At 44.4% G+C, this 72089-nt stretch overlaps 2 protein-coding genes across 3 annotated transcripts; one reads left to right on the forward strand and one right to left on the reverse strand.

Annotated features, from left to right (window-relative positions):
* Positions 1 to 17712: 17712 nt before the first annotated feature.
* On the reverse strand, positions 17713 to 21003 carry LOC123429275 (receptor homology region, transmembrane domain- and RING domain-containing protein 1). Its single transcript, XM_045113331.1, has 4 exons — positions 20822 to 21003; positions 20522 to 20743; positions 18856 to 19251; positions 17713 to 18124 (listed from the first exon to the last, which is right to left on the reverse strand). Exons 1-4 carry the CDS (start codon positions 20946 to 20948, stop codon positions 18036 to 18038), a joined length of 834 nt encoding a protein of 277 aa, XP_044969266.1. The 5' UTR covers positions 20949 to 21003; the 3' UTR covers positions 17713 to 18035.
* A 24315-nt stretch (positions 21004 to 45318) lies between these two features.
* On the forward strand, positions 45319 to 51098 carry LOC123424535 (UPF0307 protein YE3790). Of its 2 annotated transcripts, none has more exons than XM_045108165.1 (7): positions 45319 to 45640; positions 45720 to 45768; positions 45849 to 45900; positions 47265 to 47425; positions 47512 to 47631; positions 49119 to 49268; positions 50821 to 51098. In XM_045108165.1, exons 1-6 carry the CDS (start codon positions 45348 to 45350, stop codon positions 49266 to 49268), a joined length of 825 nt encoding a protein of 274 aa, XP_044964100.1. In that variant the 5' UTR covers positions 45319 to 45347; the 3' UTR covers positions 50821 to 51098. The 2 variants fall into 2 exon arrangements, with proteins under 2 accessions (XP_044964100.1, XP_044964101.1); XM_045108166.1 differs by having other exon boundaries at positions 50826 to 51098.
* The last annotated feature ends 20991 nt before the right edge of the window (positions 51099 to 72089 follow it).

Consider the following 72089-nt stretch of genomic DNA (forward strand, 5'->3'; position numbering starts at 1 on the left):
ATGTACTCCTTCACAAGAGGATTTTGAGCATACAACACTCTCAAATGGTGTTCATGCTTCCTTTTGCTGCATGTGTATGATGTTGTCCATAAGTTCTCATCATAAACTTTACCTTTGAACTTCTTTTTGAAATTATGCGCTAGGTGTCGCATACATTCCCTATGCTCCACTCCAGGGAATACAATTTCCACTGCACTCTCTAAACCCTTGCAAGCATCTGTGTGTATAGCTAAACCTGGGGGTGTGCCTATATTGTTGCGCAACTGCTGCAGAAACTAGACCCAACTTTCCTCAGACTCTGCCTCCACCACACCAAATGCAACTGGGAATGGCTAGTTGTGTCCATCAACTGCAGAAGCTGCTACTAGCTGTCCTCTCCATCTTCCAGTCAAATGTGTAGCATCTATAGCCAAATAGGGCTTGCAACCATCTAGAAACCCCTGCCATCAAGCCTTGAAACAAACAAAAGCCCTTCTGAAGCACTCCTTCTGAAATGACTTCCCTTTTATTTTGAATTGAGCTGTATGCTTGTCAATCTCTACAACACTCCCTGGACTTGCCATCTCCACTTCAGCTTTGAAAGTGTAAAGCAGCTGAAACCTGTCATTCCATTGACCATTAATTCTGTCAAGAGCCTTTTCCCTAGCATTGAAAATTCTCATGTAAGGAATTTCTATCTTGTACTTCTCAAAAAGCTTCCCATGGAGTGCTGTTGGACCAAGTCCAGGTTCTTCTCTCAGCCAATCCAATATAGCATCTGCCACCCACCTAGTTTTTGCTAGCTTGGTTTTGGCCTTCCCCCCTCCCCCTCCAGGTGGACAGGTGTGCTTGTGTGGGTTTTTCGTTATCTGAAACAAAATAAAAGGGTAAAAAACAGTTAAGAAACCTTACTCAACAATCGGAAACTAGATTACTAATTGAACTTGGATTACCTGAATATATTTGCTCTTTCTCATAAGAGATGCATGCAACTTCCACCTACACCTAGGATATGGACAAAAAACTGTGAACCTTGTTGTCTCACTCCTTTTAATCTTATAGGTGTTTTCAGATATAATGCACCATGTTGTCACTGCATTCCGACAGTCCACCATTGATTGGAAAATGGTACCTACACTAAGCTTAGGTTTTTCCCTGTTCCACTCAATTGTTGGCATGTCATCACCATCGTATTCATCCTCGATTAAGCTGTCCATGTTCTCCACCTTCTCTTCATCGTCAGTGTCATCAAACCTAGCTTGGCTGATGGGCTCCTCCATATATTCGCCATCCACTGCTTGCTGACTGGCTACATCGACCAGTTCAGGAAACATCATCTCGTCTTCATCATCATTTGTAGGCACTGCCTCGTCAGGTTCTGCATCCTCTTCTACACCAACTGTAGAAGGTACACGAGAAGCAGCAGCTGAATCGGAACCAGAATTGGCAGCAGGCATGTTGTGGCTCCATGAACCACTTGCTTTACTTGGTGTCGACCTACAAGGAGTGCCGGGGTGCTGGCTATTAGCACAGACAGATGATGTATGAACTCCCTTCCCCTTCATCCGTTCTGCGCGTGGCTGAAGCACATCGATTTGGAGTTTACCGAATCGGCACCCAGCAATCCCAGCAAAAAGCAACGACATATGATCGTCGCAAGTTAGTGGGAGAAATCTTTGCTTGTCACTGCTGAAGTAATTCAGTTCAACAGCATCGGCATCACTACAGGGATAGGTGTTTCTGAGCTCAGCTTGCAAATCTTTGAAATATTTGCTGGTTTCTACAACTTTGGGATAGAAAAATGATGAAATCAAATGCGGTTTAGTACCACGCAGCACACTAGTTTCCATTCTAATCGCCAGCCAGAAAGCCAGCGCGGGATCAATCCTATTTTGTTGAAGGAAATAAAGGCTTCAGTTAGCCGGGTAAAATCGAGCACAAATTCAAACGATTCAAGCAAACAAAAGTCAAATACGGCCTACAATACGACTTAGAACGTCAATTCGAGAGGAAACAATGCTTACCCAGGTTTAATCCATGAATTATCTGCTGCGGATTCAACCCAATCCTCTCCACGGTCGACTGCATTCCAGGCGTCCTCACTCAACATCGCTATGTAATCCTAGATGGGAGTCGGGCTATATCTGGCGGAGACGCGGCGTCGCCGATGAACGGAATAGGGGCATAGGGTGGAGGAAACAACTGCGGTGGACGCGACATGACACCGGCGGAGGGGGTGGGGCGGCGCGGTGCAGTGCGGCCTGTCTAGATCTGTTTCAGATTCAGACAAGCTGCCCAATATGTGTCTCCTTGCGGTCCCACCCGTCATCAAGCAACAGTCAGACGAAGACTTGGCCCCACTCGTCAGCAATTAACGGTCAATGGACGGTCAAGACAACAAATGGCCGCTATGAGCATTTGTGAGAGTTTCAGCTAAGGAAGAGGGGAAAAGTGAGCAAACGTTTGGAGCGTGGGGAAAAGTGAGCACAACTAAGGAACTAGGTGCACTAATTTAAATATCCCTTTTGAAAAAATATAGCGTTATTTTGAAAAATTTCAAAAATATAGTGGCCTCGGCTCAGGTGTGGCCAATTGGATCCTGTCGGTCCAGGTGAGGCCGCATGGAACCTGTCAGCGTTGGCATGGCCGAATAGTGCCCATTTGGCCACGTGGAGGCCGACTATTGGCCCGGCCACGTCGCCCATTATCCTCTCGGCCTAGAGGCTGGCCCATCGGCCTCGTCCTGGCCGATAGGCCTGTCGGCTATGGCGTGGCCGCTGTGTGGCCGACCAGCCAGCCAACGGCCCGTTCGCACCCCTCTCCTTCTTCCTCCTCCTCCCATTCTTCCTCCTCCTTATCTCCTTCTTTCTCTCTTTCTCCTCTTTCCTTCTCTCCCCACCCAAAAAATCTCTCATCTCTACACTTAATCCTAGCCGTTTTTCCACATTTCTCACCGTAACTCTATTGTATAGGGTTAGGGCAGCGTCTCACTCACGATGGGGTAGTTCCTGGTGGTTGTTTTCAACCTTTTTTGGTGGTGGTGGTGGTGGACGTTGTGGTGGTGGTGGTGGTGGTGGAGGACGTGTGTGTAAAGATGGTTGTTGTGGTGCAGTTGGAGGTGGTGGTGGTGGTTGCTGCGTTCGTCTTTTTTGTCGGTGTTCGTCGAACGTCGTTCGTCGTTTCTCCGCACGCTTCAAGGGTAAAATATTTTTAGGTTTGTCAATTAAGTATTTTAAATATTTTTAGGTGCTCCGGTAGATTTAAATATATTTAGTTTAGTGAATTAAGTAGTTTAAACATTTTTAGGTGCTCCCGTAGATTTGGATATATTTAGGTTAGTGAATTAAGTATTTTAAATATTTTTAGGTGCTACGGTAGATTTGGATATATTTAGGTTAGTGAATAAAGTAGTTTAAATAATTTAGGTTGTCCGGTACAATCGGATATATTTTTAGGTGCTACGGTAGATTTGGATATATTTAGGCCTGTCAATTAAGTAGTTTAAATATTTTTAGGAACTCCAGTAGATTTGGGAAATATATTTAGGTTTGTCCTTGGTCTAAAATTTGTCCTTATTGAATAATTTGTTAGGTCAGCACAGCGCCAAGGCAGACGTCGTGAGTGACGCAGAGCTCTTGCCCTTCTATCTATCACTACAGACATGGCTATCTAATTATGTATGAGACATATGTCTATTTTATATATGAGACATATTCATATCTATTTCTATGCTCAGTTGGTTCATCGCGGACAACACATATACTACCAACAACTTGAGATTACAAACATATACTACTGAATACATGTGAATTAAAAAGCACGACTAAACTTAACATGTTCAAAGCAAGATACAACTTGCTGAGATTAAGATACAACTTACTGAAATTAAGATACAATGTTGATGACCCACAAGTATAGGGGATCAATCGTAGTCCTTTCGATAAGTAAGAGTGTCAAACCCAACGAGGAGCAGAAGGCTCTGATAAATGGTTTTCAGCAAGGTAATAACTGCAATCACTGAAAGTAGCGGTAACAAGTGATGGTGTAGTGAGGTGAAACGTAGCAGGTGAAAAGTAACAAGTAACAAGTAATAGCAACGGTGCAACAAAGTGGCCCAATCCCTTTTGTAGCAAGGGACAAGCCTGAACAAAGTCTTATAGGAGGAAAAACGCTCCCGAGGACACACGGGAATTTCTGTCATGCTAGTTTCATCATGTTCATAAGATTCGCGTTCGTTACTTTGATAGTTTGACATGTGGGTGGACCGGCGCTTGGGTACTGCCCTTACTTGGACAAGCATCCCACTTATGATTAACCCCTCTCGCAAGCATCCACAACTACGAAAGAAGAATTAAGACAACGTCTAACCATAGCATTAAACTAGTGGATCCAAATCAGCCCCTTACGAAGCAACGCATAGACTGGGGTTTAAGCTTCTGTCACTCTAGCAACCCATCATCTACTTACTACTCCCCAATGCCTTCCTCTAGGCCCAAATAATGGCGAAGTGTTATGTAGATGACGTTCACATAACACCACTAGAGGAAAATTAACATACAACATATCAAAATACTGAACGAATACCAAATTCACATGACTATTAATACCAAGACTTATCACATGTCCTCAGGAACAAAAGTAACTACTCACAAAGCATAATCATAATCATGATCAGAGGTGTAATGAGTAGCATCAAGGATCTGAACATAAACTCTTCCACCAAGTAATCTAACTAGCATCAACTACAAAGAGTAATCAACACTACTAGCAACCTTACAAGGACCAATCGGAGTCGCGAGACGGAGATTGGTTACAAGTGATGAACTAGGGTTTGGAGATGAGATGGTGCTGATGAAGATGTTGATGGAGATGGGTCACCTCCGATGAGAGGAGTGTTGGTGATGATGATGGCGACGATTTCCCCCTCCGAGAGGGAAGTTTCCCCTGCAGGATCGTCGTGCCGGAGCTCTAGATTGGTTCTGCTCAAGTTCCGCCTCGTGGCAGCGGCGCCTCCTCGAAAAAGCTCCGCCCTGATTTTTTTCCGAAGGAAACCCTTCATATAGAAGAAGAGGGGGGCCAGTGGGCCACCAGGGTGCCCACAAGCCCTGTTGCCACGGCCAGGGGGGCAGGCCGCGACCACCAGGCTTGTGGGCCCCTGGCAGCTCCCCTCTGGCACTTCTTTCGCCCAATATTTTTTATATAATCCCAAAAAATTCACGTTGATTTTCAGGGCATTTGGAGTTGCGCAGAATAGAGGACTCAGACTTGCTCCTTTTCCAGTCCAGAATTCCAGCTGCCGGTATTCTCCCTCTTCAAATAAACCTTGCAAAATAAGAGAGAAAAGGCATAAGTATAGTACCACAAAGTATAATAACAGTCCATAAAGCGATAAATATCAACATGAAAGCATGATGCAAAATGGACGTATCAACTCCCCCAAGCTTAGACCTCGCTTGTCCTCAAGCGAAAACCAAGATCCATAAACATGTCCACAAGTTTAGGAACGAAGGTGTCGATAAAACATAATACGGACATGAGAGCATCATGATCACTCATAGAACAGCAATACATCATAAAGATTCTTATGGGAAAGTAACAATTCCTTCACAAAGCAAAGTATGAAACAAAAACCTTACCGAGAAGTAGCCAACAACAGTCCATAGTCATTGAAGCAATTGCAATTTATCATAATATCAGAAAGAGTCAAATAAGAGCTTGTAAAGCAAATCCACATACTCAATCATCTTTTTCGTTTTCCACAATTGTTACAACTCACGTGGTACTCATGGTATCAAAGTTTCAGTTGGACACAGAGAAAGATAGGGGCTTATAATTTTGCCTCCCAACCATTTACCTCAAGGGTAAAGTCAACAATAATAAAGCATAAGTACTCATCTCCAAGTTGATATATGAATATAGATCTTTCCCTAGCATATGACGTACACCAAGATGAAGACGGAATAGGGAATTGGTGTTGATCACCATGACTTTCACAAGGACAAAAGTAAAGGTACAAGATAGGCCCTTCGCAGAGGGAAGCAGAGGTTTTCATGCGCTTTTGAGGTTTGGATGTGTGTCCTCTTAGTGCGGAGGAACATCACTTTATATTGCCTCCTGTGATAAAGAACTTTATTATGCAATCTGTCGATTTTATGTCTTCCTCATCACAGGTTCGTATAAAGCTTATTTTCCACACACTAATAGATTATACATATTAGAGAGCAATTTTTATTGCTTGCACCGATGACAACTTACTTGAGGGATCTTATTCAATCCATAGGTAGGTATGGTGGACACTCATGGCAAAACTGGATTGAAGGTTTATGGATGCACAAATAGTATCTCTACTTGGTGCGGGAGTTTTGGCTAATATGAGGTGGAAGCAATCGTCACATGCTAAGGGATCTCTAATCATATAACATTGTTTGGAATCAAGCAAACACAATTCATTATGTTGTCTTCCTTTCCCAACATCTACTTCTAAGCATGTAATAGTTTGGTGAGTGCTCACAATTATAGAAAGTGTATAAGATGATATATTTATATGTGAACCTCTCTTTCCTTATTACTTCTTATTAATTGCAACAATGACTGGGGTCTATGTTGGTCTATTCTCAACAAGTTTCAATCATCATACTTGTTATATGTGAAGCTATCACTTTCCATAAGATCATCTCATGATCTTTCATGCTATCGTTCTTTTCATACTTTTGATCACGGCACAAAACAAAGCCCTTGACTAAGATACTCTTTATTATATAGCTCGCAAGCTCGAATACATCGGGGGAGACACAAGGCAAAAGACTCAAACTAAACACTAAAGACTTATTCCACTAATAGAAGAAATAAAAACTGAAAAGGAAAGAACTAAAACAAAGGTAAAAGCAAAAGATATAAAGGTGATACGATACCAGGGCAACTCCCCCAAGCTTGGCACAAGCCAAGGGAGTTGCCCATACCAATGCTCAGTTGTCTTCCTTTGGTGGTGATGGTGGTGGAGTCTTTGCCTTTGATTCCAAGAGAGCTATCAATCTTTGATTTATACCTTGGAGATCTGCAACATGATTCTCCAGCAAAACAACTTCACGAGAAAGGGAAATATTGCGAGCACGAGTTGTTTCACAAAACCTCAAGAGTTCAATCAAGGATGGAGACAGCACGTGAAGGAAGGGTTGGAGAAAATCCACTCCTTCAACGTCTTCAATGTTGAACATAGGTTTAACTTCCTCCCTAGCTTGGGTTTTCTCCTTAGCTTTGTCCCTGGCTTCCGTAACTTCTACTCTTTTCAGATCAGCATCTACTTCTTCATGAACTTGAGGGAGATTATTCTCCCCAACAGATTCCTCAGACATCTTTGCTCTAAATCTGCGGCACACAACAGGCTCGAAATGAAAACAGAGGAAAACTGCGTGATACGGCGATCAAAACCCCCGGGCGTATATATAATTATTTTTTCTGGACCAGAAGGAGTGCTCCGCAAGAAAACGGAGTCCGGGAGGCACACGAGGTGCCCACAAGCCCTGTAGCCGCGGCCAGGGGGGAGGCCACGGCGACCAAGCTTGTGGCCACCTCATGCGCTCTCCGGACTGCTTTTTATTTTTCTATTTTTCCATAAATTCCAAAACGGAGAAAATTTCCTACTGGAAAAGTTTTGGAGTCCAATTACTTACGGAAACACATACCTCTTCGTTTTCAGAGTTTGAAACAGGCTGATAAACATCCCTTATGTACTCCTCTGGAGTTATGATATTGATGATATTGCTCTCAACATTTATGGGACTACCAGAGATATAATGCTTGATTCTTTGCCCATTTATCACTCTCGGAAAATTACCTTCCGTGTTATTGATTTTGATGGCACCGGAACGATATACTTCCTCGACAACGTAGGGACCTTCCCATTTAGAGAGAAGTTTGCCTGCGAAGAATCTTAAGCGAGAATTGTATAGCAAGACATAATCACCTACATTGAACTCACATTTTTGTATTCTTTTATCGTGCCATCTCTTAACCTTTTCCTTGAACAACTTGGCATTCTCATATGCCTCGGCCCTCCATTCATCTAATGAGTTGATATCAAACAACCGCTTCTCACCGGCAAGTTTGAAATCGAAGTTGAGCTCTTTGATTGCCCAATAAGCTTTGTGTTCTAGCTCAAGAGGTAAATGACAGGCCTTACCGTAAACCATTTTATACGGGACATGCCCATGGGATTCTTATAAGCAGTCATATAAGCCCATAGTGCATTGTCAAGTTTGCTAGACCAATTCTTTCAAGATCTATTGACAGTCTTTTGTAAGATCAATTTGATCTCCCTATTACTCAACTCCACTTGACCACTAGACTGAGGATGATAAGGAGATGCAACTCTATGGTTGACATCATACTTAGCGAGCATCTTGCGGAAAATACCATGAATGAAGTGTGAACCGCCATCAGTCATCAGATATCTAGGGACTCCAAATCTTGGAAAAATAAATTCTTTAAGCATCTTAATAGAGGTGTGGTGATCAACATTTCTAGTGGGGATAGCTTCTACCCACTTAGTGACGTAATCAACAGCAACTAAGATGTGAGTATACCCATTGGAACTCGGGAAGGGTCCCATATAATCAAAGCCCCAGACATCAAATGGTTCAATGACAAGCGAATAGTTCATAGGCATTTCCTGACGTTTACTCATGTTCCCTGTTCTTTGCCATTCGTCACAAGATAAGACAAACCTACGGGCATCCTTGAAGAGAGTGGACCAATAGAAACCTGATTGCAATACCTTATGAGCAGTTCTATCTCCAGCATGGTGTCCTCCGTAAGCTTCGGAATGACACTTCTGCAGGATGTGTCCCTGTTCATGTTCAGGCACACAACGTCTAATAACACCATCTACTCCTTCCTTATAAAGGTGAGGATCATCCCAAAAGTAGTGTCTCAAATCAAAGAAGAATTTCTTATTTTGCTGGTAGGTGAAACTGGGTGGTATGTATTTGGCTACGATATAGTTTGCGTAATCGGCATACCACGGTGCACTATATGAAGTGCGGATGACATTCAATTGCTCATCGGGAAAGCTGTCATCAATAGGTCGTGGGTCATCAAGGACATTCTCTAGCCTGGATAAGTTATCTGCTACAGGGTTATCAGCACCCTTTCAGTCAATAACGTGCAAATCAAATTCCTGTAGAAGGAGAACCCATCTGATTAGCCTAGGCTTAGCGTCCTTCTTCTCCATAAGGTACTTAATAGCAGCATGATCAGAGTGAATAATGACTTTGGAGTCAACTATATAAGATCTGAACTTTTCACATGCAAACACGACTGCTAAAAATTCCTTCTCCGTAGTGGCATAGTTTCTTTGGGCACTGTCTAGAGTTTTACTAGCGTAGTCAATGACATTCAACTTCTTGTCAACTTTTTGTCCTAGAACAGCACCAACAGCATAATCACTAGCATCACACATGATTTTAAAGGGCAAGTTCCAATCAGGTGGTTGAACAATAGGTGCAGTTATCAAGGCCTTCTTAAGTATTTTGAAAGCTTCCTCACAATTCTCATCAAAAACAAAAGGAACATCCTTCTGCAAGAGGTTGGTAAGAGTCCTAGAAATCTTAGAGAAGTCTTTAATGAACCATCTATAGAAACCAGCATGACCTAGGAAACTTCGTATACCTCTGATATCTGTGGGGCAAGGCATTTACTCAATTGCATCAACCTTAGCCTTATCAACTTCAATGCCTTTCTTAGAAATTTTGTGTCCTAAGATGATGCCTTCATTAACCATGAAGTGGCACTTCTCCCAGTTCAAGACGAGGTTGGTATCTTTGCATCTCCGTAAGACTCGATCAAGGTTGCTGAGGCAATTGTCAAAGGAAGAACCGTAAACGGAGAAATCATCCATGAAAACCTCAACAATCTTTTCACAAAAGTCAGAGAATATAGCCATCATACATCTTTGAAAGGTGGCAGGTGCATTACATAAGCCAAAAGGCATACGTCTATACGCAAAGGTACCGAAGGGGCAGGTGAAAGTGGTTTTCTTCTGATCAGATTATGCAACAGGTATTTGCGAGAAACCTGAATAACCGTCTAGAAAGCAGAAGTGTGTGTGTTTAGACAACCTTTCTAGCATTTGGTCGATAAACGGCAAAGGATAATGGTCTTTCCTGGTTGCCTTGTTCAGTTTCCGGAAGTCTATCACCATCCTATAGCCAGTAATAATACTCTATGGGATTAGTTCATTCTTATCATTAGGAACGACGGTGATACCTCCCTTCTTAGGTACGCAATGTACTGGACTTACCCAATCACTATGAGCAACAGGATAAATGATTCCTGCTTCCAGAAGCTTTAATATTTCTTTTCTCACGACCTCTTTCATCCTAGGATTTAACCTCCGTTGATGATCAGCGACTGGCTTAGAATCAGGATCGGTTTTAATCTTGTGCTGACATAGAGTGGGACTAATACCCTTCAGATCATCAAGAGTATATCCAATAGCAGCACAGTGCTTCCTCAAAGTTTTTAATAACTTCTTCTCTTCGTGATTCGAGAGGTGAGCACTAATTATAACAGGATATATCTCCTTCTCATCAAGATAGGCATACTTAAGTGTATCTGGTAACTGTTTTAGCTCGAACACAGGATCACCCTTTGGTGGGGCAGGATCCCCAAGCAGTTCAACAGGTAGATTATTCTTAAGAATAGGATATTGTTCTAAAACAAGTTTATCTATCTCATCTCTTTCATCCATATGCATATCATTTTCATGCTCAAGCAGATATTGTTCTAAAGGATCCGTAGGAGGCACGGCAATAGAGGCAAGGGCAATGATTTCATTCCTACCAGACGACTCTTTTTCATGGGGTTGTCTTCCAAACTTGGAGAAGTTAAATTCATGAGACACACCCTCGAAACTAACAGTGACAGTTTGTTTAACGCAATCAATGTGAGCATTGACAGTGTTGAGAAAGGGTCTACCAAATATAATGGGACAAAAGCTATCTTGCACAGTAGCAAGGACGAGGAAATCAGTAGGATACTTCGTCTTACCGCAAAAGACTTCTACATCTCTCACAATTCCCACAGGGCAGATAGTGTCTCTATTAGCTAGCGTAATAGTGACATCAATGGGTTCTAACTCAGCAGGTGCAATCTCATCTTTGATTTCATCATATAGGGACCGGGGTATTGCACTAACACTAGCACCCATATCACATAAACCATGATAACAGTGATCTCCTATCTTGACAGAAACAACGGGCAGGCCAACTACACGTCCGTATTTGTCTTTCGCGTGAGGTTTAGCAATTCTAGCGGAGTCCTCACAGAATTTGATAACATGCCCGTCTATGTCTTCGGCTAAGAGATATTTGATAATAACAACACTAGGTTCAACTCTAATTTCCTCAGGGGGTGCAAGTGGTCTAATGTAACCCCTACGTATCACAGTTGGAGCTTTAGAATAATCCTTTTTCCTAGCAGGGTAAGGTGGTTTCTCAGTGTAGGCACAAGGAACAATAGGATCATTATAGGCAATGACTTTCTCTTCAACTAGATTGGGTTTAACTATGTTGACTTCTACAGGAGGATGATACTTAAACCACTTCTCTTTGGGAAGATCAATATGAGCAGCAAAAGATTCACATAGAGAAGCTACTATCTCAGAGTCAAGTCCATACTTAGCGCTAAAATCTCTAGAAGTGTTTGTTTCAACAAAAGATTTAGCGCAATCAAACTGGAAATTCATACCTGACTCCTTACCTTCTTCAAGCTCCCAATCTTCAGAGTTATGTTTGATTCTTTCCAATAAATTCCACTTGTGTGCAATATCCTTCTTCATAAAAGAACCGGTACAAGAAGTGTCAAGCATGGTACGATCTTCATGAGAAAGCCGAGCATAAAAGTTTTGAGTGATAATTTCTCTCGAGAGCTCATGATTGGGGCATGAATATAGCATTGATTTAAGCCTCCCCCAAGCTTGAGCTATGCTTTCCCTGTCACGAGGCCAAAAGTTATAAATATAACTCCGATCACGATGTACTAAATGCATAGGATAAAACTTTTGATGAAATTTCAATTTCAACCGATTGTAGTCCATGATCCAGTATCATCACATAGCCTATACCATGTCAACGCCTTATCCTTCAAAGATAAAGGAAAGACTTTCTTCTTTACCTCATCCTCGGGCAAACCTGCAAGCTTAAATAAACCACAAACTTCATCAACACAGGTTAGATGCAAGTCTGGATGTGATGATCCATCTCATGTAAAAGGATTAGCCAGCAGTTTCTCAAGCATACCCGAAGGAATTTCATAAAAGATATTTTCAGTAAGTACCTTAGGTTGAGGAGCAACTACTCATGCTTCCATTTGTGATGAAGATACCCCGAACAAATTCCTCAAAGGAACAGTTTCCATAGTGACAAGTGACAATAAATTTCAGCACAGTATATAAATGTTTCCTTACCAAATTCCACTTACCAAAGGCGCTTCACACCCTGGCAGCGGTGCCAGAAAAGAGACTTGATGACCCACAAGTATAGGGGATCAATCGTAGTCCTTTCGATAAGTAAGAGCGTCGAACCCAACGAGGAGCAGAAGGCTCTGATAAATGGTTTTCAGCAAGGTAATAACTGCAAGCACTGAAAGTAGCGGTAACAAGTGATGGTGTAGTGAGGTGAAATGTAGCAGGTGAAAAGTAACAAGTAACAAGTAATAGCAACGGTGCAGCAAAGTCGCCCAATCCCTTTTGTAGCAAGGGACAAGCCTGAACAAAGTCTTATAGGAGGAAAAACGCTCCCGGGGACACACGGGAATTTCTGTCATGCTAGTTTCATCATGTTCATATGATTCGCGTTCGTTACTTTGATAGTTTGACATGTGGGTGGACCGGCGCTTGGGTACTGCCCTTACTTGGACAAGCATCCCACTTATGATTAACCCCTCTCGCAAGCATCCGCAACTACGAAAGAAGAATTAAGACAACGTCTAACCATAGCATTAAACTAGTGGATCCAAATCAGCCCCTTACGAAGCAACGCATAGACTGGGGTTTAAGCTTCTATCACTCTAGCAACCAATCATCTACTTACTACTCCCCAATGCCTTCCTCTAGGCCCAAATAATGGTGAAGTGTTATGTAGTCGGCGTTCACATAACACCACTAGAGGAAAAACAACATACAACATATCAAAATACCGAACGAATACCAAATTCACATGACTATTAATAGCAAGACTTATCCCATGTCCTCAGTAACAAAAGTAACTACTCACAAAGCATAATTATAATCATGATCAGAGGTGTAATGAGTAGCATCAAGGATATGAACATAAACTCTTCCACCAAGTAATCCAACTAGCATCAACTACAAAGAGTAATCAACACTACTAGCAACCTTACAAGTACCAATCGGAGTCGCGAGACGGAGATTGGTTACAAGTGATGAACTAGGGTTTGGAGATGAGATGGTGCTGATGAAGATGTTGATGGAGACGGGTCCCCTCCGATGAGAGGAGTGTTGTTGATGACGATGGCGATGATTTCCCCCTCCGGGAGGGAAGTTTCCCCGGCAGGATCGTCGTGCCGGAGCTCTAGATTGGTTCTGCTCAAGTTCCGCCTCGTGGCCGCGGCGCCTCCTCAAAAAAGCTCCGCCCTGATTTTTTTTCGGACGAAACCCTTCATATAGCAGAAGAGGGGGGCCAGTGGGCCACCAGGGTGCCCACAAGCCCTGTTGCCGCGGCCAGGGGGGCAGGCCGCGGCTACCAGGCTTGTGGGCCCCTGGTAGCTCCCCTCTGGCACTTCTTTCACCTAATATTTTTTATATAATCCCAAAAAACTCCACATTGATTTTCAGGGCATTTGGAGTTGCGCAGAATAGAGGACTCAGACTTGCTCCTTTTCCAGTCCAGAATTTCAGCTGTCGGTATTCTCCCTCTTCGAATAAACCTTACAAAATAAGAGAGAAGGGCATAAGTATAGTACCACAAAGTATAACAATAGTCCATAAAGCGATAAAAATCAACATGAAAGCATGATGCAAAATGGACGTATCAAACGTGCTGATACAACTTGCTGAAATTAAGATAGAACTTGCTGAAATTAACATTCAACAATTTTAGGATACAATAAAATAAATCTACTGAGTTCAACGTGGATATTTTCCTTTTCCATCACCAGCTTCTTCTGCTGCCTTGGCCGCACGAGTCCTTTCTTTCTTTCTCTCCCTCTTAGCATCACAGGCCTCCTGCTGCTGTCTATAAACCTCAGCCATTCGAAGTTTCTCTTCTTCGGTTTTCCTGATCATCTCATCAAGAAAAGCCCTCTGTTCCACACAGTACTTTTCCCACTCTATCTTCTCCTCTGCTTCAGCCTTCACATGATGCTCTTCCAAGTCCAAACTAGCCCATGCACGACGACCTCTTTCACGAATCTCGGTCACCGCCCAGCCCGATATTTCTGTGTCGATCCAACGATAGTACATGCACAGAGGAGGAGGAGACTACAACAATAATAGAAATATAAATATCAAGCTAACAATAATATCTATAACGTGTTTATTCTTGATGACTGAAGCATACCGGAGGACTGATGTACGGTGAAGGAGCAACGGGTGGATCTTCCTCATAATTGGCGTACGTGAAAAACTTCACGCCCAACCAATCTGAAAAATCCGTCACCGCCTTCACCTTGCAGAGATCACCGCACCAACAACGAACTGCTTCCACCCCCCGAGGCAAACTCGCACTCTTCATTTTCTTATGTCTAATGCTTTTATCCGAGCAAGGCAAACTCATAATGACTGAAGCATTTGCGTTTTCAAGTATGGCTAGATGATGAAGGAAGACTGTCCAACTCCTCCTTTTATAGGCTCAGATGACAAGGGAGATGGCGGGAAACCGAGGAGGAAAACGAGGCGGGAAATAACTGGCGAGAAAAAATTGGCGGGAAAGGAGGCGGGGATAAATTGGCAGGAAACGGAGCAGCGGCAAATGAAATGACGCGAAAGTGTGGCGAGAAATGAAGGCGGGAAAAATTCCATGCAAAAAATATATTACATGCACCTATTGGCCTAACCTACATCAATTAGTCCCTATTGGCCTAGCCAAGGCCCATAGGGACTAATTGGCCTAGCCAAGGCCGACAGGCACTTATTGGCCTAGCCAAGGCCGATAGGTTGCCAAATGCGAGGACGACAGGCCTATCGGCCTAGCCAAGGTCGACTCGGACTTATCGGCCTAGCCAAGGCCGACAGGGACTTATTGGTCTTGTCTAGGCCGACAAGATCACATTTTTGAAATTTTTCAAAATAGCACTATATTTTTCAGAAAGAATAAAAATATTTAGAAAATTAGCTCTCGTTTGGACATTGATTTCATTTTGGCATGTCCGATTTATTGAATTGTGTTTTGATTTGCTTTGTTTCGAACTGTTGAATTCGAACAATTTGTATCAGAATCGACATGCATGGATTTGAGGTATGTGGATATGCAACGCAACATATGATGAACCGATGGACGTCGTCCATGAACATGTCCGAACGCGTCTGCGGACATATAGGAGTTGGATTTGCCAAGTCCTGTTGTAGATGCTTTAAACTTATGTGTTTATACTGTCTAATTTAGCATCTCTTAGATTGTCATGACATTTTCTGAAGACCGAAGATTAGAGGAAGAAGCAGAGACATGAGAAGCCACTTCCGGGGTCTTGGCGCGCGAACTCATGAGGGTTGACAGTGCACAAGGTAGGCCCATTGATAAGCAGCCCACGACGAGAGAGTAACCACATGCTATAGTATAATTTTGAGGGGAGCTCCTATTGAACGCTCTCTGCGTCAAATTGTCCACCTTTCGCACAGGACTGGCAACCGAGAGGTGAAGCTGGGCCGGCCCGTTACACTGTAGCAGTGTCTCCGGTTTTCGGAACCTTGCATAGGTTCCTACACCGGATTTGTTTTTTCTGTTAATTTTTTGTTTTTATTTTTTTGTTTATGTTTCTTTTTCTATGTCCTTTTTCGATTTTTTAAGTGTTTATATTTTTTCTGTTTGAAAAAATCAATTTTTTTACAAACAATATATTTCTTGTCTTAAATATTTTTTCGCAATTTTAAAAAATATTCATGTTTGAAACTCCTTCACGAACTTATTTACAAAATGTTCATGTTTTTAGAATGTTAAAAATTTCAAAAAATTGTTCACATTTTCATTTTTTAGGAGTTTAACAAATGTTACAGTTTTAAAAATTGTTCACAAGTTCAAAATAAATATTTTTTCGATTTTTTTCAGGAGTTTCAAAAAATTAAGAACAATTTTCAAATTCTGGAAGATTTTTTTTAAAATCCGAAACATATTTTTGAAAATACAAAACTTTTTTATAAAAATTCTGGAACTTTTTTTAAATTCTGGAACATTTTTGAAACAGAAGCAGAATAAAGAATAAAGAAAAAAGAAAACGAAAAAAAAAAAAATTTGGTTCAGGGAATCTTCTAGAAAGTTCCCAAAACCGGAAAAAAAAACAGCTGAAAAAGTCTAGAAGGTTCCCAAACCGGCATGCCCGCAACTGGTAATGGGCCGGCCCAGATCATCCCTCGCTCGTGTTTCTCTGTGCGAAACCACGGCAATTTGCGGCAAATAGCGTTTTCGAATATTGAGATCACTACTTAACTGCGAAAGTACCTTTCTGGGGCTTTTTTAGACAAATTAATTGGTAACTCTTGTAAAAATCACTCTCATCTTTTTAATGGACCATTTCTCTTAAAAAAATTAAAACCGAGGCAAAAGATTACCTTATTCATTAATTAAGGAGAAAAGAGTTTAAAGTACATCACAATGACTCCACATCATAGCCCAACAGTGATATAAGTTACATCAGAGATTACTCTCGCGGCATGATGTTGCTTAGGTGCCTAGCTCCCGCCGTAACTCAAAGTCGTGTCTCGTCTTTTATTAGCTTGAAAATATAGACGGGGTGTGTAGACTTCTTTCCGAAGACTTAAGCATTTCTTTCGTTCCAAACAACCCAAGATACAAGCATCGTTAGAGATGCCATGGCTTTCCGGTTCGCAATGTTGGCCTTCAACATATTGGTCCACCAAGTCTTCGTGTTGCGCTCTACAGCCGAACTATCGGTATGGATTGCGTATAGATTCAACCATTGCTTGACCATCCGCCAAAGCCTCATTGTGAATTGGCATTTGTAAAACAGGTGAGCAGCAATTTCATTGGCTCGCCTACAGAGGGTGCAAAGGCCACAATTTTCCCAACCCATTTCTCTCAATCTAATTTAGCATAGTCGGTAACTTAGCATACAAAGACGGAGTATCTATTGGATCCAAAAACAACAAACCTAGTAAGCTACTCCCTCCGTAAACTAATATAAGAGCATTTAGAACACTACTTTAGTACTCTAAACACTCTTATATTAGTTTACAGAAAGAGTACCTGTGAAACAACAAAACAAAAAACGGCGCAAAAGAAAAGGTTATTGATAGGGGCATTTTGTATTCCTTAAACCATCAGCACAGCTAAATCGCCAACTAGAACACCAGGAACAAAGTCATCGACTTAAACAACCCCGGCACAGACCCAGTGCGAACTTGGAAATTTCATGAGCTACTTGGTTGCAAGAGCAGTAACAACAGTACACCACACGTCCACATTTACCATGGGCAAATGGGTCTGAGGGACCGAAAGGCCAAATTAGTACTGCCCCACACCCCCATTCAGGAGAATCACGAAATGCATGGGAAAGAAACAATTGAACTCCTAACATATAATTACAAGATGGCTTCCACATATTACACTTCAATTCAACAATTCATCTCAACGTTAACGACACAGGGCAATCTTCTACAGGGTATTAAGACGGGCCCAGTCTCACAAACCGCAGCCCATACTCTATCCTCATGATAAAATGTTCCGCATTGATCTATCTTGCAAACCCAGCCAACAGATCAATCAGTTCAGCACACTTGGATATGACTACTGCGCCGCCGAGCAATGCTTGTATTCAGTGACGGAGGCTTGCCTTATTCACCTGAGATTTACTCCTATCTTGCCTGCTTATTCACCTGTGGTTACTTCAAGTTTACATACTGGGCAAAATGTGCCCCACTTTGTCAGCCAGGGATCAATACACTCCACATGAAATTCTGTAGAAAAACAATTGTTGACCACAAGATAGTTAGGGAATTATCAGAAGTGAGAAGTTTCAAACATAATCGCTGACAATGGAAATCATTGCCTGGCTCTAACATGAAACGGAAGTATTTCTATGTAAGAATGAGCGACAATTTTTGAAATGTAGATATGTTGCCTATGTAAAACATTGGATATCACACGAGCACTGCAAATCGTGCAACACAAATATGGGATACTAAACTAGATTTTGTAATGTGACATGGCTAAACAAATATACCAAACATGGTCTTCAAAAATTCCCTTTCGTCAAATGTGGCTTCTATGCATTACTCCATCTGTCTGGATATGTATAATATAGGGCGGATTTTGATCGTTTAAGACAAAACTTTAATCAACAATTAGTCCATTAGTGCAGTCTATGTGACGTGTATTCAGAACTACTTACTTACGGTTGTGATTCTGTCTCAAATAAACCACATATTAATGAAGTAAATTGTTGGTCAAAGGCTTGTCTTAAACTCTTAACCAATCAAAATATGCATCAAGAAAGGTGTAGTTTGTGAAACTTGATCTAAATCTGTAGTATCTTGACATTTAGCACAAACAAATGTGTAGTCAATTTATTCTTAAATAATTAAACTAGCTTCATAGACAGAATTATTGGTATATATTTGTATTCAAACAAAAGAAGCAGTGACCATATAAACAAATATTCAAGTACTGGGATATCACATGTTCTTACCATGTTTGCATGGGAGAAGTCTAAGCATGTCACCATTATCATAGTCTTCTAAACAAATGGCACAGGCTTCTTCACAATTGTTGCCACTTGAGCAGGGAGCTTTATATACCAAGGAAGGAATCTTTTCCACCACATGCTTCTTGATGCAAGGTGGGTGGTTATCAACTCCATGGCGTAAAAGTCGGCAGTTCCGAGCGAAAAGAAATGAAGCTACAACTGATATGATGACAACAAGTGATACGAACGACATCACCAACACTGTCCCTGCAGTCTCATCCATCGAGGAGTTTATGCAGCACTCACCATCTTCACCTCTAGCAAACTTCTTCAAAGTTTGCCCAGCCATTTTGGATACGAATACCGCAGGTATGTGTATGCCCTCAGGATCACCAACCACTAAATTAAGACAAAGGAGGAACTAAATATCCTGCGAAGTATCTCCAACAAGAACTAAATAAATGAAAACACAAAAATATATTTCTGAACACCATTAGCACAAAGTCTTTTTGCGTGTCCTATGTTGGTAGCCGGACTTAACCCAACGTTGAATTAATCACATTCTCATTAATATCAGCAACCTGTCTGTTTACCTTCAAAGCGTCACTTGATGGCTTGTAAATTATATGGCATGCTAGGATTAGTTGAGCTATCTCTTTCTAGCGATAGCAAATTAGAACAAAATTCCTTGTCTTAAGACTGCTAGTTAAAGTTCATTAGAAGTAATTGCCTCTGGGACTTTTGTTTTGTTTTATCCATACTAATAGAAAGGAGAAGATGAGCACTAGTCATATATCGATTGCATGACACAACATGTAACATGGTAGAGATCCTCTGAGTCTGTTTGGGATCACAAACACTTTTAGGCCTCGTTTGGTTAAGGGGGATTGGGGAGGTTTTGAGAGGGAGGGATTTCAGGGCATTGGGTGAATCCCTTTGTTCCACCCAATCCTCTCAAATCCCCGGGGTTTTGCTTCCACTAGTCCCCCGAGGAGGGTTTTGAAACACATGGATAGGAAGGGATTGAAGGGGAACGGAGGGGATTGGGCTAAGCAAACCCCTCCTACCAAATGGACGCCCGAGGATATGTGGGGTTTCTGGGCCCTCCCGGGATTTTCCTCTCAAAACCTCCCCAATCCCCCTTAACCAAACGAGGCCTTACGGTTTTCTCTGTATTTAACATATTCGTACACTTGTGTTAGCTAAGTCTTTGGAATTGTAGCAGGTCAGAAGAAGCACCACTGACCTAGAGTCAACATCACAGAAGTACCAAACAGAGCCTGGTACAAATAGTGAGAATAGCCATATAACATTAGATTTCTAGTAAAACACTAACAGCGAGAACTGTAAGTCAGTGTTCACCTTCGGCCCCCCAGCGCAAACAGCTTCAATTACTACATTTTCTTAACCAATTATCTGATGTTTGGTTCAATTTCAACCTATGTATAGCAAAACATAAACCAATAACCGCCGATTCTAACCGTGTGCTTTCAATCATAACTTGGCAGGCAGGGAAGTCAAATCCATTCATATACCAGTAGTACGCATCTACTCACTGGAGTAGTTTCTAGCTTCAGATCAAGAGAACTGGCTATCGAGTGTCCAGGTGAACTGACACTGCTGAAACAGTAGAGCAGCATAGCAGGGGAGAGGGGGGAGAGGGACTCACTGGAGTAGAGGCTGGCCTTGTCCTCGTCGTCGTGGACGAGGGCGGCGTCGAAGCCGGCCAGCTGCGCCGCCCGCACCTTGCCCTCGAAGCTGCAGTTCCCGCGCGCGATCAGCACGAACGCCATCCCGCCGGAGCCAGGGGCGGCCCTGACGGGCGCGCACGCGTCGGCAGGGTCCGCGGCGCGCAGCGACCCGCATATCCCGTCGCTGGTCACCCGGGGCCCTGCGCCGACGGAGCTCAGAAAAAGAGGTTTTTTTTCGGGGGACAGGGGACAGGGGACAGGGGGGCCCGATTGCTCACCGAAGCGCGCGGGGGCGTCGAGGAAGGTGGCGGCGCCGAGGCGGACGAGGGCCGCGCAGGGGCGGGCGGCGGCGCAGGTGAAGGCGACGGCGGCGAGGAGCAGGAGGAGGCGGCGGCGGGGGTTCATCGCCAGCACATCAGAAAAGCAGAGTTTTTTCTCCGTCTCCACCCTTTTGGTGTGCTTTTTCTTCTCTCTTTCGCCATCGGCACTAGCTACGCTACTGTTGCTGACCTGCTGTTGGTAACATACAGTAGCATTTTTTGTCTTTTGCTAGATGATCTAGTACGTACAAGTTTTTGGATCTTTCTTTTTCAAGAGCGCTACAGCAATCTCATAAATAGAACATCAGATTTATAATTATACAACGGCAATGTCTTGATAAACGATTACCCGAAAAAACAATGTCTTGATAAATGATAATTAGAGCAATTTTAACGGGACGACCCATTTCGTCCGCAGTTGTCTCTTTGGATCCGCGCGGATTCATTGACAAAACGCGTCCGCTTTAAGTCCGCGTCGATCCATTTCCGGTCCAAATTTGGTGCTGAAATGCGTCGTCGCGGACGTGAAGTGTACGCGCGCCCTCTTGATGTCCGCCCCATTCACACCCACCGGCCGTCCAACTACCCGCAGTCAACTTAATTAATGACGGCCAGCCTCCACGGCCCACACGTCAGCGACCGCGGTAGGTTTTTTTTAATCCGAACATGCGGTGGGGTTCGGCCTCATCTGCTTCCAGACCCCCGTCTCATCTCGCCATCTCTCTGCTCCCTCGAAGGCGAGCAAACCCTAGCCAGCACCCATGGTCGGCTTCGTCGCCCAAAACAAGAGCAAGTCCACCGCCGTCCATCCCCGCGTGCTCCCCCTTGCCGGCCTCGCCAGCGGATCAGCGTCCCGATGCACCAAGCAAAGTGGCACTGCGAGCACCGCATCCCGCTGTTGTATCCGAACGTGACCCTCCTACACGACTGGCATTTGGATCCGAAGAGGATCCCAGTGTCGGTCGTGCCACTGTCTGCGCGGGCACACGCGGAGGAGGTGAGTCGCCGGCGGCAGCAGCTGACGCCGGAGCAGCGGCTCAGCCCTATCTACACGGCCGACTCTCTCGACTGGGAGATCTGGTTCGCGCTCGAGCACGAGGAGCAGCCCCAGCGCGCCGTGTGTGACGTGCAGTCAGGCCCTCCGCCGCCCCACCTGTCGTTCGCGACGAGGACCAGAAGGCGGAGGCCGGCTACCAGGCGGCGCCGGCAGCCGCACTCCGCGAGAGCGATGAGGAAGAACGGCGCAAGGTCGAGGAGGAGGATGCGGCGTACGAGGCGCGGCTCGCGGAGGCCATCACGCTGTCCGCCGCCAGCGATTGCATCGTGCCCCCTCCGCCGAAGACCGAGCCCCAGCCCACGGATCTGCGGCCGGAGGTCTATCAGTGGACCGGCTGCCTCCACGTGTGGGTCACCACGCCGCCCCTCTGGTTGGGTGCGACATTGCAGCAGGAGGCCGCCTACCTCCAACAATGGAGGAGGCGTAGCCTGACGGAGGAGGGAAGCGGGGGAGGAACGACTGGAGAGGGAGGGGGAGGAGCGCGCTCGTGCTGCGATGCCGCTGCCACCAGCACAGCCCGTGTCGGCGGGACAGATGACGGCAGCACCGCACGAGGCGGCACAGCCCGACCAGACATCAACGTCTTCTGAAACCCGGCGTTCCCCTGGGCTGGCCCTGCACCGATGTTGATCGACCTCACCGACCCCGAGGCCGACAACGAGGACGCCTAGGGCAGCGCGCTGTCTCATAGTTTAGGTTTTTTTTAATGCTTAATTAATATAATGAAGACGTGCGGACTCTCGTGGGCCTTTGTGGCCGGCTTTAATGTTTAATTAATGTTTGTTTTTATTTTCAGAAATGTTTACATTTTGTTTTTTACGCGTCGTCAAAATGGATCGGGCCAGCGTTGGATGTATGTGCCGACCCAAACGCAGAATCGAATGTTGGTGTTTGTCGGACCGACCAAAACGAACAAAAATCGGACAAAATTACCGTTCGTTTAGATCGACCGGTTAAAGTTACTTTTATACACTTATATACACATGTCAAAAATATAAGTAGTTTGGAGCATTTACAATTGGATCCGATTCGCTCTCAAGGCCCAAGTGGATAATCCGGATAAAAAATAGCCACCCCAATTCAATTGTGCGTGCTATCTCAGTACCCTCGTATTCGGCTAAAATAAAGGGCGGCTGCGAAACCTTGGATGGTTAGGATCCTCGGAATCAACTCATCGAAGTTTGAGTTCTATACTTGGTGGTCGCATTTTTTAAAAAATATTTTAGGTTTTGTGGGTTAAATAGGAGAAGAGATTTCCGTTCGTAATCAGTGGCTACACATAATATCTTAGAAATGCTTATAGAAATAGGGTGTGCATGCATGTGTTTATAAGATTAACTTTATGTGCATATATGTGAACATTTGCGTTCGTACTTCTTTATCTTTACCTAATAATAAATAGGCTATCGCTTCCGTCGGAAAATTCACGGAGGTGATTTTACAAAAAAAACCTTACTGTTTATGACATTAAACTCGTAGTATATATTAAATATTTTTTAAATACTCATATCTTTTAAACCGTAACTCTAAATTTAACATATTATACATGGAATTTGATTAGAAAAATATGTAAAATTTAAATATGATATTATTTTATCTGTTAAACGTTTAATAAAAATACTATCTATGATGCAATCTTAATAAATAAGTCATTGTTCGTCTTTTCTTTCATACCGGTACTCATCCGGATTGAGGATGAACACATCAACAAAATCAGGATTAGAGATGAAACTGAAGGTCAGTTGACTGATTCTTTGTACGTATTAAATCTACATGCAAGCCGTGTTAAAATAGAAGACGTGTGAAATTTTGAACTGCATTTTTGTAGGATAAGACCATCTTTATTTGTATCGTAACTATAAATTCTTAAATTATAGACTTTTATAAATTAAGAGCGTGGGCCGTGTGGTATTTCTTTCTCCATGGACCTTTTGCTAGTTGTTAAAAAAAATATGTGAGACGGAATTGGTGTCATTAGACGCGTCATATACATTGGACCGACCCAACTGACCCCACAAAATCCCCTCTCTATTACCACTCAGACCAAACTTTAGTTGTTATACTCGGTCAACTTCACTTTCATTCCGCTCCACTCCCCTGCCCCTTTGTTTTTAGAGCATCTCCAACAGCCGCGCTACGCGTCGCGCCTAAAAAACCTATTTGCCGCGCGCTGGTCGCCTGGTTTGCCGCGCCGCGCAACGCTGGCTCCAGCGGCAGCTTTAAAATGCAGCGCGCGTGCTCCGCTCCAGCAACGCGCTAAAATGCAGCGCGCGCGCCGCTCCAGCAGCTTTCAAATATAGGGCATATGGACACAAAATAGTTTGAAACATTCATCAAAATGCAATGAACATGTGAAATTTTTAACACAAACAAGTTGATGAATAAAAGTCATGCCCACAAGTTCATCCAACCAAGTTCAAAATGCAAACCAAGTTCAAAATACAAGTTCATCCAACAAAGTTGAAGACATAAACACATCAACCATCTTCCTCGTCTTCTTCCTCTTCTTCCTCTTCTTCCGCCGACGATTCTTCCGCCTTCGAAGATGAATCTTCCTCCCTAACCTCATCACGCACCGCATCACGTGTAGCTCCGACGGTCTTGGCAAGTTCTTCAACGGCATTTTCATGGGTATGTGTGTGAGGCACATCGAAAGACATTTCCATGGCGACCGGAGGTACACCCATGCCTCCCATGAGAGAAGCAAAACTCATGCCACCCATGCCTCCCATAGCGTTGGAGGGTGCTCCAAAGCCACCCATGCCTCCCATAGCGTTGGAGGGTGCTCCAAAGCCACCCATGCCTCCCATGGCGGCCGGAGGTGCACCCATGCCTTCCATGGCGCCGAAGCCACCCAAGCCTCCCATGGCGCCGAGGCCACCACCACCCATGCCGCCAAGGCCACCGCGGATCATGGCTCTTTTTTGAATCAAGACTTCTTCACGGGCAAGGTTGACATATTCCTTTTGCGCATCATTGAACAAAGATGTGTCCAAGAAGAACAAGTGCTTTTCCCATTCCAACAACTTAGCTCGCTCCTCCATGCCCACCTTCCTCTCCTCCAATGCCACTTTCCTCTCCTCGGCGGCCACCCTCCTCTCCTCGGCCGCCAACCTCCTCTCCTCGGCCGCGGCATCTTGGTTCCTTGCCATTTTCCTCACCTCGTTCGCTTCTTTTCTTGCCTTCACAATAGCTTCCATAGCATTTGTGAGCTCATCATCTCCTTTCCTCTTCTTCTTTTCGGTTTTGTCCTTCTTGCACCCATCCGGTCGTTTTGGTTTCGAGTATGAAACCGAGTTGGGTGTGTGGCTTCTCTTGCCGTCATCACTTGATGCATCATCCTCCTCCTCATCATCATTCAACTCAATTGTGCGCTTGCGTTTGTTGCTCAAATGCAAATCATCCAAATCTTCACGCTTCTTCCATTTCTCATCATCCTTCAACACTTCATAGCAATGAGGCAAGGTAAAGATCTTTCCTTTCTTGATCTTCCCCTTCTTGGTTGTCCTCGTCTCTTCTTTGAACAAGTTTTGTGCAATGTTGTACTACAAGAAAAACAAAACAAGTTAGCACTTCGGACACCAAAAACAAGTATGATGAACATGTATGAGATGCCACTTACTCTATCATCCTCATTTGTGCCACTTGGGTTAAGCTTGTCAACTGCCTTTTGTGCGGCCGCCCACTTTTGACAATCCGAGTTGATTGTCGACCATCGGGACCGAAGTGATCTCTCGGAGCAGTCAATTCCACTCACGTTCTGAGCATCAAAGTGTTCTTTCATTCGCCCCCAATAAGCATCTCTACTTTGATCACCTCCAACGGATGGATCCCTCGACACTTGCAACCAAGTATTGCATAGTAATTTGTCATCGTTGGTGGTGTAATTGCCCGCTCTTCCTTTCGGCGCCTCGACAATGCCCTCACCCTCCTCGTCCACCTCAAACTCATGGTCGTCCAAATGGATGTCATTGGTTTGAGACCAATGCGAATTGTTGGACCCAACACCCATTGTTGACATGTATGCATCATCGTTGAGACTACAAATGCAAATATAAGCTATCTATATGATGATGCATTGAAAAAATAACAAGAAAATAAAAGTTGGAATTTTTTTCACCTTGGAAGCATTTCGTCGAACACGTGGTGCGCGTCGGCCGCCGGCTCAAGGAGTGAGCTCATCGACGCTTCGGTAGACGCCGCGCCCGTCCGCCGCCCTGCAAGCTTCTTCTTCGCCTTCGAGCTGCCGGAGCCGTCCGCCGCCTTCTTTTTCGCGAATGTTTTTTCCTTTCTTCGGCTCCGACGCATTGGGGAGCTTTGACGGCGCGGCGGCAGCACGGGACGGCGCCGGCGCGACGCCACCCGTCGGCGTGGTCATCCGCGGCGGTAAGAAGAGGCTGCGCGCGAGGCCGACGGTCGGCGGAGCTCCGGTGGCGGCGGCGGCGCCAACGCTAGGGTTTTCGGTGGCGGCGGCGGCGGCGGCGGCGACGACGGGGGCGGGAGGGTCGCGGCTGTACAGCGGGGTCAGCGGGGCGTCGGTGTGCGCGTCCATGGTGGCCGGGGCGCTGGCGCCGGCGCGCGCGGGTGCGAAGGAGGAAGGAAAGGGCGAGTTCGCGCGCGCTCGAGTCTGCCGCGCGCGGAAGTGGACGCCCGAAATTAACCGCGCGGGATGAGGCTATGGCCAGCGCGCCCAACTCGTTTTAGCGCGCGCGCGTTTTTTACGCGCCCGCTGGAGCTGTCGGCCGCGTTGCGCGTGCGCCATAGTCCCTTTTTTTACGGCGCGACGCTAGTATAGCGCGGCTGTTGGAGATGCTTTTATGCACACATCTTCGATGGTCATCTCCGACTACGAGTTGTCCACCTCCCGTCCAGCTAGAGGAGGGGAGGATACGGGACTCTTCCCCTGCCGCGTGTCACTCCCCCGCGGGGCGGCCCGGGCGCGAAACCCTAGCCACAGCAGGAAGCCCAACCCCACCACCCCTTCCCCCGCGGGGCGGCCCGGGCGCGAAACCCTAGCCACCGCAGGAAGCCCAACCCCACCACCCCTTCCCCCGCCGCAACCGGTGAGCATCGCTGGGCAAAGCCCGCGCGACGTCAGCTACGGCGGGCCTGTTTCTTCCCTCGAGCCTGGAGTAGGAGTTGTGCGGGGCTGCTCATCTGGGCTGAGGAGGCACAGGACGGCGCGGGATTTAGGACGCGTGTGCGGCCTTGCGTGCGCTGGAGGCGGGACTACGCGGCCTGGCGCAATCTGGAGGCGGGGCGGGGTGGCACGGTCTAGCTCGCTGTGGCTGGAGGGTGCGTGTGTGGAGTCTGGGCACTGGCGCGGCGGCCCCAGCGGATCTCAACGGGTATGTGCTTTCACGGTTGCGAGGGCAGCTTGGGAGTCGGCGATGGAATACGGTGGCGGCGGATCTGGGGTTCTCTTTGCCTAGATCCATTTGCCGCGGATGGTGGTGGCTCGGGCGCCGACCGGCGGCCTGGACGACGATGGATCTCTCCACCGACATGGTTGGGGAAGGCCGGAGATGCAGGTGCGTGGTGGGTCTGGGCATGGACCAGATTTGGTCGTCCCTGACTCGCGATCGGCGTGGCTGGGTGTGGCAGCATGTTGCGGTGGCCGAGGATCCGTCCCGGGCTTGGTCTCCGTGGCATCTGGCGCAACAGTGGTGGTGGTGTTCGTGTAGTGATGATGGATTTTGTGCTACAAGATGTGCTCTCCTCCCGCTGCGGTGGTCGGCTTGTTCAAGAAGCTTCAGTGGACTTTGGGATTCGTGGTCTGGGGTTAGGAGAAATCCTTGCTTCGGGTTTCTGAGGCTGACAATGGCGACGCCCGTGGGTGCCGTTCCCTTCCTGGAGGCGTTGTCTTGACCTTGATTCGTCCCCCTCTCGTGCTCAGGGGAAACCCTTGGTCCGACCTTCGGACTGGGTGATGGCGGCGTCACGACGTCGTCGTTTCCTCCTTGGAGGCATCGTCTTGTAGCTCAAGGAGTCCCGTTAGTGTGGCTCGAGCCGGTATCGACAATTGCTCTGGGTGTGAGCCTTCGAGGCGCAATGAACATCATCACCTACGCTCTCTCGACAACGCCTTATCTAGGTCCGCCCGGACCTTGCCATCCACCTGCCGACTTTCTCTTGGCGTAATGGGTCGGGTACGTTGGTTTGTCTTGCCCTCGGGTTTTGGTCATGTTGTAGAGGTCGTAGGCGTTGGTTGTGAGGCGGCTTGGTTGCTCTGTGTGGGTGCTAATGTTCGTGATTAGGGTTGTAATGGTTGTAAGGCGTTGTAACCTGCTTCTTTACCGCTTCTTCTCTCATGCAATGATACGCATGCTTATGCGTATTTTAAAACAAATAAGTTGGCCACTACTCTGATGGTAACCTGCTTCTTTACCGCTTCTTCTCTCATGCAATGATACGCATGCTTATGCGTATTTTAAAACAAATAAGTTGGCCACTACTCTGATGAGGAGGAGAAAAGTCGTCTAGGCCACTATTTCTCGGTTCCTAAAGGATGTCTGAGATCCGTCATCACAGGAGTCGATCGCTGTAGATCCTAGCATGGTGCCTTATTTGTTACTCCAGATGGCATCCGTTGGTGGCGCCGTGTGCGACGTAAGTTCGCGCCACATGTTCGCGACGTCACCACATTAGCTATGCCCCTCAGAGGGCCCCATTCATAGTAGTGTGGTTGGCATGCATGGTCCAAAACTATAACCTTAGTTGCCATTAATGAGCAATATATGGGAGTACATAGACTCAATTAATAGAAGTGCATATAAAACCATATGTATAAGTCACAAATGACCATGAGTAGATTTTTTTCTTAAAATACAATAATTTATTGTTATATTTACATTAATTTTTAAATGTTTTTTTGCCTCAAAGGAATATGAGTGATGAATTTAGAGGATGATTCGGGAAGGAGTAGTTGCATGGAAAGTACAACACTCTAAGACACTGATAAATTTCACGTCGAAATCAGATGGCCTGCACCACATAGGAAGAGCCAACCTCCACAACAATGAGGATCGATGTGTTACTGTCCCCATACTGCTCGACGAGGAGGTACTGCCATCGGCTTCAGGTCTTTTACGGCAACCAACAATACATGTCGGCTATTATATTTGTACTGAACTTTCATATTTCCTTATAATTCATTTACTTAAATGCATATGCTTGACTATTATGTATTTATATTAAACAACATATATAATAGTGTTTTTAAAATGGAATTGTATTGTTATTTGATATACATTTCTAATGTATGTCATTGAAAAATACACACACCATGCTAAATTTAAATAATATGTTGTAGAAGAAGCTATTTCCAGATAATGTCGTTAAAACATGTGGAAAAACATAATTTCATAACTGCATGGATTTCGCATATATGTCGTTTGCGTTAATTATAATGTATGTGTGTGTGCCTTTTAATATTCTTAAATCTATTGGCCCATATATATGTAATCATACAGTTCTATAAATATCTTGATAGTGGTTTATAGTGTATGATTATGTACAAGCAAGTAAATTGCGCTATATATACATGTTCTTGTCGGTTCAACGATTTGTTGGAAAATTTGTTTTTACTTTGAACATGATGCTAGAATGACAATGTTTTTTTTGAGGAAAAGAATGACAATGGTTCTAATACCATGTACAAGCACTCATGCTTATTTGCCAAATCCAAATCATCTTAACCAATATAAAATAATCCAGTAATAAACTATATAAAGCACCAAAAAATAAATAAATTACCTTGTAAGATGTTTCTAGGGGGGAGACTATAAATGAAAGTAAACTTGTGGTTATACCAATCAGATTTGTGTGATTCCATGTCTCTCCTAGTTTGTGATGTAAGCTTGTTTATGTAGATTGGATCTTAATAGTACGTGGGATGAGGCATCCGCCCTCACCACTCGAGGCAGCCAACCTCACTGCTCCGTATAATGTTCCATCCGTAAATAACTGTCAAAATACGGATCCACGCAAAAAAAGTCGTTTGATCAGACATTGTAAATGCGTCGAAACCATAATTTTTTGAGGGGCACGGTAAACCCCACCTACAACCCGCGAAAACACAGGTTTTCCCGTCGACGCGATGGTGCCCTGTATCAAAGAAAAGAAGTTGGCGGGAGCGACATTTTAGCTCGCGCACGTTCCCCACCCCTTCCGCAGCCGCCTGCCATCGGGTTCGCCCATCTGTCGTCGGCTATTCCGGCCATATATGTGGACGAAATCACGTCGCTAGGGCGCCCCTCATCCGTTCCACCTAGCCACTTCACTGGCTCCCCGGATCCGCCGAGCCAAGCCGCCCCGAGTCGCCTCCGCCGCCCAAAGATCGACCATCGTAGAGCCACCACCCCGAGCCGTCGGTGTGCATTGTTGTTAGAGTATATTTCTCCATATTTGTTTTTGATAATTGATGACAATCCCTATGGACTAATGATTTCCTTGAGTTATATTCAAAGGATTTGTCCATAGACACTTATTGAAGTCCATCTGTTGGTTTTAAGGAGTTTATATAATGACCAAGGTGGTAGTCAAGGTTTTATCCAAAGATTGGTCATAAAGACACAAGATTGATCAAGACTAAGTCAAAGAGTGAATCAAGTTGATCAACACACAAAGCATACAAGATGTATCGAGAGGGATCGATTGATCCCATGGTATGGTAAGCATTGTCCATGCTTTGTGTACTAACCCATGGTCTTCGTGAGAGTTCTATGTGGGGTTTAGGTATGCTTCCATGGGCTTGCTTCAATAGGAAGGTCTCATACAACCCATGGAGGATGACATCAAGTGGTGATCGTCATCAAGATTGCGGTGTGCAAGTTCAAGTGGAGCATCACGAAGAGATCATGCTTGAAGCTTGTTGTCCTTTGTGGTGGCAATGGACTTGTGCAGATGTGCTGAAGAGTGTCTCACCCACAGTGGAGTATGGGGGAGCAATCTACTAGTCTTCATCGAGCCGACGCAATCAAGAAAGGTGGTTCATCTTGAGGAGGACAACATCGCCATCATCTAGCTCAAGTGGACTATGCACAAGGCAAAGGTTTGTCCTTGATAGGTTTTCTATTTTACCGGTCTCAGTGTGTTGTTGGTAGACCAGGTTATAGGATAGATTGCCGTACTATCAAGGGGAGCTCTCAAGTGAGTAGCTTGATCGTATCGTTTGTTGAGAGCTCAAACCACTGCATTCTTTGCATCATCATCTTTCTTGGTTCTTGGTTGGGTATTCTCTTTGTGGGTTATTGAGCATATGGTCATCTTCATGACAAGCTCGAGTTCATCGAAAACGGAGTTCGTGTGCATCTTCTATGATGTTTTTATGTTTTACCGATTCTTCATTCATACGGGTTTCACATCTCTGTAGAGATTTCATCATTGTTTGGATAGTACTTGTCGTGTGCTATCCAACAAGCTTGAGTTTGCTCAATTCGGAGCTCGTATGCAAAAGTTATGGCAGTTTTAGTACCACGATAGGTTTTCTCTGTTAAGCGGAAGTACCGCCACGGTGGAAGCGGTAGTACCGCTTGGGTGGTACTACCGCTCTCCAGTACCGTTGCTACTATCGCTTATTTTTAGCTCTCTGGTATCTTTGGCACTCGTGCAGATTTTGAGCGGAAAGTACCGTTGTGATGGAAGCGGCAGTACCGCTTGAGTGGTACTGCCGCCCTCCACTTCTGCTTCTACTACCGCTTAGTTTCTTTGTCTGGTATCTCCAGCGGTAGTACCACTCGGTCTCCGAGATCTCTGCCGTTTGCACGTTTTTCCTTGAAACTTCTGTTCCAGTGGAAGAACCACTCGCCTGAGCGATACTACTGTTTGTGCACAGGTTGAGTGCATAACAATTGGATTTCGAGGGATCTATTTAAGGGGATGTTCTTCCCCAATGGTCCCCATCACTTGAACTCGTGTTCTTTCCCCATTATTGACCTTCTCCGAGCTTGCTAACTCTCAATCCCTCCAATGATTCTTGTTAGTTCTTGAGGGAAAAGAGAGAGGAGATCCAGATCCACATTTCCACCAATCACTTTCTCCTCTTTGTGAGAGGAATCCATTGGATCTTGATCTTGGAATTCTTCGTGTTCTTCTTCGTTCTTCCTCTCATTTTCTTCCATAGCATTAGTTGTTGTGGTGGGATTTGGGAGAGAAGTACCCAGGCACTCCGTGTGCCCTTGCCATTGCATTTGGTGCATAGATTTGAGTTCTCCACGGTGATTCGTGGAAGTGAAGTTTAAGAAGCTTATTACTCTTCGGTGCTTGGTACCTTAGAGCTTGTTCTTCTTGGGTGCCTTGGCGTCCTAGAAGCTTGGTGGTGCCTCGAAGCTCAATCATTATGGTGTAATGCTCCGGGCAAGCGTCGTGGTTTCCAATTGGGTTGTGAAGATTGCCTCAAGCAGTTTGTACGGGTACTAGTGATTGCCCCAAGGGTTGCCAAAGTGTACGGGTTCGGTGACCGCCCCAAGGCTTGCCATTTTGTACGAGTTCGGTGACCGCCCTCAATGGTCCCTTAGTGGAATCACGACATTTTGCATTGTGCGAGGGCGTGAGGAGATTACGGTGCCCTTACTGGCTTCTTGGGGACTATTGTGCCTTCACACCGCTCCAAACGGAGATTAGCATCTGCAAGGGTGTGAACTTCGGGATACATCGTCGTCTCCGCATGCCTCGGTTATCTCTTACCCGAGTCCTTTACTTATGCATTTTACTTTGTGATAGCCATATTGTTTTCATGTTATATACCTTGCTATTACTTAGTTGTTTATCTTGCTTAGCATAAGTTGTTGGTGCACATAGGTGAGTCTAGTTGTTTTAGGTTTTGTGCTTGACAACAAAAGTATCTAGCTCAAAAGGTATAAGTGAAGCACATGTGAGCTGAATTGTCTACCAAAGGATATAAGTGAAGCTCGACAAAATCACGGTGAGTGCATGTCTATCTCTCTAGGTGTGCAGCAAGGATGATTGTGACACAACAAAAATAAAAGACTCCTACGATACAAGACGCTCCAAGCAAAACACATATCATGTGGTGAATAAAAATATAGCCCCAAGTAACGTTACCGATGGATTGAAGACGAGAGAGGGGATGCCTTCCCGGGGCATCCCCAAGCTTAGACTTTTACGGCATCCTTGAATCTCTTGGGGTGCCTTGGGCATCCCCAAGCTTGAGCTCTTGCCACTCTTTATCAAGCATACCCGAAGGAATTTCATAGAAGATATTTTTAGTAGGTACATTAGGTTGAGGAGCAACTCCTCGTGCCTCCGTTCGTGGTGAAGATACCCCGAACAAATTCCTCAAAGGAACAGTTTCCATAGTGACAAGTGACAATAAATTTCAGCACAGTATATAAATGTTTCCTTACCAAATTCCACTTACCAAAGGCGCTTCACTCCCCGACAACGGCGACAGAAAAGAGTCTTGATGACCAACAAGTATAGGGGATCAATCGTAGTCCTTTTGATAAGTAAGGGTGTCGAACCCAACGAGGAGCAGAAGGCTCTGATAAACGGTTTTCAGCAAGGTAATAACTGCAAGCACTGAAAGTAGCGGTCCATGCCAACCCAACATACACCTTCGGAGATACCTGTAGAGCACCTTTATAGTCACCTAGTTACGTTGCGACGACACACAAGGTATTCCTCCAGTGTCCGAGAGTTGCATGATCTCATGGTCATAGAAACATATACATTGACATGCAGAAAACAGTAGCAATAAACTGTCACGATCATATGCTACGTTCATAGTTTGGGTCTTGTTCATCACATCATTCTCCTAATGATGTGATTAAAAGCACCTATTCACCCCCCTCTAGGCGACATCCACGTTCTTTCAATTGTGCTTGTGCTTTCGTATGCGATATGCATAGTTGGTTCATGCGGCACTCGTATTGTGATTTTAGATGGAATTGAACCCTTGCGAAAGGTTTTTGCTCGAGGATTCATTCGATTCGAATGACTCAGATGTTGAGATGTTGCCTGAGAACCATCGGTAGCAAATGTTGGTGATGGCCCTGATACGTCTCCAACGTATCTATAATTTTTGATGGTTCCATGCTATTATCTTGTCAACTTTGGATGTTTTATATGCATGAATATGTTATTTTATATTTTTTGGGACTAACCTATTAACTCAGTGCCAAGTTTCAGTTTCTGTTTTTTCCGTGTTTTTGGCCCATTTTCAGACGGAGTCCAAATGGAATGAAACTTTACGATGATTTTTTTGGACCAAAAGAGACCCCCGAAGCATTGGGAGAAGGCCAGATGGGCCATGAGGGAGTCACAATCCCTCACGCCGCCACCCCCCTGGTGGCGCGCAAGCTTGTGACCTCCTCGTGGGCCCAACTGACGCAATTCCACCGTCATAAATTCCTATAAATTCAGAAACCCCCAGAAAGAAACCTAGATCGGGAGTTCCGCCGCCGCAAGCCTCTGTAGCCACCAAAAACCAATCTGGAGCCCATTCCGGCACCCTGTTGGAGGGGGAATCCATCTCCGGTGGCCATCTTCATCATCCCGGCGGTCTCCATGATGAGGAGGGAGTAGTTCTCCCTCGGGGCTGAGGGTATGTACCAGTAGCTATGTGTTTGATCTCTCTCTCTCGTGTTCTTGAGATGTCTTGATCTCGATGTACCATGGGCTTTGCTACTATAGTTGGATCTTATGATGTTCTTCCCCCTCTCCTTCTTGTAATGAATTGAGTTTCCCCTTTGGAGTTATCTTATCGGTTGAGTCTTTGAGAACACTTGATGTATGTCTTGCACGTGTCTATCTGCTGTGATCAACTTGCGGGTTTGTGATAATTGGGAACCTATGCATATGGGTTGGCACACGTGGATTCATGTGAGTACTTGATGTATGTTTTGGTGATCAACTTGCGGGTTCATGACATTGGGAACCTATGCATAGGGGTTGGCACATGTTTTGACTCTCTGGTCGAAACTTTGGGGCACTCTTTGAAGTTCTATGTGTTGGTTGAATAGATGATTCTGAGATTATGTGATGCATATCGTATAATCATGCCCACGGATACTTGAGGTGACAATGGAGTATCTAGGTGACATTAGGGTCTTGGTTGATATGTATCTTAAGGTGTTATTCTAGTACGAACTCTATGATGGATCGAACGGAAAGAATAGCTTCGTGTTATTTTACTACGGACTCTTGAATAGATCGATCAGAAAGAATAACTTTGTGATGGTTTCATACCCGACAATAATCTCTTCGTTTGTTCCCCACTATTAGTGACTTTGGAGTGACTCTTTGTTGCATGTTGAGGGCTAGTTATATGATCCAATTATGTTATCATTGTTGAGAGAACTTCACTAGTGAAAGTATGAACCCTAGGCCTTGTTTGCACGCATTGCAATACCGTTCGTGCTCACTTTTACCATTTGTTACCTTGCTGTTTTTTTAATTTCAGATTACAAAAACCTATATCTACCATCCATATTGCACTTGTATCACCATCTCTTCGTCGAACTAGTGCACCTATACAATTTACCATTGTATTGGGTGTGTTGGGGACACAAGAGACTCTTTGTTATTTGGTTGCAGGGTTGCTTGAGAGAGACCATCTTCATCCTACGCCTCCCACGGATTGATAAACCTTAGGTCACCCACTTGAGGGAAAATTGCTACTGTCCTACAAACCTCTGCACTTGGAGGCCCAACAACGTCTACAAGAAGAAGGTTGCGTAGTAGACATCAAGCTCTTTTCTGGCGCCGTTGCCGGGGAGGCTAGGTAAATGGCACTAACTTCCCATCAACGAAGCTCTTTTCTGGCGCCGTTGCCGGGGAGGTTAGCGCTTGAAGGTATATCTTTAGATCTTGCAATTGAATCTTTTTGTTTCTTGTTCTTTCGCTAGAAAACTACAAAAAAATGGAATTGAGGATGCCTCATATGCTCCATCTTTTCAATGTCTTTTGTGAGCATGATGGGAAGGAAAATTGTGCTCAAGTGCTGAAAGAAGAATTACATAGAATGCTTGGCACAGAATATGTGAATGATGAGCATGATTGCAATGTTCTTAGCATGAATTCTTTGAATACCCATGGTGCTAATTGTATGCAAAGCCACAAGCTTGGGGATGCTATATTTGATGAAGATGATCTTTTTAGTTCTTCCACTTTGAATGATCAAAATTATTTTGATGAAAACATGCCCCCTATATATGATGATTATTGTGAGGATACTTATGCTTTGAAGAAGAGGGATGATAAAGCTTGTCATACTTTCGAAAACCCCTTTGCTAAACCTTTCTTTTTCATTGTGGACACAATTTGTAGTGCTCAAGTCTTTTACGATACTCCCACTACTATTCTTGAGAATAGATTTCCTTATGTGGAGAGTAGTAAAATTTCTATGCTTGTAGATCATGAAAAGAAAGTTTTAGGTGCTGGTTATATTGTTGAATTAATTCATGATGCTACTGAAAATTACTATGAGAGAGGATCACATGCTTCTACTTATTGCAATAGTATCAAGCTTCCTCTCCATATGTTGAAATTTTTGAAGCTATGCTTGTTTTTCCTTCCTATGCTAGTTGATTCTTGCTCCAATAAATTGTTTGATCACAAAATCCCTATGCATAGGAAGTGGGTTAGACTTAAATGTGCTAGCCATTTGCTCCATGATGCTCTCGTTGTGTTTCAATCCTTACCTTTTATGTGAGCATCATTGAAATCAATGCCTAGCTAAGGGCGTTAAACGATAGCGCTTGTTGGGAGGCGACCCAACGAATCTATTCTTTTTCTTTCTGTTTTGTGTTTTCCACACTTTCATAATTCTGTTATGATTGTGTTTCTTTTTGCGTTTGCGCCAAGCAAAACAGTTATGATTAGTCTTGGGGATGATCGTTTGGTCATGCTGGAAAAGACAGAAACTTTCTGCTCACGAAAAGAATTTTCATTTTTGCTGTAAGAGCTTTTGAGTTGATTCTTTTTCTGCTGATTGCTACACAAATTCTTCAGAGTGTTGTAATTTTTCAGAAGTTTTGAAGTACCAGAGGTATACGAAATATACAGATTTCTACAGACTGGTCTGCTGTTAACAGATTCTGTTTTTGTTGTGTTGGTTGCTTATTTTGATGAAACTATGGATAGTATCGGGGGGTATTAGCCATGGAAGATTGAAAATACAGTAACCCAACATCAGCATAAGTAGAATTTAAGTTTTCTACAGTACCTAATAAAGTGGTGATTTGCTTTCTCATACTAATGTTATCACGAGTTTCTGTTAAAGTTTCGTGTTGTGAAGTTTTCAAGTTTTGGGTGAAGTTCTTATGGACAAAGAGATAAAGAGTGGCAAGAGCTCAAGCTTGGGGATGCCCAAGGCACCCCAAGAGATTCAAGGATGTCGTAAAAGTCTAAGCTTGGGGATGCCCCGGGAAGGCATCTCCTCTCTCGTCTTCAATCCATCGGTAACGTTACTTGGGGCTATATTTTTATTCACCACATGATATGTGTTTTGCTTGGAGCGTCTTGTATCGTAGGAGTCTTTTATTTTTGTTGTGTCACAATCATCCTTGCTGCACACCTAGAGAGATAGACATGCACTCATCGTGATTTTGTCGAGCTTCACTTATATCCTTTGGTAGACAATTCAGCTCACATGTGCTTCACTTATACCTTTTGAGCTAGATACTTTTGCTCTATGTGCTTCACTTATATCTTTTAGAGCGCAACGGTGCGTGGCTTGGTAGTTGATCTATGCTTTGAAAGTAGTCTCAAAAGGGGTAGTTATCCAAAGGGATATGAAAACTTCCACCTTCATGTGCATTGAATAGTTAGAGAAGTTTGATTCATCTCAATTAGTTTTGAGTTGTGGTTTTGGTAATATTGAAGTGATGCTAGTAAGGTGTTGTGGATCTAGAAATACTTGTGTTGAAGTTAGTGATTCCCGTAGCATGCACGTATGGTGAACCGCTATGTGATGAAGTCTGAGCATGATTAGTCTTTTGATTGTCATCCTTTGTGTGGCGGTCGGGATCGCGCGATGGTTTATACCTACCAACCCTTCCCCTAGGAGTATGCGTTGAATGCTTTGTTTTGATTACTAATAAAATTTTGCAACAAGTATATGATTTCTTCATGACTAATGTTGAGTCCATGGTTTAGATGCACTTTCACCTTCCACCATCACTATCTTCTTAGTGTCGTGCAACTTTCGCCGGTGCACAAAACCCACCATTAGCCTCCCTCAAAATAGCCACCATACCTACCTACTATGGCTTTTTCAAAGTCATTCCGAGATATATTGCCATGCAACTACCACCATGAGATGTGCCACCACGTCTACATTGCCATTGCATGATCGTAAGATAGCTAGCATGATGTTTCCATTAATGTCTATGCCATGCTAGATCATTGTGAGGGTACACTACCGAGGGCATTCCATATAGAGTCATCGTTGCTTTAAATTTTGAGTTGAAAGTGTGATGATCATCATTGATGGAGCATTGTCCCATGTGAGGAAATAAAAGAGGACAAAGAAGCCCACCAAAAAAAAGAGGCCAAAGAGCCCACCAAAAAAAAAATATGAGAGAAAAAGAGAGAAGGGACAATGCTACCACCTTTCCACACTTGTGCATATTAAGCACCATGATCTTCATGATTGAGAGTCTCTTGTTTTGTCACCACCATATAGCTAGTGGGAAATTTTCATTATATAACTTGGCTTGTATATTCCAATGATAGGCTTCCTCAAAATTGCCTTAGGTTTTCGTGAGCAAGCAAGTTGGATGCACACCCACTAGTTTTCTTTAAGAGCTTCCACATACTCTTAGCTCTAGTGCATCATTTGTATGACAATCCCTACTCATTCACATTGATATCTATTGATGAGCATCTCCACAGCTCATTGATATGCCTAGTTAATGTGACCATCTTCTCCTTGTTTTGTCTTGCAACCTCCACCACACTCCACACCATCTATAGTGCTAAAACCATGGCTCACGCTCATGTATTGCGTGAGAGTTGAAAAGGTTTGAGAAAGTAAAGGTGTGAAACAATTACTTGGCCAATACCGGGATTGTGCATGATTTAAATTCGTTGTGCAATGATGATAGAGCATAGCCAAACTATATGCTTTTGTAGGGATAACTTTCTTTTGGCCTTGTTATTTTGAAAGTTCATGATTACCTTGCTAGTTTGCTTGAATTATTATTGTTTCCACATCAATAGCAAACTATTGTTTTGAATCTAACGGATCTGAACATTCATGTCACGTGAGAGGAGTTACAAAGGACATCTATGCTAGGTAGCATGCAACATCAAAAATTCATTCTTTATCACTTCCCTACTCGAGGACGAGCACGAGTTAAGCTTGGGGATGCTTGATACGTCTCCAACGTATCTATAATTTTTGATGGTTCCATGCTATTATCTTGTCAACTTTGGATGTTTTATATGCATGAATATGCTATTTTATAATTTTTTTTGGGACTAACCTATTAACTCAGTGCCAAGTGCCAGTTTCATATTTTTTTTCGTGTTTTTGGCCCATTTTCAGACGGAGTCCAAATGGAATGAAACTTTACGATGATTTTTTTGGACCAAAAGAGACCCCCGAAGCTTTGGAAGAAGGCCAGATGGGCCACGAGGGAGTCACAAGCCCTCACGCCGCCACCACCCCCCGGTGGTGGCGCGCAGGCTTGTGACCTCCTCGTGGGCCCAACTGACGCAATTCCACCGTCATAAATTCCTATAAATTCAGAAACCCCCAGAAAGAAACCTAGATCAGGAGTTCCGCCGCCGCAAGCCTCTGTAGCCACCAAAAACCAATCTGGAGCCCGTTCCGGCACCCTGTCGGAGGGGGAATCCATCTCCGGTGGCCATCTTCATCATCCCGGCAATCTCCATGACGAGGAGGGAGTAATTCTCCCTCGGGGCTGAGGGTATGTACCAGTAGCTATGTGTTTGATCTCTCTCTCTCTCTCTCTCGTGTTCTTGAGATGTCTTGATCTCGATATACCATGGGCTTTGCTACTATAGTTGGATCTTATGATGTTCTTCCGCCTCTCCTTCTTGTAATGAATTGAGTTTCCCCTTTGGAGTTATCTTATCGGATTGAGTCTTTGAGAACACTTGATGTATGTCTTGCACGTGTCTATCTGTTGTGATCAACTTGTGGGTTTGTGACAATTGGGAACCTATGCATATGGGTTGGCACACGTGGATTCATGTGAGTACTTGATGTATGTTTTGGTGATCAACTTGCGGGTTCGTGACATTGGGAACCTATGCACAGGGGTTGGCACACGTTTTGACTCTTTGGTCGAAACTTTGGGGCACTCTTTGAAGTTCTATGTGTTGGTTGAATAGATGATTCTGAGATTATGTGATGCATATCGTATAATCATGCCCACGGATACTTGAGGTGACAATGGAGTATCTATGTGACATTAGGGTCTTAGTTGATATGTATCTTAAGGTGTTATTCTAGTACGAACTCTATGATGGATCGAACGGAAAGAATAGCTTCGTGTTATTTTACTACAGACTCTTGAATAGATCGACCAGAAAGAATAACTTTGTGGTGGTTTCGTACCCGACAATAATCTCTTCGTTTGTTCCCCGCTATTAGTGACTTTGGAGTGACTCTTTGTTGCATGTGGAGGGCTAGTTATATGGTCCAATTATGTTATCATTGTTGAGAGAACTTCACTAGTGAAAGTATGAACCCTAGGCCTTGTTTGCACGCATTGCAATACCGTTCGTGCTCACTTTTACCATTTGTTACCTTGCTGTTTTTGTAATTTCAGATTACAAAAACCTATATCTACCATCCACATTACACTTGTATCACCATCTCTTTGCCGAACTAGTGCACCTATACAATTTACCATTGTATTGGGTGTGTTTGGGACACAAGAGACTCTTTGTTATTTGGTTGCAGGGTTGCTTGAGAGAGACCATCTTCATCCTACGCCTCCCACGGATTGATAAACCTTAGGTCACCCACTTGAGGGAAAATTGCTACTGTCCTACAAACCTCTGCACTTGGAGGCCCAACAACGTCTACAAGAAGAAGGTTGCGTAGTAGACATCAGGCCCTCAGAGTGAAGGAGGATGACGATGAGAACCGAAAGAGATGGAGAGGATCGACCGTCAGTCGTATTTGCATTCCTTGTAAGCACCATCTCGGGAACGAGATGTTGATGCAAGACTACTTCATGGACAATCCAACATATCTGTCGCACCTCTTCTGGAGAAGGTACCGAATGCACCGATCCCTCTTTGTAAAAATTGTGCAAGATTCCGAGGCCAATTATCGGTTTTTTACTCAAAGAAAAAATGTCGTGGGCTTGAAGGGATTTAGTGCATATCAAAAATCTCGGCAGCTATACCGGTAATTGCATACGGCATTCCAGCTGATTATGTCGATGAGTACCTTTGCATTGGTGAAGATACTACAATTGAGTCAGTGCGTAGGTTTTCCAAGGTGATCATTCATGTCTTTGGTCCTGGATATCTCCGGGCACACAACTAGTGAAAGGATCGATATGGTTGACTAGAGGGGGGGGGGGGAATAGGCAACAACCAATTTTTAGCTATTATTAACAAGTTAGGGTTAGCAACATAAAGGTTCTCTAAAATGACAACTAGGTGAGCAACCTATATGATGCTACCAACTATAACCGCTAAAGCAAGTAAGAAATACTCTACAACAATAACATACACAATGTAAAGATTAGAGATAACCACAAGTGGAACCGATGAAGACGAGGATGTGTTACCGAAGTTCCTTCCCTTTGACAGGAAGTACGTCTCCGTTGGAGCGGTGTGGAGGCACAATGCTCCCCAATAAGCCACTAGGGCCACCGTATTCTCCTCACGCCCTCACACAATGCAAGGTGTCGTGATTCCACTATAGGTGCCCTTGAAGGCGGCGACCGAACCTTTACAAACAAGGTTGGGGCTATCTCCACACAAAGCTTGGAGGCTCCCAACAAGACCATGAAGCTTCACCACAATGGAATGTGGCTCCGAGGTGACCTCAACCGTCTAGGATGCTCAAACACCCAAGAGTAACAAGATCTGCAAGGGATTAGTGGGGGGAATCAATTTTCTCTTGGTGGAAGTGTAGATCTAGGCCTTCTCAACCAATCCCTAGGAAATCAACAAGTTTGATTGTCTAGAGAGAGAGAGATCGGGCACATATGAGCTTAGGGAGCAACAATGGAGTCTTGGAGGGTCAAAGGTAGGGTTTGTGAGGTAGGTGAACCCTTTATATAGTGGGGGAACAATTCCAACCGTTATCCTCACTGTCAGCACGCTCCTGGCAGTAATACCGCTTGGGCGCAGTGGTACTACCGCTGACCCTGACAGTACCACCCCCAAGGAGGAAGTTGTACTACCGCAACCACCGACGGTACTACCGCCAGGACCAAGAGGTACTACCGCTAGGCTGACACAAAGCCACGGTAGTATAAATACTACTACCGAGTCTACCACCGCTGGAAAAGTATTTGCAAAAATTCTAACGAAGTACAACCGTTCAGAGAGGTAGGTACTACCGTCCCCTAGCGGTACTACCGCAAGGGTGCAGCGGTACTACCACTGACCCTGGCGGTACTACCGCCAGGAGGTAGCGGTACTACCGCACGCCCCAGCGGTACTACCGCCAGGACCAAGCGGTACTACCGCTAGGCATTCTGCAAAGGCTGCGAGAGACCTAGCGGGTGCTCCATTGCCGCAAAGAGAAAGTGGTGGAAATAAAAATGTGCGCGTGAGAGAGTTGATTCCACCCAAACCTTTCCGACATGGACCCCCTTTTAATAGTACGGCTTTCCTACTACTCAACACTAACAAAGATAATCGTAGGAAACACCGTGCTTTGTGATGTATTATCTGAAATGCTCAATGCACACGATTAGTCCGCAGAGGTGTTGTCATCAATCACCAAAAGTACTTAGAATAAAATATGCCCTAACAACCAGGAAGACACAAGAAAGTTGATGGCATCAAATGAGAGAAGAGGTTGGCCTCGCATGCTAGGAAACATTGATTGTATGCATTGGACTTGAAAAAACTGTCCGAAGGCATGGCAAGGAATGTATTGTGGCAAGTCTTGTGATGCAACAATTATGCTAGGGGCCGTAGCATCCGAGGATTTATGGATTTGGTATTGCTTTTTGGGTATGCTGGATACTCTCAATGATATCGATGTGTTGCAACGATCTCATTTGTTTGCTAGGCTTGTTAGTGGCGCCTCTCCTGTTTGCAACTACACTATCAATGGACATGAATACACAAAGGGGTACTATACTGGAGATGGTATCTATCCTCCTTGGTGCATATTTTTAAAGAGCATCAAAGAGTCCCAAACTAGGAAACAATGTGAATTTGCAAGGGCACAAGAGGCAGCCCGAAAAGATATTGAAAGAACATTCGGGGTTTTGCAATCTATGTTTACCATTGTTCGTGGTCCTGCTCGTTTTTAGGATAAGCGGTCCCTGAAAAACATCATGACATGCTGTGTGATTCTTCACAGTATGATTCTCGAAGATGAGAAAGATATGAACTTGGAGTTCTTCTACGGCTATGTGGGTAGCCGTGTCAAACCAGCTAGAGACCCTAACCGCATTAGAGCATTTCTTCTTACTCACCGGGAGATTGAACATGCAAACACACACTTTCAGTTTAAAAAGGATCTCATTGAGCATCCATTGGCAAAGGGTTGGACAGTAACAAATTCCATTTTTTTCATTCATTTCATTTAATTCATGCGTGATTTATATTTGGGACAAGTTTTCTATTGAATTATTTAGTTTGCTTCGGTGATTTCAATAATTATTGTAATTTGAATGACTGTTGTATTGTAATATTAATATTTTATTTTATATTGAATTAATAATTTTAAATATGTGGCATATGTGTCAAATTCAGATAAAAACCCATCTGATTTACGGATTGGCGCGGGCTGCGATCGATCAGACCCGCATTGAGAAACTGTAAAACGAAATATTCGTGAATATTTTGTTTCACAGTTTTCGCTACGCAGGGTCTACTCGAGCACAACACGCGCCAACCCGCAAAACCGTTTTCCGCAAATTGTAAACAAATTTAATATACCAGATCTGCTAGAGATGCTCTTATGAGGCATGTCTTTATGGATGCCTTCATATCCTTTTGCTATTTCATTAAACTACTTACAATGGAGAGTAACATAGAGTAGTAATATACATATGTTACTAGTTTAAGTTCCTACCTCACAGTGGATAGTAACATAGGGGTAGTAACGTTGAGCCTTACATTTATTAGTTTCTAAACTCATCTTGCCTTGATATCCGCTATGTTACTCCTAGTATGAGTAATATGCTAAGTTACTCAATTTCTCTCTTTTCTTATTAATTAGTTGGCTTGGTATCCGCTATGTTACTCCTAGTATGAGTAACATGTTAAGTTTCTCAATTTCTCAATCTTCTTATTAATTAGTTGCCACATCATATTTCTTACTTAGGTGACATTTTATTACTACCTATGTTATTCTCATTGTGGATAGTATTATAATCTATGAAGCGTTATACCATTTTAGTTTAGTAATATCATTGATTGCATGCATCTTGTGATGTAAAGGCTGCTAGTCGGATTGCCATTTCATCAAATAAAAACTTAAAGCACCGCTAACCGCTTGCCTCCTTCGTGAAGAGAAAATATCAAGTTGCTTAAAACAAATCAAATGATGGTTATTATTATATCACGAACCAACTGGTTTATGAATATTTTGGATGCTAATACAACATTAATGCCTAGAAAACCAAGATTTAAGAGAACTCAATTTAGAGACCAGATTGGCAGTGTGTATTTCACCGACAAAGTGCATTTTTTACCCCTCCAATTGGCAACGCCAAACAACAATATTAAAAATATGTGGCACAAATACAAATTTACAATACTAAAGACTAAACCCTTATTTTTCAAAGAAACGTAAAAATAAAAACAAGACCCCATATTTTACGCGTGACACACAACAAAATCAGAATGCTTATTCATTCTCACAAAGAAATGATCTAAGAAGAGAGCCCTTTCATTTTTCGTGTGTCATCTAGTCATTGAAAGTGTGGAATTGACATGCCACTGAATACTACTAATATAAGTCTTCTATAAGAGATTTCACTATCAACTACATACATAGTAAAATGAATGAATCTACATTCTAAAATATGCCTACATACATCAGTATATAGTCTGTATTTTTTTTTAAAAGCTTATATTTAGAAACAGAGGGAGTACATGAATACCAGCAAATAAATTTAATCAAAATTCAGTTAGAGGGACCCTCCCGAAGCCCAAAGGAAGCTATAGGATTTCAAATTCGTCCGAATTTTCGCCGAATTTCCAGAAACCCCAGCAGAGGAAAGGTTTAAACCCTATCCGCCAGATGCACTGCTCCAGCAGCTGCAGCTCCTGTAACCGTACGCCATGGCGCACGCCGCCGCCGCCGCCGCCGTGCCGCTGCGCCGCCCGCTCCTCCTCTTCCTCCGGCCCGCCCGCCTCCTCTCCTCCGTCGCGCCCCGCTCGTCGCCCCTCCGCGCCCACACGCGCGCCCTCCGCCCCCTCGCCCCCCTGCCCTCCGACGGCGAGGACGCGGACGACGCGGACGACGCGCCCCTCAGGGGCAGCCGCAACGAGAAGAAGCGGGAGGCCCGCCGCGCCGTGAAGTGGGGCATGGAGCTCGCCAAGTTCTCCCCTCCCCAGATCAAGCGCATCGTCAGGTGCCCCCATTTGCAGCCCCGCTTCGGCTTGCTTGGCAGGATTTTCTTTCAGGTGATTGATTCTGATTTTTTTTTTCAGGGCCGCGTCGCTGGAGCGCGAGGTGGTGGACGCTCTCATGCTCGTGAAGGTACGCCCGTTGTTCTGGCAATGAGGAGCTCGTGATGAATCACGAAATCGTGACATTTCTGTGTGCTCGTTCTTCTGCAGAAATTCGGGCCCGATGTGCGGGAAGGAAGGAGGAGGCAGTACAATTACATCGGTATGTATGTTCATCTTTGCGCCCCTTGCATTTCCTGGACTGCGGAGATTTGGGTCCTAGTACTGTTCGAACTTTAGAACGAATGCCAGATTTGAGGGACGCCATCAACTTGTAGTATCTTCAGTCTTGTGGTTGTGTGGTTGACTGGTTGTTTCCAATTTCATGTCGACCTGTGGGAGCAGGCTAACTATTAGATGCCGAAATGCCTTCCTTTAAACAGTTAAAAGCTTTCAATCTTTAGTTTGGTATAAACTGGTAATGTGGCCATGTAGATGCTGCTAAGTGCTAGGTAATGTAGTCATATAATAGATGCTGCTAAGTGCTAACTAGAGACGAGGGAAGGAGGGAGGGAGATGTCTTGCCGAATGCACTACTTTCTAGTGATTGTTTCTGGGCCAATGTTCTTGAGCTTTGTCAACTCACTAATGCTTTTGTAGACAAGTGCAGAAACACACATTAAAGATTAACCACAGTTTGAACTTGAGAGGTTGGATTGAGGCATGCTATTTTGGCTTGTCAGTGTATGGATATTTTTAAGCATGGATGCTTTTAAGCGTTTTGAATTATGGCTTTAGATGTGAGGCATTGCCAGTAATGCTAAATTTTTATGATTAAATCATTTAGTTTCAAGGAAATATGTATGACCACAATTTTTGAAGGATGTTTATTCTATAATGGTTGCATTTAGGGTGTGTTTGGTTTTGAGCCAAAGCCGGCTTTGCCACAATATTGACGTGCCCATGAGTTTTGTCCGCAGTTTGGCTGGACACCAAATATGTGGCATGCTCAGCCTAGCCGGTGTCTGCCTGGTGCAGTTTTCGCCAATATGCGGGCGAGCCGAGGACAACGAAATCGTCCGCCAAAATATTGGCTGCTAGCGTTCCACATACTATGCTTGTGTGTTATGTGAGCTGGATAATCAATTAGCTAGATCGTGTACTTGCACGTCTCCTCCGATCTTATCGATCGAGCCTGTTTGCACGTGTTGTTTCACTTGGCCAAAAGCGTGTACATGCTGCTTCACTCGTAATTTTTTGTATTGTTCTTTTAATGTTTGATCATGATGATTTATGGGCTCCTGATATGTGGCATGTAATTGGCTACAGACCAAATTGAGACCCAACTATTTTGCCAAAAATTGGTAGGTGCTATGGCTACAGTCCAAACAACACTACCAGTTCAAAATCGCTAATGCAATAATCATTCAGAAAGACATTATCAGTAAATAATATCTGCTTCTGGAGGTTATTTTTTAATGTAATTCCCTAAAGAACAAATAAAACAAGTAAAGAATTAACTACTCAAGGTCAATTTTTGTATGTTTGCTATTTATTTTATGTTAATATGTGATCAGTTTCTACCAGGAAGCCTACTTCGCGGCGCACAACCTGAATTGATGGAAGATCTTATCCATTCTTTGAAGAATGGAGATGAAAGCAGGATACAAGCCTTATTGAGTGATGTAGCAGACAAGTCAATGACAATTGAAGATGAGGAACTGGGGGAGTTACGTCATGACGAAGAGGTAGCCAATATTCTGATATCCTCAATATGACTGGATTTACATAGTAAACACTGAACTAATGGTTAAGAATTTCTGAATTTCAATAGGGCGAGGAAAATCAAGAGTATATGGAAATTGCAGATAGATGGTTTGAGGGCCTCGTCTGCCAAGACATTCCAGTTACCAATGAAGTTTATGCGATTCATAATGTTGAATTTGATCGTCAGGTATTATATGCACATACTTTGAATGTTCAGCGGCTTAACTAACATGTCAGTTCATGTGTTGACTCGAAATATGAGATAACAAGGACCTTTTATATAGCCTAGTTATGTATAGTTTGCCAAACATAATTTGAATAAAATGCTAGAACCATTTTTGGAAGATATGTAACTGAAGTATCAGAAGTGAAATTCTGGGCCAGTGCTGATTATTTTGGGGAAACTGGATCTACTGAGCCTAGCAACAGTTAGTCTCTCTAGGAATAAGATCCTACTATTAGGAAGGTTCACATTAGTTAAGATTTTATTGTAACGGTAGAAGCTAACCTCCTCTATAAAAAGAGACGAGTCTCTACCATAATCATTAAGCAATGAAGACTATCATCTTTTGCCAAATTCATCTTGCACCTGTAAGGTATGTTTGGATGGTGGCTGAAGCACACCCTACCAATTTTTTGCCCATGACCAAAGTTTTGGTGTTTGTGGATGGCTGCCAATATATTGTCATGCCAATGCCCCTTTGCCCACTCTAGTTGATTTTTCTTGCCAACGTTGACCAACTCATGGACTAGCAAAAGTTTGACCAGAATTTTGGCTTGCCAAATATTTGGTAGAGCAATCTTGGGCTAAAACTAAGCATAGTCGTTGTCTCTCTTCATCCAAAGCTTCCCATCCAAGCAACCAGCATCTTGGCGGTAGTTACCCATGAGAACGGCTACAGTGATGCCTTCTCTTTGTTAGGGTGGCAAAGCCTTCAACGGCAACAATGGTAGCAAACCAGGAAGCCATGGCTGCAGCTGAACAGAATGGGAAAGTGACAACAGCTGAACAGAATGGGAAGGTGACAACAGAATGGGAAGGTGACAACAATGGTGGTGCACCAAGAAGCTGCATCGACAACACTACATCCAGCCTTAGCAGCAGTGCTGCGGATGTTGGCGAAGATGACCCATACTATCATAACTAACCAACACCATGGTAACTGCATCGACAGCACTGCATTCAGCCTTAGAAGTAGTGCTGCATCAAGTAGCAAGAGGTCTGCAGTGATGGCAGCACCCACACATCAGTCGATGTGAGGCTTTCTACGGTGGTGGCAGTGAGACCTTCCATGGTAGCAGGAGCACTCCATGCGGCAGTGGTGGCGATGACAGGGATGCTACCCTGATGGCGCAGGTGCTTCAGACCACGATTTGAGGGGGATGACACCAATAACAATGGATTAGTTCTCTTGATCTCTCCATTGTTCAAGGAAAACAGGTGCAGTTCCTCTCTTTATGTAGACGAGGTCAGACCGAAAGTATAATCTTGCCATAACTAAGCAACACCATCGTAACTGCTGCTAATATGATTGTACCCCCCCCCCCCCCCCCCCCCTCTTATGCATCTACGATGGGTATTCACCACCCAAAATATACTGGTTAAAGAAATTCAAGTGCATCTGTTATGATTCAATGTTTGTGTCGCTCAACTTCATAGACATTTTACAACAGGAACTACGGAAACTTGTGAGGATAGTCCAAGAGGTCCAAAAAAGCATGGGAAATAAAGATAGCGGAGAAGGATCTGATAAAAAGCTTTCCAGGGCGAAGAAACCACTTATCATGTTCCTTCGCTCCCTTGCAAAGAAGACACTTGAATAGGTGAGTCATATGTTACCCAGGTAGCTTCTAACATGTGTATGTACTCCCTCCTTGTTCCATAATGTAGTGCATATAGATTTTCTAAAAGGTCAAACTAAGCAGCTTTGATCGAGTTTATAGACAACTATTTACATATACAATTACAAACATATACAACATGGAAATATAACTGATGATGTTCCAATGATATGCATTTGGTATTTTAAGTGTTCATATTTTTTTCTATAAACATGGTCAAAGTTTGTAATGCTTGACTTTTGAACGGAGGGAGTATTTGATTGTAATTATTTTCTCTATATCACTGCAAAGATACTACTTTATGTGAATGCATCCAAGTGTCTACCCTTAGCAAAACACCGCTGCTGTTCTGCCATAAGTGTGTTTTCCCTAGTATTCTGTCTTCACTTATCAACATATACTAGCTAACTACAGAGGAAGGTAGTGTTGTGCACAGTGCAACTGGCGTTAGAGTTGGTAACTGAACACGGTTATTCAAATTGTATACATGCAAATTTGATAAGATTAGAATTTAGTTTAGGTATTACTGTTGAATGGTAGTTTCACTGTCCGAAATTGTATGTGCAAGTTTCGTGTCCCCCTTTGAATTGTATTATCCGCTTTATATCAGATGCCAAATCAATTAGGATTTTATTTTGGATTTAGCGACAATTTCTGTTTTCGCAGCTGATTAAGTTCACCCTATTGCATTGATTGATTGCATATGTTACGGGGATGTCTGAATTCGACTGAACCGCATGGGTGTTCGTTTGAATTTTTTGTCTGACTTGTATTTGTAACCGCATCAGTGTTTAGTTAACAAATATGGACATGAATGTGGTAGAACCAATTTGATCTGTTTCCCCTCAGTGTTTTGCCATCGCCTGTTACTTCAATATATCATGATTGTTGAAAACAGCCATGGTGCTACACTGCTACATGTTTGTGTTGTGTGCTCGTTGGTAGGTCTAGAGACAGCAATGGGGGTTGCGATCAGATTGAATGGGGACAACAAGGCCTGCCCTCAGGCGTACATCTGGGCTCCTCCACAGATGTTGCTAGCTTTTAGTTCCCAGCTTGGGGCAATTTGTTGTTTATTGATTGATAATCTCCTAGTACAGGCTCGCTTTTCTTTCATAGGCTTAGGGTGGCCACGTACCTTTGAAAACAAGCCAAAATTCAACAAGCAAAGAAGCCTAAGATACTTTCCTAACATTTATCAAAAAACTTCTTAAGATAAAACTTGTCTTCTTGGCTTCCAAGTTTAATGAGCGCACCACCTGATTCTGTGGTGCAGTTCCTGACTTGGTTACGAATGTGGCTACAGGATTGAGCCTGCAGACGCAGCGCTGGTCACAAACTCGCAATAAGCTCTATAAAAATGTCTTGTTGATCTCACTGTTGGTATGGCCAAGCAGGGTGTTCAGTGTCAGCTTTAGTTTGTTTTCCTTGGATCATGTTCTTATTTTACTCCATTTAATCAGAATATGTTTCTCCCATGCATATTTCTTGTTTTGACTTACTGTTTTGGTCTCTGTGTTTGTGTGATTGGCAGGGCAGGATGTGGAGGCACGGAAAAGGAGGGAGGCAAATAGTTTTAGCAATTTGTACTGTCAAAGTGCTAAAGACATTATTAATGCTTGACCCTCATGGTAAAATTCTCAGTGACAACCTTATATAGCGATGTGTTGTCAAGTATGGATTTTGAGCTGTAGTTTACAGGAAGTGGTGCTTTGTTGTGCCAGGTAGCTAATTTGCTATGAACATTTAATTGTTGCTGATCTAAAGCATGTGAAAATAAGTTCATATAAAGGAAGCCTCATGCTCAAGGTATTTGTGTTGTCATTGTTGTTTGTATGTATGTATGTATGTTTGAGTGCGCCGCAGCTGGAGAAATTTGGATATTTGACACTTCTGACATGTGGCTTCGCAAGATTGCCACTACTAAGATGGGTTTCGCAGAATTGCCACTAGTTTGTGGGCATCTTGATTACAATGGCCATTTGGCACCCAGTACGAATATTCAACCGTGTTTCTCGGCCTTCTATAAAAACTATGCCGAGGGGTATTGCAAAAGACCAAACTGCTTCATGCCCATGCATAGGTAGCTGGTTGCATCTGATTGATAGTTGAAGGTGCGCCCACCAGGAATACAGTGAGCATCACACGGACGATTCATTGGATGCCTGGTGCCACCGATCGCCTGCTAGGGGTTCTCGTGGTGACAGTTTGCTTGACCGAATAAACCATAAAATGATATTAATGTTGCTATAATTTGTGATTATTTTTTGCATATTATACATTCTAAATAAGTGATCTCGAGTCATTACACTTATATTGACAAATCCATGAATTTTGGTTTTTGATTAACCGAACAAACTAAACCGGTATATTATGGTTAATATGGTTCGGTTTCTAAATTTTGAATGATTATTTCGGTTTCTATTTCTTTAAAACCGAAATTATAAAGAACCGAATAAACCGAACCGTATAAACCGAACGCTCAGCCCTAGAAAGGACGATGAGGGCACGGCCGTCCAAGCTGGACAAGGCAGTTCAGCTCCACCTCGATGACCACATTGACGTAGCGCACCTCGGGAGTAGATTTGTGCCATGCTATCGGATTTCGAACTTTTTCACTGTTCTGATCTTAATCTAAATGTATAGTATAAAATAAACTCCGTCTGAAAGTATTTCACGATCTTTTTAAAAACGTCATAACCCATAGCGTTGCTGTTGCATGTGGAAACGTCAGTTCACCGTGGCGTTATTGCTCCACATTTACACGCCTCAGAGCAACTCTAGCAGACCCCGCAAAATGCCCGGCCCGCAAAAATTCCGGCGAGTATGCGGGCTCGGCCCAATTTTTCGGCTAGAACAGAGCCCGCATACTCGCCCGGCCCGCAATTTTTTTTGCCGCAACCCGCAAACCGCACGCCCCGAGCAGTATAACTGCGGTTCCGCGACCATTTTGCGGGTCCAAACCCTATCCCCCGCTGTCGCGAGCCACCCGATTCCCCTTTCCCCTCTCCACATTTCTCGCCGCCGGCGACCACCCGCCCCGCCTCCAGCCGTCATGTGGGGCCAAATGTGGAGCTCCGGACGCGGCTCCGGCAGCAGATCCGACCGTGAGAGGGACCCGGAGCGCGAGCGACGCGTCCGGGCGGACGACGCGAGGAAGCGCGGCGCCCGGAGGTGGACCAACTGCGGGATGTCGCCGCCGGCGAGCTTCAACCGCCGTGAGACGAAGGAGTACAACCGTCGTAGCGCGTTCTCCTCCGCGAGATCTTCCTACGTCGGATCCTCCTCGTCCTCCGGCGGCGGGCAGCAGGCGGCGAAGTACGTTGACCTGTGCAGCTCCGGCGAGGAGGATTGAGCGTCCGGCTTTTCCACGACGTCGTCCATTTGCCGCCACCTCGTCGCCGTCAGATCCGACCCCTCTATTAGTAGTTTAACGTAGTGTAGTATGTAGTATAACTATGCTTGTAGTTTGTTGAACTATGTAGTATGTGATGAACTATGTTTGTGCAATTTCTCCCGCAATAGTGTTTTTTTAAATTATGCAGGTTTTGATACGGGTTCTGTTCGGCCGCACATGTTTTCGATCCGCAAAACGCGTTTGCAAACGCGTTTTGCGGGTCGAAATTTTGCGAGGTCTGCTAGAGTTGCTCTAACTAGTTTGCGTTGCAACTGATATAGAAACGTCAGAGGGTATGACGTGCTACCCAGATGGAAAACGCCATAGGCCATGGCGTTTGTAGAAACGCTATATTCGATGGGCGTGTCGCTGCTCTATGTCGCACTGCCGTTCCCCTTTCGAAACGACCTAAACAAATTAATTAACATCAGTAGCCCTGTGTTTGCTACGTGTGAGAGCACTGTTGCTACATGTGGCCGGGCGGCTAGCTACTGCAGCGGTCATTGATTGGTCAACTCAGCTGCTATATGTGCAAAGTGATGCTGGGATTTTTTCACTGTTTTGATCCTTAAGGCGCAAATTCATCATGTAACGAACTCGGTTCGAAAGTATTTCACGTTTTGACTCTTTTTTGAAACGCCACAGTCCGTGGCGTTGCAGCCCTGTTATGCAACGCCATAGGTTCTGGCGTTGCAGACGTTCTTTCAAACGCCTGTCTATTGTGGCGTTGTAGACCTGAGGTGAAACGCCTGTCTAACGTGGCGTTGCAGACATGAGGTGAAACGCCAGTACCTATGGCGTTTCTTGCCTTTATATTCTGCCACCCCGACCCCCTCGCCCACCAACCACCATTTTTCCTCTCCTCTTGGTCTTGTTAGCTCGAAAAAGCTCTCCCTCCTCCTCACCATCCCCCCTTCGATCTCCCTCCTCCCTCAACCTTTTAGTAGGTTCTTTGGGGCAAATCGAAGAGGCCGGTAAGCTCCTTCAATTAGTTTTTGCAATGATTTTGTATTTGTGTAGATTTTTTTTGCATTAGGTGTTCTATTTATGTTGCATTGTATTGGTTGGTTTCTTATTATTGAGGAGATTTAGTGTTATGGTTAGGGTTATGCCTAGTTTGGTTGGACAAGGGTTAGGGTTAGTGTTAGGTTTTGTGTTATGCCTAATTTGGATGGACAAGGTTTAGGGTTAGGGTTTGTGTTAATGCCTAATTTGGATGCAAATGGTTAGGGTAATGTTTTGTGAGTTGTTTTGTTATACTTAGAATTGGTAATTTTGTCCCCTTTTTTAGATGGACAAGACTGTGAATATTCATTATGTTGACAAAGAGGCATTCATGAATGTTGCTATTGTTGATAAATATGAGGAAGTGTTGACATTTCTTGATAGTCCTATTTATGAAGAGGTTGTGGCAGAAACTCGGATAAGATTGAAGTGGGTTGATCCAAGTGACCAAGTAGAATTATTACGAAGATATGATGTTGGGTCGGCACACAAGTGTCGAATGAAGACAATGCCTATCAAGTCTAATTTGCATTGGGTTGCATACAAGGAGGTTGTTGCATCCTCGATAGACAAGTCACTCGAAGTGTTTGCTAGTACGTTAGTCAATGCTCCTCTTCATGTTGACTTGAACCAACCCATAGTAGATGATTTGAGCCCGTATAATGGTGTGGCACCTATTGTTGAGCATAAAGTAGAAGTGCAAGTCAATGAGTATCCCCAATATGAGTTTGGAGGTAGTGCACCGATCAAAGATGATGGTCATGAGTCCGACGAAGAGTATGAGAGGCAACACAACATTGTTGGTGATGTAGAGGCTCAAGTAAGGCATGATGACATGGATCCTGACATTGTTTATCAGCGTGCTTGTGTGGATGAGTCGGATGATGAAGGCTCAGTGAATGAGTTGGATGAGGATGGCTTCACTGAGAAAGAAGCGGAGTGGTATACAAAAATCACCGGGAAGGATCACAAAGTTCCCTTGTTTTGTGATGTTAGCCTTGCAGATAAGGCTTTAGTCGATGGTGGCATGAGCAAGACAATTGAGGCTAGAATGTTCCCAAGTAGCACACCCAACGCGATCTCAACGTCTTACCTAAAGAAAGGTTTGATGTTCGAGGACATTCTAGAATTGAAGATGTGGTTGTGTGAGTATGCCGTCAAGCACTACAGGCCTTTCAGAGTTGCTTACTCGGACTGCCACAAGCGATACACCGTGAAATGTGAGGTAGAAAAATGCAAATGGAAAGTCAATTCAAGACTCATGAAAGATGGTATGTGGAAGATAAGTAGTTGCATTGCAACTCACCAATGCACACCGCCGACAGATGAAGCACCAGAGACACACCATCAGTTAACCTCGGAATTCATCGGTTATAAATACCAGAAACATATAGCTGAGGATCCAACCATTAAAGTGAAGTTGTTGATGAGTTGGGTTTTCGAGAGATTTGGATATAAGGTCAAGTACGGGAAGACATGGAAGGCCAAACAGGTCGCTTTTAGAATGTTGTATGGTGGATGGGAAGAGGCGTACAACATGCTAGCCCGGTTGCTGGGCGCGATGGCCCATAGAAACCCCAGAATGTACCATTATGTCCAAGATATTGAAGGAGTGTTCCGTCGTGCCTTTTGGACATTTGGCCCATGCATTGCAGCTTTTGAGCATTGTCGTCCGGTTTTGTCTATAGATGGAACACTCCTGACTGGAAAATACAAGGGCACACTAACGATGCTAATGATCAGGTGTTGCCTGTGGCATTTGCTTTGGTGTCAGCGGAGAACCAAGACAACTGGGAATGGTTCATGAGACTTGTGAGAAGCACGGTGATTCCTCCCAATAGGGAGGTATGCATCATATCCGATCGGCACCAAGGCATATTGAAGGCCGTGGATGTTCACATTCCAGGGCATGCGAGGCTTCACCATCGATGGTGCATGAGGCACTTCGTTGCAAACTTTTACAGGGCTTGTAAGAACAAAGATTTGGCGAAGGATCTTAACTCCGCATGTGTGGCCTTCTCCGTTGAGTCGTTCACTAAGCGATTGAACAAAATATATGAGAAGGCAAATGAAGGTGGGAAAGAATTCCTACAAAGGAATATAGATGAGAGACATAAGTGGTCACGGGCATGTGACGAAGGAGGCATGAGATATGGCGACATGACAAGCAATCTTGTTGAGTGCTTCAACTTTGTCTTGAAGGGGGCATGTCAGTTGCCGGTCACGGCAATAGCTGAATATATCTTTTACAAGCTAAATGAGTATTTTCTTAAGCACTCGAAGAAATTGGCAAGTTGATTGGTGAGAGTGAGAAGCCTCCCAATGAGATCTATCCGAAGAAGGTTGCTGAGTGGTTAGAGTTTCAAAAGGAGAAGTCAGCAATGCAGCGAGCCACTTGTTTCGATAACGCTGAAATGAAATACCAAGTGGATGAGCCAGGCGGTACAACGAGAGATGGGCAATCATATGGTGGTCGCTCATTTATTGTTTCCCTTCGGACGCGGCATTGCACTTGTGAGCGTCCTAGTAAGTACCACTGGACATGCTCGCACATGATGACGGCATGTCGCATGAGGAATTTGCCCTTCTCTGATGGTGTAGTTGTGAGGTTGCATGAATTCAACTTGCAACCATAGTCAAGATGCGCTCCAACTGTCTCCCTAATTGAATTGTTGAATGCAGCATCAGCAGCCTCACTCGGCAGTAAGTCCAAGCAATCGGAACGAGTCCATGCAGCCTTATGGATAACTCTGTACTCTGTACGCATCCACTCCAAATGCCTTAAGTATGCCGCCTCGTCAGTGTCGGGTGTTTCATCATTTTCAACTCGATGTTGTCTCTGAGCATTCCACATGTCCACCCAAGTAATGTGGTGCTCCTCCCAATTGATGACAGTCTTATTGCTTTGCCGGTTTGTCCTACAAAGCATTAGAATACTACATCAGTTTCATTTTTTCATGTTAGACATTGATCAACAGGAGAAACACGTGATACAAAAGACTCACTTATGTAGCTTCACACTTGTCTCGACGTAATCCGGCGGGGTGCGTTGTTGTACCCCGAACTGCTTTGAAGCACGATGAGGAAGATGCCACTCCACCGCATAAAAGCATATCATCGAGCACCGCACACGCCAAAGATGCTGGTCACGAAGGCACATGTTACTCAGAGGATACTGCCTAAGTACCGTGTACGGCCTCCAATTAACCTACATAACAACAAGTCACTCAACCATCCATGAAAAAAAATCAGCAAATTTGATAAAGCATTTACCTGTTCGTAAGTTAGCATGTCAAGCTCGCTTATGATGCCTTATACCGCCCCATAGCCGCGATACTCGTCCATTGGACATTAGCCCATGTGTGTGCGATAGTGGGGTATCGCTCCTCGTCCCCGTCAAACGGGTACTTCCAGGGTTCTTCCGGAGCAAGGCTGAAGTTCCACCCAAGAGGGATACGCTCCCACATCCAAACCTGTAGGGCCCAGACGAAACCTCCAAGACAGGACGTCGGCTTACTCCTCATGCATGCTCCATCCAACTACAGATTTAATAAAATGAAAATGCATCATATCCCATTGAATAAAATGAAAATGCATGATATTAAGCCATACCTGACGGTACAAGAAGGCTAGTGCCGCCGAATCCCAACTCCACTTCACATCCCAGTCACGAAGAGGATCCAAGAACATCCATGAGGCTGTGTCCCCAGTGCCATCCGGAAACACCACTTGGGTCAAAAGATTCCAGAGATAAGCTCTCGCGAACCTCTCCACAACAAGCGGACTAGCATCCCTTGGGCATCTGTGAAAATGTCTCTGTATCCAAGAGAACAACACACCGGATGGCCTAGGATCCTTCCTAGTTTCATCAATCCATGGCTCGGGTTCAACACCAACCAATGCTGCAACCCGTTGTCGCCACCCGGCGGCCCTAACCTTCCCTGTAAGAGCCCTGCCCTCGATAGGAAGCCCGGAGATCATAGCAATATCCTCCAAGGTTATGCTCATCTCACCAAGAGGAAGGTGAAAAGAGTGCGTCTCCGGCCTCAATCGATCCGTAAGTGCTGTTAGGGCCGTGGCGTTCAACCATGGTGGTTGCCTTTAAAGTTGAGCACAAATTGAAGAAGATCCATTCTTCTAAAATATGGCTCGTAACGAGGGTCATATACAAGAGTTTCATTGGGGTTGTGCCCCCTCAAACGAAGTAGTGGAGGAACCTAAACAAACAAAGGCATAATTTGTCAATTTACTCAACTTGTCAAAATATAAAAATCATGGAGTATATAAAAATAATCATCAACAAAATCATAATTACCTCTCCTCTTTCAACTAGCAACGCACGATGCTTCTGCTCGTAGTAGTCATCAAGACCCGGATATTGATCGGGCCGAAACATCCTACATAATATGAACAAAATTCTTACCGGCCTCTTCGAATAATATGAACTAAACCTAGGCATAAACCTAATGCGGATAATATAAACAAAACCTAGGTTATACATATAGCCACCAAAAACTACACCTACACACCATAAACTACACCTATTAACAATCAGAAAATAAATTTTACTTCAAAACATACGTACACCTAGTGCAAAAAAAAATCTACACAAATATAAAATCATTGCAAAAACTAATTGGAGGGATTGGAAGAGCTTACCGGCCTCTTCGATTTGCCCCAAAGAACCAACAAAACGGTTGGGGGAGGAGGGAGATCGAAGGGGGGATCTGGAGGAGGAGGGAGAGCTTTTTCGTGGAGGAAGAGGAAGAAAGATCTGGAGGTGGACGAAGGGACGCGGGGCAGTTACTTATGAGGCCTGCAACGCCAGCCTCCTTGGCGTTTCTGCTAAGGGCTGCAACGTCCAGTAGACTGGCGTTGCACATGAGGCCTGCAACGTTCAGTAGACTAGCGTTTGGCATAAGGCCTGCAACGCCACGGCCTATGGCATTTTCAAAAGGGTCAAAACGTGAAATACCTTCAAACCGAGTTCGTTACGTGATGAACTTGCGCCTTAAAGATCAAAACAGTAAAAAAAATCCAGTGATGCTGCCACGAGAAGACCACACTAGACAACAGTACGAGCAGCAGATGTGCATGCATGTGTGTTTGACTAAACTTACTCGAGTGGCGCTCCCCCTTGACTACACTTGCAAGATAGCTCCACATCAGATGTGCATGCATGTGTACGAACAGCAGATGTGCATGCAGGTGAGAAGAAGATCCATCATTACAAACCATAAATTAGGCTGTCAAATCACGGAGAGGACAAGTGCTACGCTCCACACAAGCAAGCAGAACATCAACACGCCGGCCGTAGAAACGCCAGGGTGCTTGTCATTTCAGTCGTGGCCGAAAAGACGTTGTAATTGGAGCAGGAAACGTCATAGTTGAATGACGTTTTATAGTTGAGCTGCAATGCCACGGGTTTTGACGTTTTTAAAAAGGGTTAGATCGTGAAATAGTTTTTCGATGAGTTCATTTTGTGCACATCCTCAGTTATAATGTTAGAACAATGATTTTTCTCCCGGATTTCACACAACTCTGTATCGTGGTGTCCGAACTTGTTAGACATGATTCTAAAAAAAACAAGTGACGATAACATCTGAGCGAACAGTTCAGTCAAAACCTATAGATGACAATGAAATAGCCACAAGGGCACTTTAGTCCTTTCCAATGCCTATAAATAGAAAGGAAAAGAAAATCAGTAAACAAGAGTTGGGTGGCAATTTGCGAAACCCATATTAGGAATGACAATTTTGGGAAGCAAGATATCGAGAGTGCCAAATTTCTCGTGGAGTTCATGTGAAAGCCAAGTAGTTATTAAAACCGTTATCTTCTATAAACTAAGGGGTGCTATTGGCGTACATTTGGGAAAAAAATGTTGGACCTGTGGAGGGGGACGACGAATCTGGGTGGCGAGGTGGCGTGGTTGTTGCGGAAATGGCCGAATCCATTGAGATTCAATCGGATTCAGTGGAGGCGGTAGCGGTGTGGGAGGGGAATCAACTGCGGGGTGACGTCGGAATGTTGCGGATGGTGACGTCCCTGTGCGGCTGGCATTTGCATTTGCGACAACAACTCGCGTGCCGCGAATACGCAACATGACGGGCCTTTTTTAAGCCCGTCCATTTTTTGGCAAACTTTTGCATTAGGGCCTAAAATAGGGCATTTTTTCTTTGAAAGCGCTATATGATGATAACATAATATGTTACCACCATCATCTTTTTCCTCGTTTAATGCTATGCCATGTCACCAATATGACTAGTTGACATTACATGAGGATGGATGTTACATCCACTATGACTAATATTAGATCAACTCCAACAGCTCCCCTATCTTTAAAATTGTTGGAGATATGCCCTAGTGATAATCATATACGATGTCATTTCCTATATGTTTGTGAATCAATATAGTCCTTGGGCATTATCAATGATGTGTACCAACAAGTACTTTACTTGTTTGTGAGACTAAATTGTATGATGATTGTCCTAAATGATCCCTACGAAAGGGTTATGTGGACTCATAACCGACTAGACTAGCATATGACATGGTACATGACTTGGTTTCACTAGGCTTGTAGCGTTGGATGTTAGCCGAATAATATGGAATCGAAAAGAGCTTTGTGTGCCTTTGTCATTACTTCCACCTATCCTGCAACTATCTCTTGCACTGTGTGCACATCATTTCCTTTATTGCACGCACTTTATGTCTTACACTTTATGTCTTATAGTGGAGACTATAGAGAACATGTTCCTCAATACTATTAATGAGGTTCTCCTTTGGTTGGGAAATTTTCTTGATGATTACTGGAAGGATATTGTTCTCTGATCTCTAGCGACCGAGCGCACTCATCCGTGGTGACCATAGCCATTCAGTGGAAATGGTAAGAGCAAACACACCAAGGTGTACATGCCGGAGATGGTGCTACCACAATTGTCCTACCTTGTCATTGTCAGTGTTCAACAAGTCGATCCTCGAGGATTGAAATGGAAAGTTCCATTGCTTCACTATAGTCCCCCTACCCTTATATCCTCTCATCCTTCTTATTGTTGTTTTCGCATTGTTAAGAGCTTGCACCGCCAAAACGGTCCTCTCAATCGACTACGCATGTTGATCACCCACCCCTCGCTCGTAAACTTCGTTTGCCACCAAGCGATAAAACGTAAAACATCCAAGTGGGGTACCAATCCATGTAGACTTTCAGATTTTTATTTCATACAAAAGATATCATGCACCCCAATTTTCATTTCACTTTAGTATATTCAGATAGAATTTGTAAATAGAAGTGATATTGATCTAATGTGACTGATTATATGACTTACAATCCGACTTTAACCAACATAATTTAGAAATGATCCTCCAACTCATTGATTGTGCTTAAGCTCCACCTATTTATGGCATTAACTTTGTCATAGAGCCGAGTACCCATGCATTGATCTCATATGAGATAGAAATCCTTTGAGTTGGTGATACCATATAATTAGGACCCTGATAAGTGTCACACGTGTGGCACGGACACATGACAACTCCGAACGTTTTTGATGTCAAGTTTAGTTACGAGTATGTGGGTGACAATTTTAGTTGTTAAGCATGACAACTTTTTTTTCAGATGGCAAGTTTCTTTTTTTCTTCTTTTTTTGGTTTTTTTTGGATGACAACTTTAGTTGTAAACAAGGTGAGAGCCGGAGTGCTTTGTGCCACACGTGTGACACTTACCATTTGAGTATAATTAAGTATAAATGACCAACCCATCAAGGTTTAATTTCACGTACTTCGTGCCATACCAAACAAGAAGTCAAATTTGCAGATTTTCTAAGACTGCCATCTTGTGGTTTTAATTATTGTTACATGTAATAGTATACAATATATTGACATATATATATATATATATATATATATATATATATATATATATATATATATATATATATATATATATATATATGTGTGTGTGTGTGTGTGTGTGTGTGTGTGTGTGTGTGTGTGTGTGTGTGTGTGTGTGTATTTGTGCATAATGCTCTAATGTTGCAGAAGTTCTTAAGGGTGGTGATCTACATCTGTGTACACTGGGTGTTTCTTGAGAGAAAATAGAAAGCATACAACTCAAATTCAACTGGAGTTTGAATGTAATATGTTGTATAAATTATCAGAATTTAACTAAATTAGCCTAAACCGTAGCACAATATCAGAATCCTTAACAACACTCTAACAAACAACTAATTGTACACCTTCCTCATCTAAAATAGTTCTCGATCAATAATGCCTCCTTAAAGACGACTAAAGCATCGATCAGATAACTAAATACGACTATAATGTGCGAATTTGCAAAAGAAACGTCGAAAGAGAAGAGTTCAAAGGGTTTATCGTAAACAAGTGGTGCAATGCCCTCGCACCGAAGAACTGCGAACATCATGGCTTCCTCCAAGTAGTGGAGAAAATCCGCTACAACACCAATCCATCTCCTTGGATGATCGCCGCCAACCGCCCCAAATCGCTTCCCTTCCCCACCATCAAATTGATAGGTGGGCACAAATACGAAATAACAGAGATGCAGGGGACATTTACAAAAGACACCACAGTTGGATGAGCTTTCTGTCGCCTGGACCTGTGGACCGGTCAAAAAATATCATGCCGGTAAAATAAGTTCATAAAACATAAACAATGACCATACATGACCCCGACAAAACGTAACCAGTGATCAAAGTAAAAGAACTTTTATCACAAATTTAGGTATTCAAAGTGCATTTTACTGTCCAACTAATTTGTGAGAAATATTAGGTGGAATATCTAATACATCCATTAAATGTGTGAGTCAATGAGATGGGACACCCAAGGACATTGACTTGTCACATCCATTAAATTTATATAAAGAGTGTTAGGTAGAACTTTTAGTGACATTGACGTTCATTAAAGTTATGATAATCATTAAAAATGACATTTTACATTGGACCGTCCTGAAAATAACATTCCACACCTATGAAGATTGGACCCCATTAAAAATGATATTTCACAAACATAGGTGAGGCATCCCACGTGGAGCGCTCCCAACACGGTTGCAATTTTTTTTAAGTCGCTCACGGTCTCGTGGCCGATACACACACACTCAGCCTCCTCCCTTTGCTCAGCTCCAGGTTGAACTCGACGAACTCATCAGCAGCCGGCCGGTGGATTCCTCGGTACAAATCATGCGATTAACAAATCAGCAGCCGGTGGCGGTGCGTGTCCCTTTCATGGTTCTTTTCCTTCTTTTTGTTCCTTCCTTGTCTGTTGCACACGCGCGCCGGGCATTTTCTAGTTCATGGTTGATCCGCCACCCCTTCCTCCGGATGCCGCTGCCATTTGAGCTCGGGTGTGCTCGGGGCCGTAGTCCATGGAGAACAGGGAGTCGAGGCCGTGGCGTCCGTCGTCTGGGCGCGCGTAGACTGTGGGGCGGCACGAATGGGTGGTCCGGCGAGGAGAGAACGCGGGACTCGGCGAGGCCGTCGCGGAGGTGAACAACCTTGAGCGTGCAGAGCAAGGAGACCCGGCGGCGGAGCAAGACCGGCGCTCGCGAGGTGACTGTGACCGTGCTGGCGAACGAGGCGAAGGTGGGCGACGCGGAGGCTGGCGGCGAGGTGCGTTCACTGCGTTCACGGCCGGACGTGTGGAGAGAGACATGCCAAAGAAGAAGCAGGCGGAGGGGCGGGCTTAGTGAACATGTACTACTACTACTAAGAGCAACTCTAGCATATCCCCGCCCCGACCCGTAAAGTAACCGTCAAAATACGGGTCAGGAAAGCCAGACCGATCAGACCCCGCAGCCCGTCCCGGTCCGTAAAAATTTTTAGGAGGCGCGGTAAATTCCCGACCCTAATCCGGAAAAATGCGGGTTTCGCCCTCGCGGCTGCGGTGCCCTGCATATATTCGAAAGCGGTTGGTGGGGGACATTTTATCCCGCGCTTTCTCCCACCAACCACCTCTCCTCCCCCCCCCTCGCGCCGTCGTCGCCCGCCGCCCAAGATTCCGGCGACAGCAACCGGCAGGAGCACGCCAGAAGGCCGCCACGCGCACGAGGCCTCCCCTCCCTTCCCCCCTTCGTCGGAGGGCCGCCGGATTTGCAGATCTGCGGCACTTCATCGCCGGATTTGTCTTTTTTCCGTCCGCCGGTTGCTGCCTGAGGTGATGGAGTGGTCGGGGAGCCTCTCCCGCAGCCCAGGCAAGGTCGCATCGCCGCATGCAGGCACGGGTTCGTCCGCCCGCCGCCGCCGAAGGTTTGTAGGCATGGACTCGTCCGGCCGTCCACCGGGCTCGGCGCTCGCGCAACGTCTTTGTGGCCTGCCGATGCCGCTCATACAGTGCGACGACTGCCGGCGCCAAGTGCTGCGGCTAACTTCGGGCACGCCGACACACCCCGGATGGGTGTTCTACAAATGCGAAAACGACGGGGTACGTGCACTTGCGGTAGCTCGTTTGATAGCTCATTCTTTAGTTCAATTGCGGTAGCTCACTTCGAGCTTGCTCATTCTTTTGTGTAGGACGATTGATGCTCATTTTGGTTTTGGGAAGGCCAATACATTGATTTGTTGATAGAAAGAAACTTAATAGATGTCAGTGCACTCATTAGTACAATCGAAGGCAATGATGCGGCTGCATGTGCAACTAGAGGGGAAGCAACGTCTACTTCTTTGGAACCAAAGATGAAGGATGAAGAAAGCAAGATCAAGAATCCGCAGATCAACAATGAGTGCATGGAGAACATATTGATTCAACTAGTGGGAGCAGTTATGGAAGTTGGAAATATTCTGAAATGCATACTTGCGGTTTTTGTTTTCTTTGATTTTGCTATTCTAGCCAAGAATTGATGATATCTTTTGTGTCTAATGTTGTTGCAAAAGCAGAGAAAAGCATTGTGCTAGATCAATTTAAGTTGCAAATCTAAGTTTTACGGGCAGGGAGGAGCTGCGCCAGATCAAAACCCGCAGAAGCCGACCCGTAAAAAAACATATTCCGTGAATATGTTTTTTACGGGTCCATTATGCGGGATCTGCATCTGTGCCAGCCCGCGCCAGCCCGCAAAAGCGGTTTTGCGCGAACTAACACGTTTTGCGGACCGGCGGGATGCGGGATCTGCTAGAGTTGCTCTAAGATAATTATCGGACAGAATGTGGGTTGGTTAGCAAATCTGATTTAACGTTCTATTCATATTTGTCCTTTTGAACACTTCATCTTATGAAATCTGACACCATGGTTAGGTAGTTTCGTTGTTGTTAATGAAATGAACACACGTGTTTCATTGTTGTTAATCGCAGATGGGCACCAAGATATTTGTATAGATCCCTGGGTTTTACCCTAAATTAGCCTAAATCCTAGCGCAACAGTGAACAAATCCCTAGCAGAACCTTAACAAACCCCTAGCCGAACACCTTCTTCATGTAAACTAGTTCTCGATCAACTATGCCCCCTTGCGACTGAATCATCAATCAAATAACTAAAAAACGATCGAAATCTGCGAATTTGCATAAGAGGGAAATGGCAGAGGGCTTATCGTAAACGGGTGGTGTAGTGCCCTCGCATCGACGAACGACAACTACTGTTGCTTCCTCCAGGCGGTGTGTAAGGGCCGCTACACCGTCTCTCCACCTTCTTCGTGGGTGAACGATGTCGTCCGTCCCAAATCGCCTCCCTTTCTGTACCACCAAATTAACAGATGGGGCACAAATACTGAAATGAAATGCCAGAGATGGGGGTGGGCGGCTGTGGGGAGGAGGAGGGGGCTCTTTGCGAAGGACATCATTTTCTGCCATCTGGACGCGTGGGTGGACATGTCAAAACATATCACACTAGCAAAACTACGTACACAAAATGTAAATAATGATCATACATTGCCCAACAGTGCGTACTGTAATCGCAAGTCGTCTTTTTAGTATACAATGACAAAAGTAAAAGAACTTTTACCAACAACTTTAGATGCTCAGATTACCCTCATTAGTTGAGGTGTCCAATTTCACGATTTTGACTTGGTCAACAAAATTAACTAAATTATTTTGAATTTGGTTTATAGTTTTTATTCAAATAAGGTATTCAATTTTGAAACTTTTACCAACAACTTTAGATGCTCAGAGTGCCCTCATTAGTTGAGGTGTCCAATTTCACGATATTGACTTGGTCAACAAAATTAATTAATTTTTTTTAATTTGGTTTATGATTTTTATTCAAATAAGGTATTCAATTTTGAATCTAACACCTACAGAAATGAATCATCAACATACATCATAGTAAGACCAACATAATACATGCGTTCACGAGCGCAAGAAACTTTCTCACATACATGTGGGTTGATTATCATATGACACAAGATCACACCTTCAGAAAAAGGCTCACCAAAATACCATGTTATGTAAAAAAATGTAACATACACCATCATCTACCTCATGTGGCAAACTAAATAAATTTTATCATGATATCCCAACAACATAAACGACGTAACAAAGCACACACAACCCTTTATAATGACATTCACATGTCACATCTATTAAATTTGTGGGAATCATTAGGTGGGACCTGCACCGACGGTGACTTCTCACTTTTATTAAATTTACTAAAAGAATTAGGTGAGGCATTTAGTGATGGTGACGTCCACCAAAGTCATAGTCATGATAGGCATTAGATAGGACCTGTTGAAAATGACATTGCACAAACATAAAGAAGGAACGGACCGTATTGAAAATGACATTTACACTCGGTACGAAAGCATTGGATCCACTGAAAATGACATTCCACACCTATGGAGAAACATGGGCCAGCCAACCATGTGGAGCGCCAGCCAACCCGTTCTTTTTTTTAAGCGAGTCCCGGGCTCGTGACCGATACACACACTCAGCCTCCTCTCTTGCTCAGCTCCAAACTGGACGAACTCATCATCATCAGCAAGCCGTTGGATTTCTCAACACAAATCAGCAGCCGGTGCGTGTCCCTTTTCATGGTTCTTTTCCTCCATTTAGCTCTTCGTCTTGGTTGGTTCCTTCTCCGATTGCACACGCGCGCGCCGGGCATTGTAGTATGGTTCATGCATGGTTGATCCGCCACCCCTTCCTCCGGATTTGAGCTCGGGTGTGCTCAGCTCAGTGCGCACCTGCATTCCAGCCTCGAGTGCAGATCACCGCCGGGGCCGTAGTCCATGGAGAAGAGAGGAAGCACGCGTAGGCGTCCGTCGTCGAGGCGGGCTCATATCAAGGGTGTGGTGTGCTTCCATGCCATCGGAGAAACGTCAGAGAAGAAGCCATGCGGAGGGGCGTACGTGCTCATTGCTCAATGAGCATACTAGTATAAGATATATAATAGTCTGGACACATTATGCGCTCGATTAGCAAGTCTGACCTAATGCGATCAAAGTTCTATTCATCTTATCAAACCTGACACAGTCGTTAGGCAGTTTCATTGTTGTTAATGAAATTAGCACACATGTTTCATTGTTGTTACATGGCCCTGACAGCGTGTATACTGATCGTAAGTCGTCTTTTTCTAAGTAAAGTATAACACGAGTGACCAAAGTAAAAGAGTATACCAAGAAGTTTAGGTACTCATAGTGCATTTTACTCTCCATTAAATTTGTGAGAGATATTCAATGAAACACCCAATCTATAAATACACCATGCTCCATTTTGAGCTCCCTCATTCAATTGAGGTGTTCGATTTCAAATCTAGTTCACGATTAAAACCTGGTCAACAATTTTAGTTGAGGTTATTTTGATTTTTTTCACATACATGCGGGTTGATTAAAAGATAACACACAATCACATCTTCAGAAGAGGCACACCAAAACATGTGTTATAGTATTTAAAAAAAACATACAACATCATCTCCCTCACACGCCATAACAAACAAATTTTATTATAATATCCCAACAACACAAACGGGCGCAGTAAAGCGCGTATAATCCTCCTACTGACATTGACATATCACATTCATTAAATTTATGAAAATCATTATCTAGTGACGCTGACTTCCCACATGCATTAAATTTACAAAAAAGCATTTAGATGAACCATTTAGTGACCGTGACCTCCATTAAAGTCATATAGTTATGATAATCACTAGATAGGACGAGCCGAAAATGACATTACACAAATATAAAGAAGCATTGGACTGCATCGAAAATGACATTACACAAATATAAAGAAGCATTGGACCGCATCGAAAATGACATTCACATGATATGGAAGCATTGGACAGTTTGAGAATAGGTTTAGGGTTTCCCGTGGGGCAATGCCTCTCCACGTCTTACTATATACAATACATATACATGACACGCTAGACCTATTTTAACACTCCCCCTCAATCTGAATTTCTACTCTGTACAAGGTTTAGATTGGTACTAAAATGGTCTAGCATCTGTCGAGTGGCTGGTTTCGTGAGTACATCAGCCAGCTGATCATTAGGAGAAATAAACCTGACCTCAAGAGCTCCAAAAGCAACACGCTCACGCACAAAATGAAAACCGATCTCAATGTGCTTCGTACATGCGTGGAAAACTGGGTTGGCAGTCAGATATGTGGCTCCTAAATTGTCACACCATAGAACAGGGACACACTGCTGTGAAATGCCAAGCTCTTTGAGTAGTGACTGTACCCAGATGGCTTCAGTAGCCCCATTTGCCAAAGCTTTGTACTCGGCCTATGTACTGGATCTCGACACCGTCGGCTGTTTCTTAGAACTCCAGGAAATGAGGTTCGGTCCAACAAAGACAACAAAACCTCCTGCGGATCGTCGACCATGAGGGCACCCTGCCCAATCTGCATCAGTGAAGATACTAATGCTAGTGGAGACAACCTTCCGAACTTCAGTCCGGTGTGCAATGTTCTTTTCACATAGCGCAGAATACGCTTAACAGCTTGACAATGAACATCAGTGGGTTGCGAGAGGAACTGGCATACCTTGTTCACGTCGAACGAAATATCCGGACGGGTGAGTTTCAAATATTGCAGTCCACCAAAGACACTCCGATACCGAAAAAAATCAACGGTACTGAGGGGTTGTCCAGACACTCGTGCAACCTGATCTGATGTAGACAATGGTGTGGAAGTGGCCTTACAATTCTCCATGCTGACACGGTGCAAAAGATCCAAGGCATACTTCCGTTGAGTCAATGTCACCCCCTTGAATTGTATGACGCTTCCAAACCAAGGAAATACTCCAACGGCCCAAGGTCCTTGATAGGGAAACTGATGGCAAGGGAGTGAACAAGGCCATCAACAACGCGTTGAGAAGAGACGGCAATAACGATATCATCCACATAGACGAGCATATAGATCTGAACATCATGATATCGAAAGAAAAACAAGGATGCGTCTGCTTTGGAGGGTACAAAACCCAGGTCGAGAAGACGTGCGCACCGAGCCAAGCATACCATGCACGAGGGGACTATTTGAGTCCATAGAGAGCCCGTTGTAGCTTGCACACATGCCAGAGATACCGAGTGTCTTGAAAGCCAGACGGCTGCTGCATATAAACATCCTAAGATAAATAGCCATGAAGGAAACCCTTGCTGACATCAATCTGCCGAAGACTCCAGCCGCGAGACACAACAAGAGCAAGAACGAGTCGAACAGTAGCCGGCTTGACAACTGGACTGAACGTGTCGCCATAGTCAATGTCATGCTGCTGGGTGAAACCACGGGCGACCAGTCGTGCCTTGTACTTATCAATAGAGCCATCTGGGCGATGCTTGGTTTTGAAGATCCACTTAGTCCCAACAATGTTAACTCCACCCGGACGAGGCACAAGGACCCAAGTTCTGTTGTGATGAAGGGCAACAAGCTCATCAAGCATCGCTGCATGCCAGGCAGTGACACGGAGAGCATCACGAGGAGAGACAAGTACCACATGAAACGCACGCCGGCGGGGATCATAACGGATGGTACCATCAGTAGGTACAAGTGCGCGTCGAGTGTGATCACGGCTACGCGTGACCATGGTATGACCAGGAGCAGCTAAAGGCGTCGCGGTCGAGGAGACAAGGCTACCCTCGATAGAAGGCGACACGAGATGATCAGTCGGCGACGACGGAGAAGCATCGTGCTGCACCGAGGCAGGGGATGAGTCGGGCGAGTCGGCCGCGACAACGCGCGGCGAGCGCGCCACTGATGGGCCGAGCGAGGCAGCCGCGGGGGCTGGCAATGGGCCGGGCGAAGTGGCAGTCGACCGGCGGGAAGGCGTGCATGTGCCATGCACGTCGAGCACCGGAGAGGACGGCGCGTCAGCCGTGAGGACTCGTGGAGAAGCCAACGAGTCCGTCGAGCGGTGCGCCAGAGGCGCCATGCACGTCGATCGCCAAGGAGGAAGGCATGCTATCCCAGAGACAACAGCGCCAGAAGTTGACACGTTGACAGAGGCTGGGCTTGCGTTGGTTCTTTCCTTGAAGAGGAAATGGTGATGCAGCACATGAGCAGTAAGTATTTCCCTCAGTTTGAGAACCAAGGTATCGATCCAGAAGGAAGGTCTCGTCAAGTCCAGAGTACCTGCGCAAACACAAACAAGCTTGCACCCAATGCTTCAAAGGGGTTGTCAATCCCTTCAAGATTGTTTGCAAAGTGAGATCTGAAGGCGGAAAGTGCAACGAAGTAAAAAGTGTAAGGCTGAAAATATGGTGTGGAGTAGACCCTGGGGGCCATAGTGTTCACTAGAGGCTTCTCTCAAAATAGCAAGTATTACGGTGGGTGAACAAATTACTGTCGAGCAATTGATAGAACCGCGCAAAGTCATGAAGATATCTAAGGAAATGATCACGCATATAGGCATCACGTCTGAGACAAGTAGACCGATACTTTCTGCATCTACTACTATTACTCCACACATCGACCGCTATCTAGCATGCATCTAGTGTATTGAGTTCATGACGAACAGTGTAACGCTTTAAGCAAGATGACATGATGTAGAGGGATAATCTCAAACCAATGATGAAAACCCCATCTTTTTACCCTTGATGGCAACAACATGATGCGTGCCTCGCTACCCCTTCTGTCACTGGGTGAGGTCACCGCACGGTATGAACCCAAAACCAAGCACTTCTCCCATTGCAAGAATCATAGATCTAGTTGGCCAGACAAAACCCACAACTCGAAGAGAATTACAAGGATATGAAATCATGCATAAGAGAGATCAGAAGAAACTCAAATAAGATTCATAGATAATCTGATCATAAATCCACAATTCATCGGATATCGGCAAACACACCGCAAAAGAAGATTACATCGGATAGATCTCCATGAAGATCATGGAGAACTTTGTATTGAAGATCCAAGAGAGAGAAGAAGCCATCTAGTTACTAGCTATGGACCCGTAGGTCTATGATGAACTACTCACGCATCATCGGAGAGGTCATGGTGTTGATGGAGAAGCCCCTCCGTGTACGAATCCCCCCTCTGACAGGGCACCAGGACGTGCCCCAGATGGGATCTTGCGGAGACAGAAGCTTGCGGCGGCGGAAAAGCGATTGCGATGATCTCTTTATTTTTTCTGGAACTTTTGGCATTATATAGGCGAAAGACCTAGGTCAGGGGACCTCCAGGGGGCCCACAAGCCTGGATGGCGCGGCCCCTGGCCGCGGGGTGGGGGCTTGTGGGGCCCCTGGGGCTCCCCTGCCTTGGCTCCCAAGTTCTCCGAGCTTCTTTCATTCCAAAAAAATCTTTTCGGGGATTTTCTTCCGTTTGGGCTCCGTTTTAGAATCTCCTCTGAAAGGGGTCAAAAACATGGAAAAAAACAGGAACTGGCGCTTGACACTGAGTTAATAAGTTAGTCCCAAAAAATATATAAAAGGCATACAAAACATACAAAGTTTGACAAGATAATAGCATGAAACCATAAAAAATTATAGATACGTTGGAGACGTATCAAGCATCCCCAAGCTTAACTCCTGCTCGTCCTCGAGTAGGGAAGTGATAAAGAATGAATTTTTGATGTGGAATGCTACCTAGCATAGTTGTCCTTTGCAATTTCTTTCGCGTGACATGAATGTTCAGATCCGTAAGATTCAAAACAATAGTTTGCTATTGACATGAAAACAGTAATACTTCAAGCAAACTAGCAAAGTAATCATGAACTTTCAAAATAACAAGGCCAAAGAAAGTTATCCCTACAAAATCATATAGCCTAGCTATGCTCCATCATCCTCACAGAACTAATGTAGATCATGCACAACCCCGGAATTGGCCAAGTAATTGTTTTCGCACTCTTAATTTCTCAAACTTTTTATAACTATCATGCAATACATGAGCGCGAGCCATGGAATAACACTATAGGTGGAATAGAGTGTGGTGGTGGTTGTGAGACAAAAAGGAGGAGATGGTCACATTGACTCGGCGTATAAATAGGCTATGGAGATGCCCATTAATAGATATCAATGTGAATGAGTAGGGATTGCCATA

This window comes from Hordeum vulgare, chromosome 2H (assembly GCF_904849725.1).
Source record: "Hordeum vulgare subsp. vulgare chromosome 2H, MorexV3_pseudomolecules_assembly, whole genome shotgun sequence".
Classification (NCBI taxonomy): domain Eukaryota; kingdom Viridiplantae; phylum Streptophyta; class Magnoliopsida; order Poales; family Poaceae; genus Hordeum; species Hordeum vulgare.

Excerpts from the sequence above, each read along its gene's own strand:
- LOC123429275 (XM_045113331.1), bottom strand. The coding sequence starts at position 20,948 with ATGAACCCCCGCCGCCGCCTCCTCCTGCTCCTCGCCGCCGTCGCCTTC. Across the intron at positions 20,744-20,821 it reads CGACGCCCCCGCGCGCTTCG|GGCCCCGGGTGACCAGCGAC; the intron begins GTGAGCAATCGG and ends CCGTCGGCGCAG. Across the intron at positions 19,252-20,521 it reads CAAGGCCAGCCTCTACTCCA|TGGTTGGTGATCCTGAGGGC; the intron begins GTGAGTCCCTCT and ends GTCTTAATTTAG.
- LOC123424535 (XM_045108165.1), top strand. The coding sequence starts at position 45,348 with ATGGCGCACGCCGCCGCCGCCGCCGCCGTGCCGCTGCGCCGCCCGCTC. Across the intron at positions 45,641-45,719 it reads CAGATCAAGCGCATCGTCAG|GGCCGCGTCGCTGGAGCGCG; the intron begins GTGCCCCCATTT and ends TTTTTTTTTCAG. Across the intron at positions 45,769-45,848 it reads ACGCTCTCATGCTCGTGAAG|AAATTCGGGCCCGATGTGCG; the intron begins GTACGCCCGTTG and ends GTTCTTCTGCAG.